This window comes from Somniosus microcephalus, chromosome 33, assembly GCF_052327205.1.
Source record: "Somniosus microcephalus isolate GS21.2 chromosome 33, FLI_Smic_1.0, whole genome shotgun sequence".
NCBI lineage: Eukaryota > Metazoa > Chordata > Chondrichthyes > Squaliformes > Somniosidae > Somniosus > Somniosus microcephalus.
The window spans coordinates 24,254,981-24,327,069 of NC_141019.1; positions in this window are offsets into that span (position 1 = coordinate 24,254,981).

A 72,089-nucleotide genomic window follows, 5' to 3' on the forward strand; every position below is an offset into this window, starting at 1 on the left:
TGGTAAGCCTCCTCGGAGTGAGCTGTGGGGGTGGAGCGGGAGAGGAGGGATATAGTGGCATTAGTGTCTACTCATCTTTGAAAGTAGGCTTTTAAAAATCAGGACACAGGCACCAAAACGCCAAACAAGCAGTAAGCAGGCTGTGAAAAGGGGACAGCGGAGAGAGAGGCCATCTCATTACGTAAAGTAAAGACCCCACCAAAAGGGTCTAGTGTATACGTGATGTTCTTTTAACTGGACGTGAACAGAAGTTATACTGTTTGTACCGAGCACCTCTCATCATTGCTGGTGTTCTGTATGTTTTGCCTGCTGTGGAATAAAGCAGCTCACACATTGAACCAAACTCGGCCTACCTTTGAAAGAAAGCAGAAAGACTTGCATTTCTACAGCGCCTTTCACCACCTCAGGACGTCCTAAAGCGCTTTACAGCCAATGAAGTTCTTTTTGAAGTGTAGTCACTGTTGTAATGTGGGAAACGTGGCAGTCGATCTGAGCACAGCAAGCTCCCACAAACAGCAATGTGACGATGACCAGATCATCTGTTTTAGTGGTGATGTGAGGGCTAAATATTGGCCAGGACACCGGGGGAGATTAACGGAGGACATGTGCTTAAGACATGGAGATCCGGTGCAGATTGCAAGGGAGTTTCATCCCTACACGCCCAGGTCCCACTACTGCGCTAGTAGAAACAGGGCAGTGGAAGCTAACCTCTGTAAAAAAAAAACAGGCAACCATCCACTTATAAAGGAGAGACTGACACTACTGAACTCGAATAGATATCTGCAATAAACCCAAACTCGTAACAAGCCATTCATTTAGCAAAGTCCGTAGGAACTGCTAAAGGCAGTTCCTACGGACTTTGCTAAATGAATGGCTTGTTACGAGTTTGGGTTTACTGCTTCCCCCAGAACTGGCTTGCCTGATCTCTCGAATGGCCTGCCTGGCACGATAGGAAAATACGGTCTGCGTGCGCTCGACAACGTTTCAAGTTGCACAGCAGGACTGAGGCAAAATGAGAGAGAAAGGGGAGGGGAAAAAATGAAATAAAATGTAGAAATTAGTCAAAGAGAAGGGGTGAAGAAGTAAAGTTCTGTTCGATGATGAGGGCAAAAAGGCAAGGTGAGAGAAAAAAAAGGCGAGTGGCGATCTGAGAGGGAAGGGCCAAGGGGCTGCTGCAGGTTTGGAGAAGAGGGGAGACTCAGTCCACGTACCACTTGTAAAATACTTCCGACCTGCCTAATCCATTTACTTATTTAACTAATTGTTAAGTCAACTCAATCCTTGTCGCAACCTCAATTCATACCAGTCAAGACCTGTTCCTAGCAACTGTCGGATCGAAACAGGAATATCCAGAGGGTCTAATGGGGCTCCGCACTGTTTCATGTTAAATGTGTCATTTTGTTTTGAATCTAGTTCCTTGCAATGTTCAATATGCTTCATGCTCCACACTCCTAATGTACTGAATCATCTCGGTCCATTTTCTACTTCACATGTGATTGAGCCTTTGCGCTCAATATCATCAGGTCCTCTTCTGGAATGAGAGGTTAGAATTATGCCTTAAGCATCAGGCTGATGGATAGAGACTCCTGTAGTAATTAAAATAAATGCCAGAACCACTGATTCAGATATATTGCTACCCACAGTCTGCTGTAATCGTCTTTTACAATTTATGAATGTCCAATGCTGAATTTCCATAAAGTACAGCTGCTTTTTTAATAATTATTTTTACAAACGGCTTTGCTGAATGATTAATACCTGTTACAGGCTCATTACATGAATAAAAACATTCATCAAGCCAATGAATGCATTGCCCTGTCATTTGCCCCAAGGTTTAGTTTTTTTCCCCCATGGGGGTGGGGGAAGAAAATGTCACAATCAATCCAAAAGTACATCATGATAAAGTAACAAAGAAACTGGGGAGTGCCTCCTCATTCATTACTGATTATGTTTTTGATGCATTTTGACCAGTGCACTACTGAGGGATGCCGTCGCTTGTGAGATGTCCTGAGGTCATGAAAGGCACTACATAACTGCAAGTACTTTCTTCTTTCAGGTTTGTTTGTTACGTGTCCCGTACTTGTTACCAAAACACAAATGAAGCATCCAAGCCCTGGAGGTGGTACAGAGAAAAGCCCCAAGGTTGACCCCCCTGGTGTCAGAGGACTGAAATATGAGGAAGGTGAATCTTGGGCTGTTCAGCCTTATCTGAGGAAGGATGTTCTTGCCATGGAGGGAGTGCAGCGAAGATTCACCAGACTGATACCTGGGATGGCAGGAATGACATATGAGGAGAGATTGGGTCGATTACTCGCTGGAGTTTAGAAGAATGAGAGGGGATCTCATTGAAACTTATAAAATTCTAACAGGACTAGACAGACTAGATGCAGGAAGGATGTTCCCGATGGCGGAGGAGTCCAGAACCAGAGGTCACAGTCTAAGGATAAGGGGTAAGCCATTTAGGACAGAGATGAGGAGGAATTTCTTCACCCAGAGAGTGGTGAACCTGTGGAATTCTCTACCACAGAAGGCAGTTGAGGCCAATTCATTAAATATATTCAAGAAGGAGTTGGATATATTTCTTAAGGCTAAAGGGATCAAGGGATATAGGGAGAAAGCAGGGACAGGGTACTGAGTTTGGATGATCAGCCATGATCGCATTAAATGGCGGAGCAGGCTCGAGGGGCCGAATGGCCTACTCCTGCTCCTATCTTCTATGTTTCTAAAAGGAGGTAACAGGGGACCTCTTGGAAGTATATAATATTGAACAACAACTTGCATTTATCGAGCACCTTTAACATAAAATCTAGGCTGACACTCCAGTGCAGCGCTGAGGGAGTGCTGAACTGTCGGAGGTGCCATCTTTCATATGAGACGTTAAACCGAGGCCCCGTCTGCTCTCTCAGGTATTCCTAAAAGATCCCATGGCACTATTTCGAAGAAGAGCAGGGGAGTTATCCCCGGTGTCCTGGCCAATATTTATCCCTCAATCAACATCACTAAAACAGATTAACTGGTCATTATCACATTGCTGTTTGTGGGAGCTTGCTGTGCGCAAATTGGCTGCTGTGATTCCTACATTACATAAGAACATAAGAAATAGGAGCAGGAGTAGGCCATGACTGATCTTCTACCTCATCTCCACTTTCCAGCACTATCCCCATATCCCTTGATTCCCTTAATATTCAAAAATCTATCGATCTCTGTCTTGAATATACTCAATGACTGAGCCTCCACAGCCCTCTGGGGTAGAGAATTCCAAAGATTCACCACCCTCTGAGTGAAGAAATTTCTCCTCATCTCAGTCCTAAATGGCCGACCCCTTATTCTGAGACTGTGACCCCTGGTTCTAGACTCCCCAGCCAGGGGAAACATCCTCCCTGCATCTACCCTGTCAAGCCCTGTAAGAATTTTGTATGTTTCAATGAGATCACTTCTCATTCTTCTAAACTCTAGAGAATATAGGCCTAGTCTACTCAATCTCTCCTCATAGGACAATCCCCCCATCCCAGGAACCAGTCTGGTGAACCTTCGTTGCACTCCCTCTATGGCAAGTATATCCTTCCTTAGGTAAGGAGACCAAAACTGTACACAACACACCAGGTGTGGTCTCACCAGGGCCCTATATAATTGGAGTAAGACTTCTTTACTCTTATACTCAAATCCTCTTGTAATAAAGGCCAACAGTGACTACACTTCAAAAATTTGGCCAGAGAGAAAGGAAAACTGGGTGGAGTGGCAACTGGCGGTGGTGGGGGCGGGTGGTGGGGGCGGGGGGTGGGGGCAGGGGTTTGGGCAACTGCGCGTTTGCGTTGCTGCAATTTCCCAAGATCCTTTCCCTGCAAGTCACTGTACATTTTCATTATAGCGCTTGCAAGAGAACACTTTGGTACATTGGGGGCGCATTGGCATGTTGGGGATGCTGCACATTATTGAGTCCGTGCAATTGATTTCTGGTCGGCCCATCGAGTTCAGTTCAGTTTGGAGGGGCACAGAGAGGCCTGCCTATATTGATTCAGCAAACACTAGGCTTGGGGGAACACAGCCTGTTTCGCCAGCAAGTAGCAGAGCCGTTCAGAACAGGGCGGTCCCAACTTCATTCCTTGGTCGGCACTGAACTCGCCAATCCCAGCTGGGACAGTGGTACGGGTGCTATGACTTGCCTCTGTGCCTAAGCTGGGGGGAGGGCAGATTAAATTGGCCAAGGCTCCTGAACACTGTCTAAAAAAAGTTAGACTTGCATTTCTATGGCGCCTTTCACGACCTCAGGACGTCCCAAACTGCTTTACAGTCAATGAAGTACTTTTGAAGTGTGGTCACTGTTGTAATGTGGGAAACGCGGCAGCCAATTTGCGCACAGCAAGACCCCACAAACAGCAATGTGATAATGACCTGATCATCTGTTTTTGTTATGTTGGTTGAGGGATAAATATTGGCCAGGACACCGGGGAGAACTCCCCTGCTCTTCTTCGAAATAGTACCACGGGATCGTTTACGTCCAAGTGAGAGAGCAGACGGGGCCTCGGTTTAACGTCTCGTCTGAAAGATGGCACCGCTGACAGTGCAGTGCTCCCTCAACACTGCACTGGAGTACCAGCCTAGATTTTTGTGCTCAAGTCTGTGGAGTGGGACTTGGACCCACAACCTTCTGACTCAGAGGTGAGGTGCTACCCACTGAGCCACTGGCTAATCCTTGCCGCAACTGTGCGTGGGCAATGACATGATTGGGCTTGGCTGTGATGCCACATGTAGTCAAATAGCCTGCTGACACGCGTATACAATTACTACTGATTTGGGCAAGATAGCTGGCTCTTGCAGAGCTACACTCCAGCAGAGAATTTACAGGGGAGGAGGGGAGAAAACAGGTCTGGAAACCTTTCAAACAAAAGAAAAGAAGGCAATTGAACTCTGAAGTAGGAATTGAAAGCGGCTGCTTTTCCAGGGTAGTCAGTGTTATCTCCTAAATATTTCTCACTGCCAGGGTTAGCATCGAAGGCGGTTCATTTGTTCTGATCTCATTGTACAAATAATTCTTTTTTTGACAAAGGTAGAGCTGTAAATCAAAGCTACTGCGCTGTTGAATTGAAGCTGAGGATGTCACTCTCGTTTCAGTGAGATCCTTTTCACTGAGAGCGAGGAATTCACATCAGCACCTAATGTGGCCAATCTAGTGGACGCCAGCCATCGCCGCCCATTAGCAATCATTGATGCGGATAGATCGCTTGATGGGACGCGTTTGATGTTTTGATTTGCTGCATATTGAAAGAATTTCTAATTACCTAAGGCGTAGGCTATCAGTTTAGGAGTACAACACACTGCATTGCCCCAATATCAAAGAGAGAATTCAAGCTTCAAAGGTGTATGCTTTCTACTGTTAGTAAAATTAATGAGAAGTCCTTTTTACTAAACTCTCATCGTTGTCTTGATATTACGCTGTGCGATATCCATTATGTATTCATGTGAAATTCAATTTAATAAAGGCTTTTTAAAATTAATTCTCTGGGTATGGGCATCGCTGGCGAGGCTGGCATTTATTGGCCATTCCTAGTTACCCTTAGAGTCATAGAGTCATAGAGTTTTACAGCACAGAAAGAGGCCCTTCGGCCCATCGTGTCTGCGCCGCCCATCCATCCCTGTCCAGTCTAATCCCATTTTCCAGCATTTGGTCCATAGCCTTGTATGCAATGGCATTTCAAGTGCTCATCCAAATGCTTCTTGAATGTTGTGAGGGTTCCTGCCTCCACCACCCTTTCAGGCATTGAGTTCCACATTCCAACCACCCTCTGGGTGAAAAAGTTCCTCCTCAAATCCCCTCTAAATCTCCTGCCCCTTACCCTGAATCTATGCCCCCTTGTTATTGACCCCCCTACTAAGGGGAAAAGTTCCTCTTTGTCTACCCTACCTATGCCCCTCATCATTTTGTACGCCTCAATCAGGTCCCCCCTCAGCCTTCTTTGCTCCAAGGAAAACAACCCCAGCCTGTTTAGTCTTTCTTCATAGCTGAGGCGCTCCATCCCAGGTAACATCCTGGTGAATCTTCTCTGCACCCTCTCCAAAGCAATCACATCCTTCCTATAGTGAGGTGACCAGAACTGCACACAGTACTCCAGCTGTGGCCTCACCAGCGTTTTGTACAGCTCCATCATAACCGCCCTGCTCTTATATTCTATGCCTCGGCTAATGAAGGCAAGTATCCCATATGCCTTTTTAGCCACCTTATCTACCTGTTCCGCTGCCTTCAGGGATCTATGTACATGTACACCAAGGTCCCTCTGACCCTCTGTACTTCCTAGGGTCCTACCACTCATTGTGTATTCCCTTGCCTTATTTGTCCGTCCAAAATGCATCACCTCGCACTTTTCAGGGTTAAATTCCATTTGCCACTTTTCCGCCCATCTGACCAACCCGTTTATATCGTCCTGTAGCCTGAGGCTTTCCTCCTCGCAATTTACCACCCCACCAATTTTCGTGTCATCTGCGAACTTACTGATCATACCTTTTACATTCTCATCCAAATCATCTATGTAGATCACAAACAACAAGGGACCCAGCACCGATCCCTGAGGTACCCCACTGGACACAGGCTTCCAGTCACAAAAGCAACCTTCGACCATCACCTTCTGCCTCCTGCCACTCAGCCAGTTTAGGATCCAACGCGCCAAGGCACCCTGGATCCCATGGGCTCTTACCTTCTTGACCAGTCTCCTATGCGGGACTTTGTCAAAAGCTTTACTGAAGTCCATGTAAACCACATCCACAGCATTTCCCTCATCCACCCCCCTAGTCACCCCCTCGAAAAATTCAATCAGATTTGTCAGACATGATTTACCCTTGACAAAGCCATGCTGACTATCCCCAATTAATCCTTGCCTCTCCAAGTGGAGACTAATTTTGTCCCTCAGAATTTTTTCCAATAATTTCCCTACCACAGATGTTAGGCTCACTGGCCTGTAATTCCCTGGTTTATCCCTGCTACCCTTCTTGTATAATGGTACTACATTAGCTGTTCTCCAGTCCTCTGGTACATCCCCTGTGGCCAGAGAGGTTCTGAAAATTTGTGTCAGAGCCCCTGCAATCTCCTCCTTTGCCTCCCACAGCAGCCTGGGATACATCTCGTCTGGGCCTGGGGATTTATCCACTTTTTGGCCTGCTAAAACCGCTAGCACCTCCTCCCTCTCGATGCTAATATGTTCAAGTATGTCACAGTCCCCTTGCCCGATTTCTATGTCTGCATCATCTTTCTCCATAGTGAACACAGATGCAAAAAATTCATTTAAAACCCCGCCTACATCATCTGGCTCTACACACAGATTGCCACTTTGGTCCCCAATGGGCCCTACCCTTTACCTGGTTATCCTCTTGCCCTTAATATACTTATAAAACATCTTAGGATTTTCCTTTATTTTGCTCGCCAGTGTTATTTCATGGCCCCTCCTCGCCCTCCTAATTTCTTTTTTAAGTATGCCCCTGCACTTTTTATACTCCTCTAGGGCTTCTTCTGTCTTTAGTCTTTTGTAACTGCCAAAAGCCCCCCTCTTATTTCTAATGCATTTTTGTATATCCCTTGTCATCCAAGGTTCCCTTTGCTTGTTGGTCCCACCCTTGACCTTTACAGGAACATGTTGGCGTTGTACTCTCTCTATTTCCCTTCTGAAAGTCTCCCACTGTTTTGATGTGGATTTTCCTATAAGCAGCTGCTCCCAGTCCACTTTGGCCAGATCCTGCCTTATCATATTAAAATCGGCCTTCCCCCAATTTAGAACCCTTATTTCCGGGCCGTCTTTGTCTTTTTCCATGACCACCTTAAATCTCACCGAATTATGGTCACTGTCGCCAAAATGCTCTCCTACTGATACTTCCACCACTTGCCCGGCTACATTCCCCAGAATTAGGTCCAGTACCGCCCCTTCTCTTGTAGGACTTTCTACATGTTGGCTCAAAAAGCTCTCCTGGATGCACTTTAAGAATTCTGCACCCTCTAAGCCTTTCACACTCTGACTGTCCCAATTTATATTGGGGAAGTTGAAATCCCCCACTATTATTACCCTATTATTTTCGCACTTCTCGGAGATTTGCCTACATATCTGTTCCTCTATCTCCCCCTGACTGTTTGGGGGCCTATAGTACACTCCCAGCAAAGTGCTTGCCCCCTTTTTGTTTTTAAGTTCTACCCATATGGCCTCATTAGAGGAACCCGCTAATATATCATCCCTCCTTACAGCAGTAATTGACTCCTTAATTAATATTGCAACACCCCCTCCCCTTTTACACCCCCCTCTGTCTCGCCTGAAGATTCTATACCCCGGAATATTGAGCTGCCAGTCCTGACCCTCCCTCAACCATGTCTCCGTGATAGCAACAATATCGTACTCCCATGTGTTCAACAACAACTTCAGTTCATCCACCTTATTTGCAAGACTCCTTGCATTAAAATAAATGCCTTCCAGCCCTGCCATATTCCCTTTTGCCTTCACATATTTGCTCTGCCTTCCCAGCTGACTTGTTTTTCCCTCTGTATTTGGCCGTAAATCACCCCCTACTATAGCTCCACTCTGTACCCCAACCCCCTGCCAAGTTAGTTTAAACCCTCCCCAGCAGTGCTAGCAAACCTCCCCGCAAGGATATTGGTTCCCCCCTGGTTCAGGTGTAAACCGTCCGACTTGTACAAGTCCCACCTTTCCCAGAAGCAGACCCAGTGATCCAGGAAACTAAAGCCCTCCCCCCTGCACCATCCCTTTAGCCACGCATTCATCTTGATACAACCCGGCCACTTCAGAGGGCAATTAAGACTCAACTGGAGTTTTGTATAGGCCAGACTGGGTAAGGACGGCAGATTTCCTTCCCTAAAGGACATTAGTGAACCAGTTGGGTTTGTACGACAATCCGACAGCTTCATGGTCACTTTGACTGATAGCAGATTTATTCAACTGAATTCAAATTCACAAACTGCCATGGTGGGATTTCAACTCAGGTTCTCTGGATTATTAGTCCAGGCCTCAGGATTACTCGTCTCGTGATTTAACCACTGCACGACTGTACCTAGATAAAAGTACAGCTGGTTCACTAATGTCGTTCAGGGACAATTTGAGCACAGCATGCTCCCACAAACAGCAATGTGATAATGACCAGATCATCTGTTAAAAAGTGATGTTAGTTGAGAGATAGAAATTGTCCAGGACACCAGGGGAGAACTCCGCTGCTCTTCTTCAAATAGTGCAATGGGATCTTTTACGTCCACCCGAGAGAGAAGATGGGTCCTCGGTTTAATGTCTCATCCAAAAGACAGCACCTCTGACAGTGCAGCACTCCCTCAGCACTGCACTGGAGTGTCAGCTTAAGTTACGTGCTATAAATTTCTGGAGTGGGACTTGAACCCACAACTTTCTGACTTGTAGGTAAGAGTGCTATCCACTAAGCCACGGCTGACACTGCTTGCATTGCCAGAAATACGTGAAGTCGGGGTTCTATGCAGAATTGTCCCATCCCGAGACTGTGGCCAGGATTTTACTGGTCAGGAAATCACCGGATCAGGGTCCAAAAGTTGCCGATACCCATTCCCAGCATGTGCCAGGAGAGCTGAAGGGGAAAATTGCAGCCTGTGTTTCTAAAATCTCGCTGCGAGGTACAACGAGAATTTGGGACTCTGTTGTTTTAAGGAGCCAACTCAGTTTTATAGCGTATAAGTTTAGATGTTGAACTGTATTTGTACATTGTTGCGTCTCTCTGCAGCTGTGTACTTTTGTTTAATCTGCAAAGAAATCTGACCAAGTAGTAGACATTTTTCCGGTGATATGTTATTGGCTGCGTTTAGTATTGACCTCCCACTACGGTGCAACTACAAATCTAGCTAATTACACCGGGTGGTGTCACTAAACGCAGCCAATCACCACACAAACATGAAATAATAGTAGAAAGTGCTGCAAACACTCAGCAGGACAGGCAGCATCGAGGAGAGGAGAAACAGAGTCAACGGGGGCGATTTTGCCAATGGGGGCGTGTTGGAGGCGGGATTGCTGCTTGTCGGGTTTTAGTCCCGCCTCCATCGACTTGTGGCCAACCCACGCTATTTTCCCTTGATTGACCTTGTTAGCAGGCCAATTAAGGGAAAGCCGGTTACGGAGAACGTCAGCGTATGACGTTTCATCTGTCAAAAATTTTTGACAGATGAATTGTCATCGTTTGACAGCTGTGTGAAGCTGTCAAACACTGACATTCTCTGTTGTTTGGTGAGTTCTTGTACTCAAGACTCATCAAACCTCTTTCCTGAGCAGAAATTAGATGGTTGCTGCATTGGAGAATGCAGCAGCCATTCTGTCATCTCTGCCGTGGAGATGCGAGACTCTCCGCATCCCCAACTGTTGAAGCCTGCAGGAAGAAACAAAGGTAAGGAAACTTTTTCTATCACTTTTCACTCACCTCACACACTCACCTCTCCACACTTGCACCAATCACTCACCTCCACAGTGCACTTTTGCACCCCTCTTGCCCCCGCAGACCCACTGCTCGCCTCGGTGACCCTGGTGAGGTTTCCCGACGTCGGGAAGCCCGCGCCGCTGTTGGAAAAATGGGGATAATCCTCTTACCTGCCTGTTATCTACCTGTTAACAGGCAGTTAAGTGGCTGTAATCCCCTTCCCGCCTCGAGGAGACGGGACCCGGCGTGGGACGGCTACCCGCCTCCCGGGAAGATGGCACGGAGGCTGGTTGGGGGCAGGATGGGCGCCCGCCCCCAGATTCTGCCATTTTCCCGGCAGTCCCGTCTCCAAACCCGCCCCAACGTTTCGGGTCGAACCCTTCGTCAGAACTGGAAAAGGTTCGGGAGGAGAGATTTTTAAGCAGGGGCAGGGAGGAGGAGAGGAAAGAGCAAAGGGAAGGTCTGTGATAGGATGGAAGGCAGGAGAGATTGAATGACAAAAGGGACGATGGTGCGAGGCAAAATGAGATGGTAATGGGACAAGTTAAGAAACAAAAGATGTACTCCTCTCCTCCTGAGTGTTTCCAGCACTTTCTGTTGTTATTTCAGATTTCCAGCATCTGCAGTATTTTGCTATTATACCACACAAACGTGTTCTACTTGGTCAGATTTCTTTGCAGATTAAAAAAAAGATACACAGCAGCAGAGGGCTGCGTTTAGTTACACAGCCGGTGCAATTAATGAATAAGTGTAATGTGTCATTTCACGCAGTTAGGCTGTAAAGTCCTCTGCTGAAGTCCTCCACAGTAGAGCGACTGAGCGACATCACATTTCAAGGCTTCTTCGGCAGCACCTCCCAAACCCGTGACCTCTTCCACCTAGAGGACAAGGGTCCTCTTCACACTTCATCTAGAGCCATTGTCTGTTTCTTTACCTGTCCTATTACCATCTCGTCTCGCCTTGAATATCTCTTAATGTCTCTTCTTTCATCCCCTCCCCCATTTCCCAGCCCCCAAACTGCCTTTTGTTTCATTTCCTGCCTTTTCTCTCAGTTCTGGCGAAGGGTTTCGACCCGAAACGTTGGCTCTGTTTCCCTCTCCACGGATGTTGCCTGGCCTGCTGAGTTTTTCCAGCATTTTCTGTTGTTATTTTGGATTTCCAGCATCCGCAGTATTTTGCTATCGTAGAGGACAAAGGCAGCAGGCGTATGGGAACACCACCACCTCCAAGTTCCCCTCCAAGTCACACACCATCCTGACTTAGAAGTATATCGCTGATCCTTCATCGTCGCTGGGTCAAAATCCTGGAACTCCCTCCCTAACAGCACTGTGGGAGCACCTTCACCACACGGACTGCAGCGGTTCAAGAAGGTGGGGGTCACCACCACCTTCTCAAGGGCAACTAGGGATGGGCAATAAATGCTGGCCTTGCCAGTGACGCCCACATCCCATATACAAATTTAAAAAACATGCTTGCATGTCACCGGACTGGCGGCGGTGCCAATATTCGCTCTGTATGTTATTTTCTGCCTTCCCAGGTAATGGGGAGTGTGGTGGGCATCTTATGTAGCGAGCAATACAGCACGAGTTGGGCTTCATTGTTAAAGCAGGGTATGCTAACCCATAATTGGCAGTGAAGAAAGACGCAGGCTTCAGTTCATCGGCTTTCTGTCTAGCCATGAACAAAGAGCAAACGCTGGGGGGGGAAAGCCCAATCTGTAATTCAACTATCAAGGAGAAGTACTCTCAGATCAGGTATAACACACAGCACGGTAAGGGGTCCAGCTCTCAGGTGGATGTAAAAGATCCCACGGCACTATTTCGAAGAAGAGCAGGGGAGTTCTCCCCGGTGTCCTGGTCAATATTTATCCCTCAACCAACATCACTAAAACAGATTATCTGGTCACTATCATATTGCTGTTTTTGGGAGCTTGCTGTGCGCAAATTGGCTGCCGTGTTTCCTACATTATCTGAGGAAGGATGTTCTTGTCATGGAGGGAGTTCAGCGAAGATTCACCAGAGTGATACCTGGGATGGCAGGAATGACGTATGAGGAGAGATTGGGTCGATTGGGCTTATACTCGCTGGAGTTTAGAAGAATGAGAGGGGATCTCATTGAAACTTATAAAATTCTAACAGGACTGGACAGACTAAATGCAGGAAGGATGTTCCCGATGGCGGGGGAGTCCAGAACCAGGGGTCACAGTCTAAGGATAAGGGGTAAGCCATTTAGGACTGAGATGAGGAGGAATTTCTTCACCCAGAGAGTGGTGAACCTGTGGAATTCTCTACCACAGAAGGCAGTTGAGGCCAATACATTAAATATATTCAAGAAGGAGTTGGATATATTTCTTAAGGCTAAAGGGATCAAGGGATATGGGGAGAAAGCAGGGACAGGGTACTGAGTTTGGATGATCAGCCATGATCTCATTGAATGGCGGAGCAGGCTCAAGGGGCCGAATGGCCTACTCCTGCTCCTATCTTCTATGTTTCTATGTTTCTATTACAACAGTGACTACACTTCAAAAGTACTTCATTGGCTGTAAAATGCTTTGGGACGTCCTGAGGTCGTGAGAGGTGCTATAGCAATGCAAGTCATTCTTTCTTTAACTTCCTCTACTTCACGCGAACATGCTTACCAGCGTGAATTTTTTTGCATTTCCTGCACCAGTCATAATTTTGGCCTCAGAGTGAAAGTGCCTGATTGGTGTAAATGTTGCTGAATTCTGGGCAGTTTGTGTTTTGGGTAATGCCCACTAAAACTTTGTTGAGACTGGTCAAACCTCGTTCAAATACAACCATTACAGCCAGCAGACTAACACACCCCATCAGGCTGTGCTAGATCTGAACCAAGGTCAGAGGTGAAAGGGCAAAGTGCTAGCCCAATGCACCTCAATAACATCATGTACTGTGGCAAATGGAAATCTTCCACGTCATCTTCAAATCCATACGCTCTGTCAAGTCAAGAAAAGGCTCCTGGATTTTAGTCATTAAATTCAGGAAGTCTCTGTTTTTTTTTGTAGGACAACATAGAAAATCTGGAAATAAGAAATACTCTCCTGAAGGGATAGACGTGGATAGACTAGAGAAGCTGGGGTTGTTCTCCTCGGAGCAGAGAGGGTTGAGAGGAGATTTGATAGAGGTGTTCAAAATCATGAGGAGTCTGGACAGAGTAGATAGAGAGAAACTGTTCCCGTTGGCGAAAGGGTCGAGAACCAGAGGACACAGATTTAAGGTGATTGGCAGAAGAACCAAAGGCGACATGAGGAAAAACTTTTTTACTCAGCAAGTGGTTAGGATCTGGAATGCACTGCCTGAGAGGGCGGTGGAGGCAGATTCAATCGTGGCTTTCAAAAGGGAATTGGATAAGTACCTGAAGGAAAAACATTTGCAGGGCTACGGGGAAAGGGCGGGGGAGTAGGGCTAACTGAAGTGCTCTTGCAGAGAGCCGGCGCGGGCTCGACGGGCCGAATGGCCTCCTTCTGTGCTGTAACCAGTCTATGATTCGATGATTCTCAGATAACCTTACCTCAGCTGTATTAACAATGACTGTGTATCATTGGTGTTCAGTTCATTGAAGATTTCCTCAACATATTAAATAATGATGACAATAAGTAAAACTGCTTAAGGTTACTGCTCATACATTCAGTCTTGACAGGATGATAGATGAGACTCAAGTGCTTTATGGAGATGATACCTCATCTCATTATACCCTGGAGTTCGTTAAAATCTAGCCACATGACTCATTTCATCAGTCTTGACTCGACCTCGTTCATTTGCATTTGCATCCTTCTGGATGATTCCTGTCATTGGTTATGTGGGGCAAAGAGGACGGTGAGAATCAGAAGCCATAGAATAGCTCACCCTTTTATCTCTGTGCTGGCTTTGAGATACTAGCAGCAGGGGTACTACCGATGGAGAGAAATCTTTGAAGTTTGACCTTGCTTGTTATTTAATTGAAATGCGAAGATTGTTGACACTTTAGTGCCGATCTACCATCAGAAATAAAGTTCCTGTCACTCTGCGACCAGTCACTAAGACTATCCCAGCATGAATCACCCCCTTATTATCTTTAATCCATGTGGACACATGCCTAACCTCCATTCGTTACTACTCTCTGACATCTTACATCTCCATATTAGAAATTTGGGAGACAAAATCCAAAGTGTTATGGCTAAGGGTAACAGACATAAAAAAATGACCTCTTGGCATCAGGCTGCACTAGACTTGAACTCGGGTCACAGGTGAAAGGGCAATGTGCTAACCCATTTTTTGGAATGTATTTCCCCGAAATACCTTTAATCTTCTGTCTTTAAAGTCTCCCATTTTCATGTAACCTTAAGCCAGGCAGGGTGATAGACGCCTGATGCCACTGCCAATGTGTGATCAGTTGACAGGACACACTTGCACTGGAGAAGGACAGGCTACAATGATGACTTAACAACAGAAGACGCTGGAAAAACTCAGCAGGCCAGGCAACATCCGTTTCGGGTCGAAACCCTTCTTCAGAACTGAGAAAAAAAGGCAGGAAATGAAACAGATTAAAAGGCAGTTTGGGGGCTGGGAAATGGGGGAGGGGATGAAAGAAGAGACATTAATAGATATTCAAGGCGAGACGAGATGGTAATAGGACCGGTAAAGAAACAAACAATGGCTCGAGATGAAGTGTGAAATGCGCTGGCAGAGTGAGAGACAGCTGCCATGTGGGAGAGAGAAAAAGGAAAAGGCACAAACCAAAACGATGACTTACTTTTACACAAGGAGTGGTATATATGTGTAAGTCTCAGAACACTCTACCGGGGCTGGAACTGCGCACAAACTGATGGAATTTAGCGAGGAGTATGAAGGCTGATGTTGGATGGGCATTCAGATAGTAGATTAACACCTGTGGAGTCAATGCCAATGCTGGAGAGATAGAGCTGGATGTCATCAGCGCATGAATGGAAACGATACACTCCATGCTTGTGGATAATGTTGTCAAGGCTTAGCATGCAGATGAAGAGCGAGAGGACTGAGGATAAAGCAATGGGGTACACCAGGGCATAGGACGAGAAACTAGTTGAGAAGATATAGGGGCAGATCTTCCTCTTTTGCGCTTGGGTGTCAAATAACCACCTTGGTGGAGCCCATAGAGGAAAATCAGCTGGGGAGGACTGCAGGCCCTCAATGGAACCTGCCTGATTTTCCATCCAATTAGATTAATCAAAGGAAATTTGGCCAGACTCCATTACAGGTATGAGATCCGCCCCACCTGACTTTCCTCTACGCGTTATGCCCAGGTGATTATTTAACTTTCAATCGCCATCGGGGAAAATCTGCCTCATAGTGACTGTCTCGGGTGTGGAACCATGTGAGAGCAGTGTCATGGATGCGGGCAATGAAGGAGTGGCTGTGGAGTAGACTGGAACAGTCAACAATGTGGAAGGCGCTTCAGAGGTCAAAGGGCGGCGGCAAGTCACGGTAACAGTCACAAAGGATGCATTTGGTGACTTTGACTTGGTAACGTCAAGCAGATACTGTGGGGTAGTCGGAAACTGGATTGGAGGGACTGGACATAGTTGGGTAGTAATGTTGCATTCAAGGTCTTTGCAGAGAATGGGCAGGTTAAGAGTTAGTGGATTATGAGGAAAGAGCATTTGAGGGTGGCTTTAAGAAAGAGGCTCTTGACATTGATTTTAAAAGGGGTTGGAATGCCTGAGAAAGGGACGGGGTTAATGACGCTGATCAGGAGCTGGGTAGGAAAGGGGTTGAGGGAAAGTGTGGTAGCATTCATGGAAGAAATGAGAGTGTGAAGTCAAGCAGAGCGTTAGCAGAACAGGGGGCTGGGTTGGAAGGGAATTTGGAGGAGATGGGGAAGGGAGGAGGTTGTGGTGGCAGGGAGAGAGGTCTTGGGCTGTTCTTGCCCTTGTGCGGACAGGGAGCGGCAGTACAGCGTGAGATGGGCAACACCAAATCTGCCAGTGGCATATGCCCAACTGCGCTCTAGTGCCTGGTCCAAGGACTTGAAACCATGATGTACTGGGGAAAACAGTAGACAACCACCTGGGATCTGGTAGGGACAAGGATATTAAAGATGGAGGTAAGACAGTTACACCACCTCTCTTTAAAACCAATGCATCTTTGTTGCATTGTTAAAAGCTCATTATAAAGGTCATTGGCAGTGTTGTGCTATCCAGAGCAGTAAACGCACATACACCCACTGCAGGGGAAATAAAGTCAAAGACTTTACAGTGACACCAGCCAGTCATGCCTTGAAAAGGTAATGAAGGGAGAAATACATCTTGTATGTGAACATGCAAGATAGTTAAGATTGTTATCCTCTGGTTGATATGCTGTGTGTGTGGAGACGAGTCCAACGGGTACTTGGTCTACCACTGGTCTGTTGTAACACTTCACATATTGTACATTGTTTCCTATGATCCAAGACGTCCACGCAAAGAAGTGAATTGTACAGCAGATTTGTACCGATAAATTGGGCACGTCTGACATAGTCTTCAGATACACAGTTAAAAGCTATTTCATAGTGTTGTGACAAATCTTTCAAAAGAAAAAAAAATGACCGACTGAAAAGTTCTAATATTCGCACTGTTTTATCTAAATGAGGATTTTGGTTAAGACTGGTTTACTGCACTTGCCCAATATCCACCCCAGCGCCTTCCTGAATTCACCAAGACCATCGTCGCCACTGCCTTCCCAGGCGACCTATTCCATACATTCAGCAGCCTCTGCTTAAAGTAATCAATCCAAACTGTGGGTTCATGTTCCCCTTCTGCGCTTTGGCTCATGCCCCTGCGACTATATCAAGCATATTGGCCCAGAAATTCGGGTCCCCACGGGTGAGTACGCGCGGGGTACTCACGCGTAGGCCCAACGAAAGTGCCGGTTTCGTGCATGCACTGCACGTGCGCGGGAAACCGGAACTTCCGTTCCCTTAAAGGAAGGGGTTCACAGGTCGAACGCGTGCGCCGGAGAGGCAGCGCGTACGCCTGGAACTTCTGGGGTTTTTTGCAGGTTTCTCCGGGAGGGTAAGTATCCAGCAGCTACGCTTTTAAAAAGCAGTCGCAAGGCCTGCTTTTAACAAGGTAAGTGGTGAATTAAGTAAGATTAAAACATTTTTTCCACAGGTTTATTATTTTTAAATGCTTTGGGGCACGGTGGCATAGTGGTTAGCACTGTTGCCTCACAGCGCCAGGGACCCGGGTTCAAATCTGGCCTCGGGCAACTGTCTGTGTGGAGTTTGCACATTCTCCCTGTGTCTGCGTGGGTTTCCTCCGGGTGCTCCGGTTTCCTCCCACAGTCCAAAGATGTGCGGGTTAGGTTGATTTGGCTATGATAAATTGACCCTTAGTGTTAGGGGATTAAATACGTGGGGTTACGGGGATAGGGTGGGATATGTGTCGGTGCAGGCTCGATGGGCCGAAATGGCCTCTATCTGCACTGTGGGGATTCTGTGATTCTGTGAAAGGTAAGTTTATTTTTAGCTCCACTAAAAACTGTAATTAATTTTTTCAAAAATTTAAATTATTATTTAAAATAGTTATTTTATCTAATTTATAGTTATTTTAAAAATGTGATTAAAAAAAAAAAATTATTTGAAGTTTTAGTGATGTTTTGGGGCTGAACTCTAATCATAGATTTGACAGCTCTTCCTGTCAAATCTATGAATACAGATTCCCTGCTACGATTGGCTCTCCATGGCCCACGTGATCCCAGGGGACGCTTCGAACTAACTGCGCCCCTGGGATACGCAAGCACTGTGCGGCGGCAGTTGGAGGAGGCCCAGGATCAGAATCCCACGCGGGCCCACAGCTCAATGGCTGGCGCGCTAGGTAAGTGCAGGTCGGAGGCTTGCACCCGCAGGAAGCCCCCGACCTGAATTTCTGGGCCATTAATATTAGGGCAAAGGCAAAATACTGCGGATGCTGGAAATCTGAAGTAAAAACAAAATGCTGGAAAAACTCCGCAACAATGTTCCCTTTAAGCTGCACGGCTGTCTGGAGGTCCCGCGCAGCCGGCTCACCGGCTTTTGGACAGGAAAATCGTGCATGTGCGTCAAAGGGGCCGCGCAGCCCAAAACAAATGAAAGGGAACATTGCTCTCAGCATGTCAGGCAGCATCTGTTAACGTTTCAGGTCGATAATCAGGTCAGCTCTATTGAAAGGTCATCATAGAATCATAGAATGGTTACAGTACAGAAGGAGGCCATTCGGCCCGTTGAGCCCGTGCCGGCTCTCTGCCAGAGCACTTCAGCTAGTCCCGCTCCCCCGCCCTTTCCCCGTAGCCCTGCAATTTTTTTCCTTCAGGTACTTATCCAACTCCATTTTGAAAGCCACGATTGAATCTGCCTCCACCGCCCTCTCAGGCAGTGCATTCCGGATCCTAACCACTCATAAGAACATAAGACATAGGAGCAGGAGTCGGTCATTTGGCCCCTCGAGCCTGTTCCGCCATTCAATGAGATCATGGCTGATCTGATCTTGGCCTCAACTCCACTTTCCTGCCCACTCCCCATAACCCTTCACTCCCTTATCATTCAAAAATCTGTCTATCTCCACCTTAAATATACTCAATGACTCCGCCTCCACAGCTCTCTGGGGAGGAGAATTCCAAAGATTCACGACCCTCTGAGAGAAGAAATTCCTCCTCATCTCCGTCTTAAATGGGCGACCCCTTATTCTGAAACTATGCCCCCGAGTTCTAGATACCCCCACGAGGGAAAACATCCTCTCAGCATCTACCCTGTCACTCGCTGCATAAAAAAGTTTTCCCTCATGTCGCCTTTGGTTCTTCTGCCAATCACCTTAAATCTGTGTCCTCTGGTTCTCGACCCTTTCGTCAATGGGAACAGCTTCTCAATTCAATTCAATTCAAATCGCTTTATTGGCATGACAAGTTACATCTTATGTTGCCAAAGCATCGGAAAACATTCATGTTTGTTCACAAAAATACAGATCTATCCATACAGTGTATAAACAGATATATCCCTGAGTGTATAAATATACTTTCATATAATTTATATATACTCTTATCTTATCTTTAGTGGTTGTCCCTCTGTTTATGGCAAGCTGTAACATAGTGTGCCGCTAGTGTTACGCAATTTCTCTCTTCCCCTAGTAGGTATGGGAGTTTTTGGTCGTCGTTCAAATTTCTGAATTCCAGGCATATTTTTGTAAATTTTGTCTCTATCTACTCTGTCTAGACCCTCATGATTTTGAACACCTCGATCAAATCTCCTCTCAATCTCCTCTGCTCCAAGGAGAACAACCCCAGCTTCTCTCGTCTATCTACGTAACTGAAGTCCCTTATCCCTGGAACCATTCTTGTAAATCTTTTCTGCACCCTCTCTAAGGCCTTCACATCCTTCCTAAAGTGCTGTGCCCAGAATTGGACACAATACTCCAGTTGCGGCCGAACCAGTGTTTTATACAGGTTCATCATAATTTCCACGCTTTTGTACTCTATGTCTCTATTCATGAAGCCCAGGATCCCGTATGCTTTTTTAACCGCTTTCTCAACCTGCCCTGCCATTTTCAACGATTTGTGCACATATACCCCCAGGTCTCTCTGTTCATGCACACACTTTAGGATTGTACCCTTTAGTTTATATTGCCTCTCCTTGTTCTTCCTACCAAAATGTATCACTTCGCACTTTTCTGCGTTAAATTTCATCTGCCATGTGTCCGCCCATTCCACCAGCTTCTCTTCAAGAAGTCTATCACTTTCCTCCTCACTGTTCACTATGCTTCCAAGTTTTGTGTCAACTGCATATTTTGAAATTGTGCCCTGTACACCCAAGTCTAAGTCACTAATATTTTTTTAATTTTTTTATTCATTGATGGGATGTGGGCGTCGCTGGCTAGGCCTGCATTTAGTGCCCATCCCTAATTGCCCTTGAGAAGATGGTGGTGAGCCGCCTTCTTGAACCGCTGCAGTCCATATGGTGTAGGTACACCCACAATGCTGTTAGGAAGGGAGTTCCAGGATTTTGGCCCAGCGACAGTGAAGGAACGATGATACAGGTCCAAGTCAGGATGGTGTGTGGCTTGGAGGGGAACTTGTAGGTGGTGATGTTCCCGTGCGTCTGCTGCCCTTGTCCTTCTAAGTGGTAGAGGTCGCGGGTTTGGAAGGTGCTGTTGAAGAAGCTTTGGCGAGTTGCTGCAGTGCATCTTGTAGATGGTACACACTGCAGCCACAGTGCGCCGGTGGTGGAGGGAGTGAATGTTGAAGGTGGTGGATGGAGTGCCAATCAAGCGGGCTGCTTTATCCTGAATGGTGTCGAGCTTCTTGAGTGTTGTTGGAGCTGCACTCATCCAGGCAAGTGGAGAGTATTCCATCGCACTCCTGACTAATGTATATCAAGAAAAGCAGTGGTCCTAGTACCGACCCCTGGGGAACACTACTGTGTACCTTCCTCCAGTCCGAGAAACAACCGTTCACCACTACTCTCTGTTTCCTGTCACTTAGCCAATTTTGTATCAATGCTGCCACTGTCTCTTTTATTCCATGGGCTTCAACTTTGCTGGCAAGCCTATTATGTGGCACTTTATCAAGCGCCTTTTGGAAGTCTATGTACACTACATCAACTGTCTCTGCTACCTCATCAAAAAATTCAATCAAGTTACAGGAAACTTTGTGCTATCCGGCACCGACGGGACCGAGCTGTTGCTGTCCCATCAAAACTGCCGGACAAACCAGCGCTAATGTTAAAACATACGGAGCTTTTGAGCACCGTATCTAGCAACAAACCCTGTTGCTTAGCAACAGCTTCTAAACAGTCGGCCGTAGCTTGCAAGCGTCTCTGTAGCTAAGCAACAGCTTTAGCTAGACCTTGCAGAGCTGACTGGTGAAAAAAAAGCAACAAAAAGAAAAAAAACGTACTAAACCGGCTCCTGAATTTTGCCGGTAGATCGAGCATTCCGGACAGTTAACCTCCGGATAAACCAAAGTTTCCTGTAGTTAAACACGATTTGCCTTTAACAAATCCGTGCTGTCTTTCCTTAATTAATCCACATTTGTCCAAGTGACTGTTAATTCTGTTTCAACCTTAAACGTTAACTCTGTTTCTCTCTCCACAGATGCTGCCTGACCTGTTGAGTATTTCCAGCATTTTCTGTTCTTATTTCAAACATATTAGGGAATATTTTCACTGCCTTGCTATTTATAGTGAAATTGGAACTGCGCTTTTTATACACACGTTTACAATTTTGCTATCAATAGTGGAAATCCATAACATCTTCCCAAGCCTCGTCAAGCGGAAATGTTCTCAAATTCCATAGCCTTTCCCTGTCGCTCAAATGCACAATTAATCACAGAGATCATTAAAACAAGGAAGATGCTTCATTCTCAATAAAGTGATGTCAGTTCACTGTTGAAAGCAGATAACAGAATTGCATTCACTCACATGCATTATTTCGGATCAGAGGGGAAGAATTCCTCTGTTAGTTATTTATCACAACCTCACAAAACACAAGCCTTCACAATCAACAAGTAGTATTTACGACTTCGCGACAAACAGCAAACAGATGAAACCTTCTCCCCACAGGATTGAGATTGTGCCCTGTAACATTGACAACACACACGGTGACACGTACAATGTTTCCCTACCTGCTTTAACCTGCTTAAATGTGACTAGGGTTAGTTAACATCTTCACTGATATAGCAGGGAGACAATCTTGTACAGATGCTTTCAGTTCCAATATGGCACCGGCCAATTTCAGTGTGGGGATTTTTCCCTCTCCTTATCCTGCATTTTTGGTGCCAGGGCTACACCAACATTTTTTTTATCCTGATAGCACCTAGGGTCAATAGAGAGAAACTATTTCCTCTGGTGGGGGGAGTCCAAAACAAGGGGGCATAACCTTAAAATTAGAGCCAGGCCGTTCAGCGGGTGATGTCAAGAAGCACTTCTTCACACAAAGGGTAGTGGAAATCTGGAACGCTCTCCCCCAAAAAGTTGTTGAGGCTGGGGGTCAATTAAAAATTCAAAACTGAGATTGATAGATTTTTCTTAGGCAAGGGTATTAAGGGTTAACTTGCTCCGCCATTCAGTGAGATCATGGCTAATCTGTACCTCAACTCCCTTCACCCGCCTTAGCTCCATATCCCTTGATACCAAGGTCTTTGCTGCCACTACTGTTTCCTGGAAGTCTATTCGACATTTTGATCAATCTTTGTGTGCAGGAGAACTCCCTAATATCAATCCTCAATTTACCTTTAACTAGTTTGAATCTGTGTCCCCTTGTTCTACTCACGCAATGCAACTTAAAGTAACAATCCAGGGCCTATTTTTTCCATTCCCTGAACGGCCTATAGGCGTGACGAAAGAGAAGGGTTTTTAAGGAGGATTCTGATGGTAGGCCTGAAAGTAGTGAGGCAACGTGGTTTCGGGACAGAATTGCAGAGCCCAGGGGCGTAGTGACGGAAGGACTAGCTTCCGAGAGCAAAGTGGAGGGAGCAGGGAATGAGTAGTAATCTGGAGTCAGAGGAGGGGAGGGCGTGGGCAAGGCCACATAACAGGGATGTACGAGGTTTACAGTGTTATTTATAAGAACACAAGAAATGGGGCAGGAGTCGGCCATTCAGCCCCTCGAGCCTGCTCTGCCATTCAATAAGATCATGGCTGATCTTCTACCTCAGCTTCACTTTCCCGCCCTATCCCCATTTCCTTTGATTCCCTTAGTGCCCAAGAATCTATCGATCTCAGCCTTGAATATACTCAACGATTCAGCATCCACAACCCTTTGGGGCAGAGAATTCCAAAGATTCACCACCCTCTGAGTGATGAAATTCCTCCTCATCTCAGTCTTAAATGGCCGACCCCTTATCCTGAGACTGTGACCCCTGGTTCTAGACTCTCCAGCTGGGGGAAACCTGTTCTTATATTTACATAGAAACATAGAAGATAGGAGCAGGAGTAGGCCATTCGGCCCCTCGAGCCTGCTCCGCCATTTAATGAGATCATGGCTGATCATCCAAACTCAGTACTCTGTCCCTGCTTTCTCCCCATATCCCTTGATCCCTTTAGCCTTAAGAAATATATCCAACTCCTTCTTGAATATATTTAATGAATTTACTTTCTGTGCAGTCTATTCTGAGCAACATTTTCAGTGTCAGTGGAAGATGATTCATCACGTCGATTCCAGAACTTTCCTGCAAGAGATTAAATTTATGTGATGGGATCGATGATTGGATGGTCTGTGGTCTGTGGAAGGACCGGGCTTGATGGGCTGAATGCTTCTTCTCATTCCATGCATTCTAATGCTGTTTGCAAATACTGTTTCCTAAAAGGCTCCTGTAGCACTTGGTGTGTTAGGGTAATGGAGGGCTGGTCTACCACCAGAGCTCAGGTAGCATTAGAGGGTCAATGTTCAGAAGTCCTGAATCACTACTCGGTTTGTCCTGTTTTTTGGCATTTCCCTGCTGTCAGACGAGGCGACTGTTTAAATCTGAGCCCAGCTCCTCATAGCAGCTCTTCAACTCCTCATGTCATCTGATAGAACTTCTTAAAAGAAATGAAGAAAGTTTGTCCTGAACTTTCTCCTGAAGGTGTTGACTCTGGGATTAGGTTCCACCCGCTCCGGGTGCCCTTACCCGAGTGGCCATTCTTCAAATGGGAGCCTTGACAGTGAACATGGAAAGCATCATCGATGAGCCCAATCTTGTCTCCTTCCAGAGACGTGCACTTCAAGCAGCCATTAGTGGATGCCTGATTCAAGCGGGAACGCAGAGTCAATTTTTCCCTCCCTAGCCCAGGGACACAGAGACCACTTGTAGTACCCCAAATCCCGACATCAGCTAACTGTGGACCAGGGATTCAACGAGGACCTCTCCCTGGTCCAAAGGGCTTATTATAACACTCGCACGTGCACTTGCCAACTAGAGCAGTAGGCGAGGTCCAACAGAACTACTTACTAAGAAGAGAATTATACAAACACAGTTTGGCAATAGAATTTAAGAGGCAGATGCAGCATCTTGAACTTTGGAAAGCTGGACTTCAATAAGGGTCGTGTTACCAACCAGAATTCAAAAAGTATCTCATTAGGTTAGGAAATTACTGCAGGTTGTTGGACCAGGAGTCAGTGAGAGTGCGTCTTCAGGGCTAGCAGATTCCAGCCATCCTGAATCTTAGGCCCGGAACAAAAAAGGTGCATGAAATTGATTTTCTGGCAGAGTGGTTGACCAATAACCCAATACCTGTGAGCTGTGAATGACAGAATCCCAGGTATAGCATTTCTACACAAGATCAGTGATCAGTCCCATCCATTGTTTGATCCTGTACGTGTACTATGAGGGCATCACTTTTGCTAATTGTTGCTCTTGAAAGATAAAAACAACAAGGCCAGGGCAAGCTAAAATGGACCAAACATTCCCGTTCAACCTTCCTTCTGTGCACTGATCAAAAAAATATTAAAGTACACAAAAGTCCTGGGGCTTGAGGGCTGTGTGTGTGGAAGGTTGTGTGTGTGTGGAAGGGTGTGTGTGGGTGTGTGGAAGGGTGAGTGCGTGAGTGTGGGGTGGGAGTGTGGGTGTGTGTAGAAGGGTGTGTGTGGGTGTGTGTGGAAGGGTGTGTGTGTGAGTGTGTGTGAGTGTGTGTGTGTGAGTGTGTGTGTGAGTGTGTGTGTGTGTGTGAGTGTGTGTGTGAGTGTGTGTGTGTGAGTGTGTGTGAGTGTGTGTGTGAGTGTGTGTGGAAGGGTGTGTGTGTGGGGGGGGAGTGTGGGTGAGTGTGTGTGAGTGTGGGTGAGTGTGTGTGAGTGTGGGTGAGTGTGTGTGAGTGTGGGAGGGGAGTGTGAGTGTGTGTGTGAGTGTGTGTGAAAGGGTGTGTGTGTGTGTGTGTGGAAGGGTGTGTGTGAGTGTGTGTGTGGAAGGGTGTGTGTGAGTGTGTGTGTGGAAGGGTGTGTGTGAGTGTGTGTGTGGAAGGGTGTGTGTGAGTGTGTGTGTGGAAGGGTGTGTGTGAGTGTGTGTGTGTGGGGGGGGGGAGTGTGTGTGAGTGTGTGTGAGTGTGGGTGAGTGTGGGAGGGGAGTGTGTGTGTGTGTGTGAGTGTGTGTGTGTGTGTGGGGGGGGGGAGTGTGGGTGAGTGTGTGTGTGTGTGTGAGTGAAAGGGTGTGTGTGTGAGTGTGTGTGAGTGTGTGTGTGTGTGTGAGTGTGTGTGTGTGTGTGGGGGGGGAGTGTGGGTGAGTGTGTGTGTGTGTGTGAGTGAAAGGGTGTGTGTGTGAGTGTGTGTGAGTGTGTGTGTGTGTGTGTGAGTGTGTGTGTGTGTGTGGGGGGGGAGTGTGGGTGAGTGTGTGTGTGTGTGTGAGTGAAAGGGTGTGTGTGTGAGTGTGTGTGAGTGTGTGTGTGTGTGTGAGTGTGTGTGTGTGTGTGGGGGGGGAGTGTGTGTGTGTGTGAGTGAAAGGGTGTGTGTGTGAGTGTGTGTGAGTGTGTGTGTGTGTGTGTGAGTGTGTGTGTGTGTGTGGGGGGGGAGTGTGGGTGAGTGTGTGTGTGTGTGTGAGTGAAAGGGTGTGTGTGTGAGTGTGTGTGAGTGTGTGTGTGAGTGTGTGTGTGTGTGTGGGGGGGGAGTGTGGGTGAGTGTGTGTGTGTGTGTGAGTGAAAGGGTGTGTGTGTGAGTGTGTGTGAGTGTGTGTGTGTGTGTGAGTGTGTGTGTGTGTGTGGGGGGGGAGTGTGGGTGAGTGTGTGTGTGTGTGTGAGTGAAAGGGTGTGTGTGTGAGTGTGTGTGAGTGTGTGTGTGTGTGTGTGAGTGTGTGTGTGTGTGTGGGGGGGGAGTGTGGGTGAGTGTGTGTGTGTGTGTGAGTGAAAGGGTGTGTGTGTGAGTGTGTGTGAGTGTGTGTGTGTGTGTGTGTGAGTGTGTGTGTGTGTGTGTGAGTGTGTGTGGGGGGGGAGTGTGGGTGAGTGTGTGTGAGTGTGGGTGAGTGTGGGAGGGGAGTGTGAGTGTGTGTGGAAGGGTGTGTGTGTGAGTGTGTGTGAGTGTGGGTGAGTGTGTGGGGGGGGAGTGTGGGTGAGTGTGGGTGAGTGTGTGGGGGGGGAGTGTGGGTGAGTGTGTGGAAGGGTGTGTGTGTGTGTGGGGGGGGGGAGTGTGGGTGAGTGTGTGTGAGTGTGGGTGAGTGTGGGAGGGGAGTGTGAGTGTGTGTGTGGAAGGGTGTGTGTGTGAGTGTGTGTGTGGAAGGGTGTGTGTGTGTGTGGGGGGGGAGTGTGTGAGTGTGTGTGTGTGTGAGTGAGTGTGTGGAAGGGTGTGGGTGAGTGTGGGGGGGGGAGAGGGAGGATATAATGCATCATTGTGGGAACAGAATGAACAGTTTGTGTTGCAAATGGGATTTATTATTGTGTCGCAATCTGGAGGTTTCTTGACTAACAAGAAGGTTCTGTGGAAGTCAATAAGTTCACCCATTAGTGCACAGTCAGCAGCCAGGACTGATCTATGCAGAGTAAGATTTAAGTCAAAGATACCTCTGTGCTATGGTGTTGTTTTTTTTTCTTATTGGATCTTGGAAAAATCTCATGAGAGCTTATTTATTTTCAAGTGAACACAAGAATGAGGTTGTTCAGCAGAATATATGTTGTTAGTGTACGGAATCCAATACACTGGGAGAAGGGAAGAATATTAGCTCCCCTTAGGACTGCGTGTGTGTGGCAAGAAGGGGTCTCAGGTTTTTCAAGAGACTGTGTGTATCTGCTCGTACCTCGTGGCCTGGAGTTTCCGCTCGGTTGCGCTGGGTTTTTTTTTGACGCAATTCGCCCGAAACCCGGCGGAACCAGCGCAAAAGATCGCTGAATTTTACGCGCAAATTACGTTCGGCGCAGCTCGAGTTTCCGCGATCTCTTGCGCTGGTTTAAAAAAACATTGCGTTCGACGCCTGCCCTGCCCACAAAACTGGCCACCCCGCCAGATCGAATGAATCACCATGGCGAGTTTCCGCTAACTGCGCCCATTTTAAAAGCTTTTGAGTGCAATTATGTTTTAATGTACTAAAGAACTGACTACTGTACGCCATTATAATTGGCAAATGGGCTCTGTATAGCTTTTTAACGTCATTTTCAGTCATTTAACATCGGGCTACTCAGAGGTGGTGGACTTGCCACTCCGATTAAAATGCTTATTTTCTGTGATAAACCCATTTTCAGGTGTGTTAATCAAACTGCACCAAGTTCCCACTGTTAAATCTAGCATGGAATATTTTTTGAAGCAAAAATATATATTTTAAAAAGATTACGTTTGAAAAAGCTGCCAGATTGCGCTGGTTCGGGGCAGATTTTGCTGTCGGTGGTATGCAAATGAGATTGCGCGGAAACGCGAGGGGGGAAAAAACCACGTCTCAAGGCGGGCACAATTAAGGCGGGAACTCTACCCCGCGCATTGTCTGTCGGATGACGAGGAAGTGGCCACTCTGAGAGAAATATGTAAAATGATCAAAGCTGCTCAGGTGACGGAAAGTTTCGCATTCCAGTGCTCCCTTCCAGTTCGAATCAGTCTGGCACCAGACCGCAAACGTCGAACTATTATCTACGTGGAGAAATGGGGATTCAGTGTCAGCACGGGCAGCGGGCTTCACAGTTCAAAGGAAACGTCAAGCTCCAACGCAACTTCTGTTTAAGACACCGAACACACCTCTGATGTCTCGCTCTCAGCACAGATTCATTTTTAGCACTTCGCCCGCACGCCCAGCTCAGAATGAGCACCTTTCATTTGCCGAGTGCGGTTGGAAGTATCAGAGGATGTCACCCTGCTCACTGAAAGGACACAGACATCTAGGAAGCAAGTGCAGGACAGCCAGTGACGCAGAGAAACATCTGCTTCTGCTTAATCATTACCTGGAACCTATTATTCTGATACATCTCCTAATTAAAAAGATTTTTTTTTTTTAGTTTTCCTCATGTGGGATGTAGCTCTTGCAAAGGAGGGTGACATTGAAGTAGAAATTCCTCTTGGGCGTTTCTTGTGAGCAGCCACTTTCTGCTTCTGACAAACCTTTTGCAGCCTCCCATTTCTTCAGAATGTCACCCTGCTTGCTGGAGCTGCATCACCCGAGGGAAACTTTAAAAAAAATCTCCACATAGGACTTTTTAATTAGGAGATGTTATATAAACATATAATTCCCCTTTGGACTGGAACGAGCTTTTGAGCCAAGTGCAAAAACTGGGCCTTATCTCATGACACCAATTTTCTAAATCTAAATTGGTTCGAAATTGTTTAGAATCGGTGCTAATCCAGCCTGAAAGGTCAATTGCAATTAGCACTCAATTCTGGTCTGAACTCATTTGAATAATTATTTACAACTCCAGGTCACACAGGTCCAATGAAGACATTTGGGGGTCACTTTAACTTCCACCCATCTTGTAGAACGGGTGATATTGGATCGATGTCTCTAATATGCCTCTCCCAATTTCCCTCGCTGCTGTGGAACAGAACATCAGGAGAGGTGTCCAATGGGTGGTCAGTGCTGAGGAACTCTCTTCGAAGAGACAGGCTACTGATGAGCAATGGAACACTTCCACATTTTATGCCCAGTGGGCCAGATCTTGCCTCTGAGCAATAGTGTAAAGCGGGAGATAGCGAGTCGGCAGCACGTTTCGCATCTCGCCCCACTTTTAATTCTACGGAAATAGAACTCGGGAGAGACGTAAAACGTGCTGCCGTCTCACTCTCACCCATTTTACATTATCGCACAAAGGCAAGGTCAACCCCATTGGCTTTGTGTAACCTGTGTTATACCCATGAGTTGAGATTGGTTTGATGTTGAGTGAAGTGCAATCCACTTAGCCATATCAGCCGTGGCTCAGTGGGCAGCACCCTCGCCTCTGGGTCAGAAGGTTGTTGGTTCAAAGTCCCAACTCCAGAGAATTGAGCACAAAATCTAGTCTGACACTCCAGTGCAGTACTGCGGGAGTGCTGCACTGTCAGAAGTGCCGTCTTTCGGATAAGACATTAAACCGAGGCCCCGTATGTTCTCTCAGGTGGATGTAAAAGATCCTGTAATGTATACAACATTGAAGGGACTACTTTGTTTTGCGGATGTACATCCTTAGTTGCGAGCGTATATAACAGGGACGTCCTGAGGTCATGAAAGGCGCTATATAAATGCAAGTCTTTCTTAATCTCAACCTTGCACAGTGATGCCTGACATGAATCAGTCATTCATAAAAGGAAGACTTATGAAATAATACTGAGCGGCCTATGGGTGGCACTGTCCAGGGAGAGTATAAATACTCGGGCACAGGCCCAGCTTGCACAGGGCATTCTTAACAGGAACTAGTGAAGGACACAACTAGACCTCCGTGTTGTAAAGCAGTTGATTAAAGCTTTGTTTAACGCTTAGACCAAGTGCCTAGTAGTTTTCTTAGTCAATGCCTTTGCAGTCAAACAACCCGCTGGCACTCACTAACTCTGAGCTCGCACATGAATACCGTCCTGTTGGGCTGCTGGCTCCGCTGGGAGTGCAAGAGTCAGCGCCTTCAGGAGAGGAGGGGAGAAACAAGCTTCAAGGAGGTAACCTTGAATTTAGAATTATACGCTACTTTTCTATTACGAAAGCACAGAACTCCAAGGTACCAAAGGACAAAATTCCACTGCAAGCATAATATGTACAATCATCCAGTATTTAATGTTCAGCACCAAGATACAGTCATGCACTGCTGAATTTTACCTAAAGGCAGCATCACCTCTTGGAAATCTAATGACTCAGGCCTTATGTTGTACAATATTAGCTTATGAATGCTCATGTACCAAATACTTGTGTTCACTATTTAACAGAGGCAATAGTCTTGTTTATTTTAGTCCTAATGTTGCACAGCGTCATTTTAAAGCCTGGGGATGTTTTCTTTTCATAATAAATTTACGTAGCAGTGCATCAGTGGGCAGTGTTATAAATCTCATCATCAAGAAACTACTTATGAAATAACGCTGGACGGCCAGCTGGTGGAGCCATCCAAGGAGTATAAATACTCGGGCGTGGGCCCAGCTTGTCAGGGACATTTTGTAAGACAAGGAACTAGTGAAATACAACTAGACCTCCATGTTCTGAAACAAGTTGATTAAAGCCTTGCTTTATACTCAAACCAAGTGCGTAGTGAGTTTTATTATGTCAGGAAGCACTTTCAACTCTGAGTCAGAAGGTAGTGGCTTCGAGCCCCATTCCAGAGATTTGAGCACAAAACCTAGGCCTGCACTCCAGTGCAGTCCTGAGGGAGCTTTTGGATGAGGCGTTAAACCGAGGCCCCGTCTACCAGTTCAGATGCGCCCAGTTTGCCTCTTGACACGGCAAGAGAGAGCAGATCGTGCTCCCGATGACTGACAGGAAAGAAACACAGATTGACCAAGCGTGGGATCGCGCTGTGCACAAAATGGCTGCCCGGTTTCCCAGCTGCAGCGTTTCAAGCTACGGCAGGATGATTATGCTAATTGCTTATTTCTACGCGGCGGATGAATTTCCCAATCCCGACTTTAATCCTGATTCACAATGGCATGTTTCTTGGCAGTCAGACATGAATGAGGATCAGCCGGGCCTTCCCGAGTGCTCACCAGCCCGAGCTGCAGCATAACTTCACAACGCCAACTCTTGTACCAACAAAGGTTTCTGGCTTGCAATCCAGTTCCACTTGCGGAGATCGGAGGCTCATACTTGGCGTGAGCAAAGTAACAGCCATCAAGCTTGCACACTAGGACTCATTGTGTCTTCAGTGGATTGGATTTAATTTGCTCGATATCAAAGACAGCCAGAATGTCATCTCATTGGCCCAGAAATTCGGCTCTCCCCAGGTGAGTACGTGCTGAGTACTCACCCATAGGCCGAATGGAATTGCCGGTTTCCTGCATGCACTGCACATGCGCAGGAAACCGGCACTTCCGATCCTCTGAACGAAGGGGTTCAGAGGTCGAACGCGCGCGCAGGGGAGGCTGCGCGTGCGCTTTGAACTTAGGTTTTTTTTACAGGTTTTCCCGGGAGGGTAAGCCTGCAGGATTTACACATTTAAAAAGCAGGCGGAAGGCCTGCTTTTTGCAAGGTAAGTGGTCAATTAATTAAAATTAAAACATTTTTTCCACAGGTTTATTATTTTTAAATACTTTAAAGCAAGGTAAGTTTATTTTTAGCCCCGTTATAATATAAAATTATTCTTTTCAAAAATTTAAATTATTGTTTAAAATAGTTATTTAATGTAATTTATAGTTTATTTAAAAAGTGTGATTTAAAAAAAAATGTATTTGAAGGTTTACTGCTATTTTGGGCCCGTAGTATTTATAAGTTTTGACAGGTCTTCCTGTCAATCTTATGAATGGGCTTTTCCCTCCTCCGATTGGCTGCCCATGGCTCACGTGATCCCAGGGGACGCATCGCACTAACTGCGCCCCGGGACATGCAAGCACAGCGCACCGGCAGCTGGGCCAGGCCCCAGAGCGGAATTCCACGGGGCCCTACGGCTCAACTGCCGGCGCGCAAGCTAAGTGCAGGTCGGGGGCTTGCACCCGCGGGAAGCCCCCGACCTGAATTTCTGGGCCATTATTTTTTTTCTTTGCACACTGTAAGTGGAGGAGCAGTCACCGTGTCATTCTAGCCTGCACGTCACAGAATTCCACAAAGATCGGAGACCCGCAAAAAAAAGGGGATGTTTGTAAAGGTTGGGCATGCAGTGTGTTGGCCATTTAGGGGTCGGCCCTTTTGGACTGAGATGAGAAGAAATTTTTTCACTCAGAGGGTGGTGAATCTTTGGAATTCTCTACCCCAGAGGGCTGTGGAGGCCCAGTCATTGAGTATATTGAGTATATTCAAGGCTGAGATAAATTTTTGGACTCTAGGGGAATCAAGGGATATGGAGATCGGGCGGGAAAGTGGAGTTGAGGTCGAAGATCAGCCGTGATCTTACTGAATGGCCGAGCAGGCTCGAGGGGCCGTATGGCCCACTCCTGCTCCCAATTCTTATGTTCTTATGTCGTCAGGCAATGTCCTTCATGTCCTCGGGCACAGAGGGTAGAATTCACAAGATGGATCCGGACGAGGAAGGCCATTCATCCCATCCTAACCCATCCATCTAGAAAAAACTTTCACAAGAGGCCCTGCCACGGCAAACAAACTCAAGATTCCCTGGCTTTGCAAAATCAGATCAATAGATGATTCAGAGACTCCAAATGTTTTTTGACAAAACAAAACACCTGAAATCGTAACCAATAAACTAGGTGTAAATGGAAGTTGGAAGAACAAATGATTCACCTCATTCAACTCGGTTGACCTACCTACCACTGACACCTCCATGTACGTCGGGCTGTTGATAGTAAGTTTTTGCCGATGACTAAACCCGTCACTGACTATTTTTGCACGCAATTTGATACTGATGCAAGGAGACTGGCCCTCAGGTTGGTGAAGGCAGAGGTCGGCTTGCAATGCTTGCTGGCAGAACGCAGCCACTGTTTGGGAATGCCAACTGCTGGTGCATCTGTTGCAGAACTGCTCAGGAAAGGGTACTGCGATGCTGACAACATCTGCTGATGCTGTAGAAACAACCCTATTTATAATGCAATAAAAACAGAAAATGCTGGAGAAACTCAGCAGGTCAGGCAGCATCTGTGAAGAGAGAAACAGAGTTAACGTTTCAGGTCGATGACCTTTCGTCAGTTCTGACGAAAGGTCATCGACCTGAAACGTTAACTCTGTTTCTCTCTCTTCACAGATGCTGCCTGACCTGCTGAGTTTCTCCAGCATTTTCTGTTTTTATTTCAGATTTCCAGCATCTGCGGTATTTTCTTTTTGTATTACTATTTATAATGCAAGTGGTTTCTGCAGCGACGGATCCCCGTTTCAGCACCTGCACATGTGCGATACGCGAATGTACATTGCTTTAGATCGCCCTTTGGTAAAAAGTTTCCCCGAGGGCCTCAATCTTGTCAATGGCTGGGAAAGGCTCAGGTAGGCCACTGGGAGCAAAGCCAATCTGCTGGCTTGTACTGTGCAGGCATCAGTGGAAAGAGCACAGTAGCGTAGAGGTTATGGGACTGAACTAGCACCCCAGATAGGTCATGAATTCAAATCCCACCATGACAAGCTATGAAATTGACTTCAATAAATTTGGCGATTGATGGATTCGCTGCCAGATTGCCGTAAAAGCCCAACTGGTTTACTAAGGGAAGGGACTGTGCCACCCCTACTCGGTCTGACCTCCACCCAACTCCCGTCCCACACGACAAGGTTGACTCGTAACACCCAGTTCTAAAAACAACCTTTACAGAAGATCCACCACCATCTCAGGGTATCTAGGGGGTGGGCACGAAATGCAGAATCGCCAGTGTTGCCCACATCCCAGGAACATGTGATCTCCCGGACTGGTTTTCTGCACCTGAGGAGGTCGGAGAGGAATTTCGCCAGAGTGTTTTTTCCCTCATTGGCCCTGGTATTTTCCCTCTGTTTTTTTTTTTTGCCTCTCCCAGGAGATTACACGGAGAGTGAGTGGGTGGTGGGGAGGGAGGAACGGAGAGAGGAAGGGAAGTGATTAGACGTGAGGCTCCGGCCATCATGGTGTGGGGCAGGTTTGATGGACCAGCTGGTCATTTCACCTTCGTATGTTCGTAACAAATGAAGCAAAAACTGCTCAGTCTGCTGCGGCCAAAATTGGGGCCAGTCCCAACCATTGCCCAATGGCCAGTTATGCTGCCAGGGACAACACGGCTGGTGGGAGTCACTCTTGGTGACACACCCTGCCTTCCACGCCACCAGTGTGCTACATCTCTATTGCAGATGACACTGGAGCTGCTGTCAGCAGTGAATAAGAATTGATTCCGGAGATGAAAGGGTTGTCTTATGAAGAAAGGTTGAGCAGGTTGGGCCTATACTCATTGGAGTTTAGAAGAATGAGACGCGATTGTTATAAATCTCATCATAAAGAAAGTACTCATGAAATAACGCTGGACGGCCAGCTGGTGGCGGCGTCCAAGGAGTATAAATACTCGGGCGTGGGCCCAGCTTCCCAGGGACATTTTGTAAGACAAGGAACTAGTGAAGTACAACTAGACCTCCATGTTCTGAAACAAGTTGATTAAAGCCTTGCTTTAAACATAGAAACATAGAAGATAGGAGCAGGAGTAGGCCATTCGGCCCTTCGAGCCTGCTCCGCCATTCAATGAGATCATGGCTGATAATCCAAATTCAGTACCCTGTCCCTGCCTTCTCCCCATATCCCTTGATCCCTTTAGCCTCAAGAAATATATCCAACTCTTTCTTGAATATATTTAATGAACTAGCCTCCACCGCCCTCTGTGGCAGAGAATTCCACAGGTTCACCACTCTCTGGGTGAAGAAATTCCTCCTCATTTCAGTCCTAAATGGCTTACCCCTTATCCTTAGACTATACTCAAACCAAGTGCGCAGTGAGTTTTATTACATCAGGGATCTTACTGAAACATATAAGATTCTGAAGGGGCTTGACAGGGTAGATGCAGAGAGGGTGTTCCCCCTCGTGGGGGAATCTAGAACTAGGGGGCATAGTTTCAGAATAAGGGGCCACCCTTTTAAATCGGAACTGAGGAGGAATTTCTTCTCTCAGAGGGTCGTGAATCTTTGGAATTCTCTGCCCCAGAAAGCTGTGGAGGCTGGGTCATTGAATATATTTAAGGTGGAGATAGACAGATTTTTGAATGGTAAGGGAGTGAAGGGTTATGGGGAGCGGGCAGGGAAGTGGCGTTGAGGTAGAAGATCAGCCATGATCTTATTCAATGGCGGAGCAGGCTCGAGGGGCCAAATTACCTCCTTCTGCTCCTATTTCTTATGTTCTTATGTAGAAAGGAAGGGGGAAAAAAAATCCCACTCGCATTCAACTTGAGCTTCCCGGCATTTGCCAAACGTGCCGCATGCCTCACTGCGTCTAACTGGATTTGCCGCTCGCGTACTCCAAAACTTGAACGTAACGTCACAGAGGCTGTGGAAATGCCACTCTTTGAGCGATCAACCATCATTTGCCTTACTTATGAGCATTTTGTGCAACTTGGAGCTAGGATACATTTTATTTAAAAGAACAAAGTGCATTTTAGTGCTGTGAAATCAGCAAATCACCAAGAATCACACATGATTACATAGGATATACAGCACAGAAACAAGCCATTCAGCCCAACCAGTCCATGCCGGCGATTATGCTCCACTCGAGCCTCCTCCCGTCTTTCCTCATCTAAATCTATCAGCATAACCCTCTATTCCCTTCTTCCTCATATGCTTGTCTGGCCTCCCCTTAAATGCATCTATACTATTGGCTTCAACCACTCCCTGTGGTAGTGAGTTCCACGTTCTCACCACTCTCTGGGTAGTTTCTTCTGAATTCTCTATTAGTGACTATTTTATATTGATGGCCTCTAGTTTTGCTCTTCCCCACAAGTGGAAACACTTTCTCTCTGTCTACTCTGTCAAAAGCTTTCATATACTATAAAAGGTTATAAAAATGTTTCAAGAGAACACGCGTGGTGCCACCATTGATCTGCAGTCATGCCAGGGAAGAAATGCACCGCCATTTGAAGGGGGCATACCTCCTTACCAGCCCCCCCCCGCCCCCCCCACCCACCCACCCCACACAATCATCAGAGTTGCATTTTTAAAATTGAAGTAAGTAAAAAGGCTCTGTGTTATTTCGATTTCCCTTCGTAATGTATCAGGCTCCATGCCACATCTGAGGCGAGATCCTCATCGCTGCCAAGCTAGGCCCCATGTGGCACTAAACAAGGAGGTGTTGCTGATGCCACTTGCAATGCCACGTGGTCTGTGCCTGCCCCCTCCCCTCGCAGGTTGGCGCACCGATCGGAACACAGCCGCCGATTTTGGTGCGACGAAAGCCTATTGGCATCGCCCACTGTCGAGCAGCAACACAAAAGGATTGAAACGCTGCCATTGCTCCTTTAAATACACTGCCGCCTCCTCACAAGTCTGATCCAGAGCTCCGCAGTGCCGGGCTATTATGGAGTGCTAACAATTTCAGAAAAGGCAAAACTGGACTGGGAGTCTGGCAAAATAGTCTGCCCTCGTCATCGAACAACCGCCAATGAGCTTCCGCCCCCACACCGTTGAAAGTACGCCCCCCACCTCCCCACCCCACACCCAATTTAAAGGAGGACATCTGGACCCAGACAGCTTGTAGCAATTAAAGCTGTAAATATCAGGTCAGGCGAAGGCGGAGAGGAAATTATAAAACGAACGTGGCAGCTCAGGCAAATGGCAGCCGGCTGCAGAAACAGTTTACATAACGGCTGTTAAATTGCGAACTGTGTGCAGCTGCTGTTGCTCGACTCTGGCTTCGCAGGAACAGAAGATCTGACAAGCTATGGTGAGAAAATAGAGTATCTGCAAATGATAGCATTCTCGCCTCTGAGTCAGAAGGTTGTGGGCCCACTCCAGGGACTTGAGCACAAAATTCAGGCTGACACTCCAGTGCAGTGCTGAGGGAATGCTGCACTGTCGGAGGTGCCGTCTTTCGGAGGAGACGTTAAATCGAGGCCCCCCGTCTGCTCTCTCAGGTGGATGTAAAAGATCCCATGGCACTATTTCGAAGAAGAGCAGGGGGGCGTTCTCCCCGGTGGTCCAGGGGCCAATATTTATCCCTCAGCCATCACTAAAAAACAGATCATCTGGTCATTATCACATTGCTGTTTGAGGGATCTTGCTGCGCGCAAATTGGCTGCTGCGTTTCCTACATTCCACCAGCGACGACTCTTCAAAAAGTACTTCAACAGCTGTACAGCGCTTCGGGGCATCCTGAGGTCGTGAAAGGCGCTGTATAAAAATGGCAGTCCTTTTTTTTTAAAGCTTGAGCCAAGTGGGATCGAGCTGTAAACACATCATGGCTTTCTTTCTACAGCCGTTGTACTGCACTCTGTCCCGGATATTGAGCGACTGCTGTTTACTCAGCCCCTTGTAAACTTGTGTACAGACGGGCGAAAAAACAAGAGCCAACAATTTGCATGGCTCCACGAAGGCTCTTCTGGCTCTGGCCCAAGCAGACACACAGGTCGCTGAGCACAGACAGCAACTTAATGGGATTCTCTAGGGGGGGCTTTTTTCATGAATACATTGCCTCAATTCTCCCATTCAACCTCCCCCTCAAGCTTCGGACCGCTGCACAGCAATTTGATTGGTGGAAATGACATGAAATCCATCAAGTGCCCGCGGAGCAGATTGTTCTTTACTGAAATTAAAACGAAAACTGCTGAGGATACGACGAGACCAGGCTGCTGAATCATCTGTGAGGAGCGGACGCCCAAAGGCCGAGAGAAGCCTTCTGGGCCGGACACTGCAACTCCGCCTGGTGCCCCGCTCCTGCTCACCGCCTGTCCTCTTGGTCCACGCTCAAGACAAAACAAATTTTCTCCTTCCCCACCCCAGATTTCTCCCCTCCTCTCCTGAAGCCGCTGACCCTTGCTGAGGTATGGTTGGTTCAACAGGCCTCAGCCCCCCACGAGCAACTATTCCTCAGGTGCGAGCCAAGGCGGTGCGAAGGCTGCTTGACCAGGTTGGGGTGGGGGGCATCACCAGCTGGGGCAATGAATGGGTGAGACCCCTAAAAAGAAAAGAAAGACTTGCATTTCTATCGCCCCTTTCACGACCTCAGGACGTCCCAAAGCGCTTTACAACCAATGAAGTACTTTTTGAAGTGTGGTCACTGTTGTAATGTAGGAAACGCGGCAGCCAATTTGCACACAGCAAGTTCCCACAAACAGCAATGTGATAATGACCAGCTAATCTGTTTTTAGTGATGTTGATTGAGGGATAAATAATGGCCAGGACACTGGGGAGAAAACCCCTACTCTTCTTCGAAATAGTGCCATGGGATCTTTTACGTCCACCTGAGAGAGCAGACAGGGCCTCGGTTTAACGTCTCGTCTGAAAGACAGCACCTCTGACAGTGCAGCACTCCCTCAGTACTGCACTGGAGCGTCAGCCTAGATTTTGTGCTCAAGTCCCTGGAGTGGGACTTGAACCCACAACCTTCTGACTCAGAGGCAAGGGTGCTACCAAGTTTTTTTTTTAATGGATTTAATCAACATTAAAAACATTTACAGCATCGTGATCATTCCACTGTATCGTACAAATCCATTCCGCCACTTGGCGTGCGCTACCTCCTAAACCACGACTGACATCTGCCTGCTTTTACCCGCCCTAACCCTGAAGCACTGAAGCGAATTGTAGCACAACTAATACCAGACTGATAGGAGATCAACTACACCAGCACAGACCAGAAATCAAACCTGGGACCTTCCGATTGATACAGCCTAGTGCGACCCAGGAGCACTGCTTTACCCAGTACCACCGCTAGGCCGCAGGGACAGCTTTGAAATTATTATTTTTTTTAATGTAATTTTTCATTCCTACGGTAAACGTAGAGATGTGCTGGCTTCTATTTTGCCGCGAGAGCTTGTTATGTTCCTCCACATACCCTTATCTCCTCTATGTACTGCAAGGCTTGAGATGATCAAATGCTCAGCAGACTGAGACCAGGAAGAGTGGCAGTGTGACTGATGCAATGCACCAGTGAATTCATTCCACTACAGATACAATCTTTCGTAGGCAAGAAGCTTTTTGTACAGGCCTTTCACATTACCTTCCACAGATATCTGCTCACCAGAAATGAGTTGCTACTGCCACGTGTCTGATTTGACACCAGACAGTCCAGTTTTTGAGTGAGTTGTCAAGAAATTTCAAAAACGAGGTTTTAAAAAAAAATGTAAGTCCCTCTTTCTCCACTTTCCCCCCCCCCCCCCCCGTGAAAACCTTACTTATTAATATTGCTCAGGTTTTCGATGAATATACAGATCAGCCATGATCTCACTGAATGGAGGAACAGGCTCGAGGGGCTGAATGGCCTCCTCCTGTTCCTATGTTCATCAGCAGCAGAGCAAATACCAGAATTCGAGCCGTGAACCGCTGTCCTGCCTTGCCCATGCCCACCTTCCAACTTGGGCAAAGGTGGCACCCTGGACCCTTCTTCCCACCACCACCATTTCCTTCCAGTTGACCACCAGGAGACAAACAAGGTCAGGTGCACTGGCAGCAATTTCTGACAGAGCACAATTATCATATAAAGGCTGATGAGTCAGACGGGGCGGAGGCAAAGCATGCCGGTGCTCCAGCGCAGAGCGGTCATTCCCTTGAGCAGGAGTTCTCAGTCTCAACCAGGCTGCTGAGGTGAGCTTTGAGCTGAAGTTGGCAATTTCTCCACAGAGAGGGGAAGGGAAAATGGGAAGAGCAGTCAAGGTGTCAATCTGTGATGCTCTTGCACACCACCTCGAGGGCAGATCATGGACCAGGCCAAGGAGAAGGTCAACTATTGGGTCCTCGGCCATGTGGCAAGCACGAGTGGCTTCAGGAGGAGTGAGAAAGGCTAAATAATGAGATATGCAAGGATAAATGCCAAACTTCAAACCCTTTTATTTTCTTTTTCTCGTTTCAGGCGTAATTAGTGTGAGAAACATATCTGACAATGCTCCCCAAGCTTTCAGACTGCACTAATGAATTCCTCCACTCAGCAACACATAATCTTCATTGTGTCGTTAAACTGTTCATATTTCAAGGCATATTTATTTTCTTACCTTGAGGCTGTATTGCAATAAACTGTCCGCTTAATTACAGAGGAACATCACTCCTTTCCGCGATTGTATTGCATGGATAGGATTCCCCGCGCAACTAAATGCAGTAGGGTGACCGTGAATGTTCCCTTTAAGCTGTGCCGCCCGCGTGGCCGCGCAGCGCTCTGAAGTCCCGCGCAGCCGGCTTTTAAATAGAAGAAACGCGTATGCCCGGTATTTTGAATGGCCCGTTAAAGGGGCCGCACGGCCCCAACAAAAATTACAGGGAACATTGGTGACCATATTTTCGAAACCGAATCCGCGACAGACAGAGCGGGAGCGCAGCAAAGTGTCCAGCACGGAAAATGTAAGCTGTGCAAAGTGGTGAGGCAATTTTTTTTTTAGCAACCTATATTTTAACGGTTGCACATATACACTACAGATGCAGAACAAATGTGCATATAATTACCGCAGATGTGACATAAGAACATAAGAAATAGGAGCAGGAGTCGGCCATTCGGCCCTTCGAGCCTGCTCCGCCATTCAATGAGATCATGGCTGATCTTCTGCCTCAACTCCATTCACTGGCCCTATCGCCATATCCCTTGAAGCCCTTACTAGTCAGAAATCTATCAACTTCAGTTTTGAATATACCCAATGACGGAGCCTCCACAGCCCTCTGGGGTAGAGAATTCCAAAGATTCACCACCTTCTGTGTGAAGAAATTTCTTCTCATCTCAGTCCTGAATGGCCTACCCTTTATCTTGAGGCTGTGGCTCCTGGTTCTAGACTCCCCAGCCAAGGGAAACATTCTCCCAGCATCCACCCTATCAAGCCCTGTAATAATTTTGTATGCTTCAATGAGATCCCCTCTCATTCTTCTGAATTCAAGAGAGTACAGGCCTAGTTTACTCAATCTCTTCTCATACGACAGTCCCGCCATCCCAGGAATCAATCTCGTGAACCTTCGTTGCACTCCCTCTATGGCAAGTATATCCTTCCTTAGGTAAGGAGACAAAATTGTACACAGTACTCCAGGTGTGGTCTCACCAAGGCCCTATATAATTGGAGAAAGGCTTCTTTACTCCTGTACTCAAATCCTCTTGTAATGAAGGCCAGCATACCATTTGCCTTCCTAATGGCTTGCTGTACCTGCACATTCACTTTCAGTGACTCGTGTACAAGGACACCCAGGTCCCTTTGAGCATCTGCATTCCCCAATCTTTCACCATTTAGGAAATACTCTGCCTTTCTGTTTTTTCTACCAAAGTGGATAACTTCACATTTATCCACATTATATTCCATCTGCCATGTTCTCGCCCACTCACTGAGCCTGTCGAGATCCCCTTGAAGCCTCTTCACATCCTCTTCACAACTGACACTGCCACCTAGCTTTGTATCATCAGCAAATTTGGAAATGTTACATTTAGTCCCCTCATCCAAATCATTGATATAGATTGTGAATACAAAAAAAAAATATTGCAGATGCTGGAAATCTGAAATAAAAACAGAAAATGCTGGAGATACTCAGCAGGTCAGACAGCATCTGTGAAGAGAGAAACAGAGTTAATGTTTCAGGTCGATGACCTTTCTTCAGATTGTGAATAGCTGGGGCCCAAGCACCGATCCTTGCGGTACCCCACTAGTCACAGCCTGCCATCCTGAAAAAGACCCGTTTATCCCTACTCTTTGTTTTCTGTCTGTTAACCAATTCTCAATCCATGCTAGTATATTACCCCCAATTCCATGTACCCTAATTTTGTTCACCAACCTCTTATGTGGGACCTTATCGAAGGCCTTCTGAAAATCCAAATACACCACAGCTACTGGTTCCCCTTTGTCTACTCCACTAGTTACATCCTCAAAGAACTCCAATAGATTTGTCCAACAGGACTTCCCTTTCATAAATCCATGTTGACTCTACCCAATATTACTATTAGTTTCTAAGTGCCCAGTTATTGCATCCTTTATAATAGATTCCAGCATTTTCCCAACTACTGATGTGAGGCTAACAGGTCTCTAGTTCCCCATTTTCTCTCTCCCTCCTTTCTTAAATAGTGGGATTACATTTGCTATCCTCCAATCTGCAGGAACCGTTCCAGAATCTATAGAATTTTGGAAGATGACAACCAATGTGTCCACTAACCCAATGGCCACCTCCTTCAAAACCCTAGGATGTAGGTCATCCGGTACTTGGGATTTATCGACTTTTAGTCCCATTAATTTTGCTAGTACTGTTTTTTTACTAATAATAATTTCTTTAAGTTCCTCATTCTCGCCACACCCTTGGTTTTCTCGTATTTCTGGGAGGTTTTTTGTGTCTTCCTCCATGAAGACAGAAACAAAGTATTTAATAAATTTCTCAGCCAGTTCCTCATTCCCCATTATAAATTTTCCTGTCTCTCACTGTAAAGGACCTACATTTACCTTCGCCAGTCTTTTCCTTTTTACATACCCATAGAAGCTTTTACAATCCGTTTTTATATTTTTCGCTAGTTTGTGCTAATATTCCATTTTCCCTTTCTTTATCAATTTCTTGGTCCCCCTTTGCTGATTTCTAAAAAGATCCCAATCCTCAGGCTGACTGCTTTTTCTGGCAACTTTATAAGCTTCCTCCTTTGACTTAATACTAGCTTTAATTTCTTTTGTTAAACATGATTGAATCATTTTTCCTTTTGGGTTTTTATGCCCTAGAGGAATATATGTTTGCTGCAAATTATGCATTTTTTCCTTGAATGTTAGCCATTGTATGTCCACCTTCATACCTTTTAGTGCAGTCTCCCAATCTACCATACCATGGCCAACTTGTCCCTCATACCCTTGTAGTTTCCTCTGTTTAGATTGAAGACCTTAGTTTCAGATTGTCGCACTATTGAAGCGCACTCAGACACCGTTTATAAATAATTCAATAACACTGTTCAGGAACGTCACTTTTTCGTACCCACTGTCTACATGGCCTATTTAGTAAAAACTATTTCTTCACATCAGTGCCCAAGTCATTTGTTTCTCGCAGATTTATTAATGATTGCTGTCCTATCTCCACATTTAAAGAAAACCGGCATGATGACTTTGTTGCTTCTGCTAGCGGAATACGCGTAGAGATTAACCTCCATTGACCATTACTAGTCTCTGACGGTTTGTCCATGTTACTATCTTTAGTTTGCACACCGATGACCACAGAGTGCAACCAAGCAGCATCCGCCCGTTAGTTCCAAGCTTTCTGTACACCCACCTCTACCTCTCCACCGCCTCTCTCAACACTTCCACTGCCCTTGTGTTGTCAGATTGCTCGTCTGACATCCAATCCTGGATGAGCCAAAAATTCCTCCAGTTAAACATCCGGAACACCCAAGCCATTGTTTTCAGCCCCACCACAAACTCCGTTCCTTAGCCACCGGTTCCTTGTCTGTTCCCTGGCCACTATCTCAGGCTGAACCAAATGGTTTGCCCCCGCAGCGTCCCTGAACTGAGCTGCCAATTATATAGTCCTCTCCATCACACAGACCGCCCACTTCCACCTCCGTAACATCGCCCATCTCTGCTCCTGCTTCAGCCCACCTTCGCTCCTGTAGCTGAGGGGGGAAAAAAACAGCTTTCAGAATATTCTCCAGGGTACGTAATATGGAAATTCCAATGTTCTTGCCAACAACACATGGGAGGAGATCACAGACTTGTTTGTCACAAAGATTAAGACCATCTGTTCATCTGCCTCTGCCAAACTCCCCAATCCCCTTGTCCATCAAGCCAAACCACTCCCAAGGTTCCTCTGTACCCTAGCCCTGAACCCATGTCTTTCGAGTTTCTCCCTTAGCTCTTGCTGTTTCCTGGCTCCCTTGGCCCCATTCCCACTAAACTCTTGGCCACAAATCATTAGTGACTAATGTACTGCTGGTGTTTATTTCAGTATCACTGCACCCAAGCTAAAAACAAAGACAAAAGGGCATAAAAAGTGAATCTGTGGGCGGTAAAGATTGATTAAATAAGATTAATAAACTACATATGCTAGAAATTTGAAAAAAAATTAGCATCTATAAATATAAATAATTTTGGGGGATCAGAGAGTTCTTTAGAACTCGGAGCAGAATAAAGCACCTCAATTAGTAAGAACACAACATATCCAATTGCTTAAAAGATACTGGTTAAATAAACTTACTTTCCTAAATTTGTTATGATCTGGAACGCGCTGCCTGGAAGGGTGGCAGAAGCAGATTCAATAGTAACTTTCAAAAGGGAATTTTTTTTAAATTCGCTTATGGGATGTGGGCATCGCTGGCAAGGCCACCATTTATTGCCCGTCCCTAGTTGCCCTTGAGAAGGTGGTGGTGAGCCGCCTTCTTGAACTGCTGCAGTCAGTGTGGTGAAAATACTCCCACAGTGCTGTTAGGGAGGGAGTGCCAGGATTTTGACCCAGCGACGATGCAGGAACGGCCGATATACTTCTAAGTTAGGATGGTGTGTGACTTGGAGGGGAACGTGGAGGTGGTGGTGTTCCCATGCGCCTGCTACCCTTGTCCTTCAAGGTGGTATCGGTCGTGGGTTTGGGAGGTGCTGCCAAAGAAGCCTTGGTGAGTTGCTGCAGTGCATCTTGTAGATGGTACACACTGCAGCCACGGTATGCTGGTGGTGGAGGGAGTGAATGTTTAAGGTGGTGGATGGGGTGCCAATCAAGCGGGCTGCTTTGTCCTGGATGGTGTCGAGCTTCTTGAGTGTTGTTGGAGCTGCACTCATCCAGGCAAGTGGAGAGTATTCCATCACACTCCTTACTTGTGCCTTGTAGATGGTGGAAAGGCTTTGGGGAGTCAGGAGGTGAGACACTCACTGCAGAATACCTAGCCTCTGACCTGCTCTTGTTGCCACAGTATTTATGTGGCTGGTCCAGTTAAGTTTCTGGTCAACGGTGATCCCCCAGGATGTTGATGGTGGGTGATTAGACTCTCGCTTGTTGGAGATAGTGATTGCCTGGCACTTCTGTGGAGCGAATGTTTCCTGCCACTTATCAGCCCAAGCCTGAACGTCGTCCAGGTCATGTTGCATGCGGGCATGGACTGCTTCATTATCTGAGGAGTTGTGAATGGCGCTGAACACTGTGCAGTCATCAGCGAACTTCCCCATTTCTGACCTTATGTTGGAGGGAAGGTCATTGATGAAGCAGCTGAAGATGGTTGGGCTTAGGACACTGCCCTGAGGAACTCCTGCAGCGATGTCCTGGGGCTGTGATGATTGACCTTCAATCACCACAACCATCTTCCTTTGTGCTAGGTATGACTCCAGCCAGTGGAGCGTTTTCCCCCTGATTCCCATTGACTTCAGTTTTACTAGGGCTCCTTGATTCCACACTCGGTCAAATGCTGCCTTGATGTCGAGGGCACTCCCTCTCACCTCACCCCTGGAATTCAGCTCCTTTGTCCACGTTTGGACCAAGGCGGTAATGAGGTTGGGAGCCGAGTGGTCTTGGCGGTACCCAAACTGGGCATCAGTGAGCAGGTTATTGGTGAGTAAGTGCCGCTTGATAGCACTGTCGATGACACCTTCCATCACTTTGCTGATGATTGAGAGTAGACTGACGGGGCGGTAATTGGCCGGATTGGATTTGTCCTGCTTTTTGTGGATAGGACATACCTGGGCAGTTTTCCACATTGTCGGATAGATGTCAGTGTTGTAGCTGTACTGGAACAGCTTGGCTAGAGGCGCGGCTAGTTCTGGAGCACAAGTCTTCAGCGCGATAGCCGGGATGCTGTCGGGGCCCATAGCCTTTGCTGTATCCAGTGCGCTCAGCCGTTTCTTGATATCACCTGGAGTGAATCAAATTGGCTGAAGACTGGCTTCTGTGGTGGTGGGGACCTCAGGAGTAGGCCTGATATGGATCATCCACTCGGCACTTCTGGCTGAAGATGGTTGCAAATGCTTCAGCCTTGTCTTTTGCACTCACGTGGATAAATACTTGAAAAGGAAAAAAAATGCAGGGCTATGGGGAAAGAGCAGGGGGAGTGGGACTAATTGGATCGCTCTTTCAAAGAGCCGGTACAGGCACGATGGGCCGAATGGCCTCCTTCGGTGCTCTATCATTCTATGATCATTTTCTGTCCAATTGTTTCCAATATGCGTTGTTGATGGACAAGGTACTTTATCCGCTGTGTGAATGCTGTACTCCAAGGTAGACCAAGAAATGGAAGATAGTCAGGAGTAAATTTACCGCAGCTATCAGGAGATAGATCTTTTCTCAACAGCAACAACGTGCATTTATCTAGCGCCTTTAACGTAGTAAAACGTCCCAAGGCGCTTCACAGGAGCGTTATCAGACATAATTTGACACCGAGCCACATGAGATATTAGGACAGGTGACCAAATGCTTGGTCTTAGAGGTAGGTTTTAAGGAGCATCTTAAAGGAGGAGAGAGAGAGAGGTGGAGAGGTTTAGGGAGAGAATTCCAGAGCTTAGGGCCTCGGCAGCTGAAGGCACGGCCGCCAATGGTATCAAAGAGGTTTGGATTAACCCATGAGGCAGGATCAATGGGGGAAGATTCTGCTCCATATTCATGAGCACTGTTTGCGATTGTGCCTCTGTAAGAAAACGTGTGTTATAAATCTCACCATCATGAAGAAACGACTCATGAAGTAACACTGGACGGCCAGCTGGTGGCGCCGTCCAAGGAGTATAAATACTCGGGCATGGGCCCAGCACTCCAGGGATATTTTGTAAGACAAGGAACTAGTGAAGTACAACTAGACCTCCATGTTCTGAAACAAGTTGATTAAAGCCTTGCTTTATACTCAAACCAAGTGTGTAGTGAGTTTTATTACGTCAACGTGCTTACAGTTTTGCATGAGGGAATCTCTCAGAGACAGAGAGGGTAATTGAAAATACAGTTAGATATCATGATGGGAGAGTTAGTATACCAGGGATGGGATGAACGGCTTTTTGTCATCCCTGATTTTTCTCACTGGGCTTACAATAAACAGAGATCAATGCAGCAGGAGGCTGACAAAGGAGCACAATGGGAGGCTCGCAGATTTGGGAAAACAACGCTTCATGCTGATTTGTGGCGCGGGGAGGAACTTTGAAAGTTTCAGGTGACAGGAAGGATGGCAGAGATAATAGCACAGGCAGAGCTGGTGGCAGTGAGCATAGCAATGATCACTTTAGAAGGTCTGTGGAAGCCAAGTCAGTAAGGAAACAAAAGGCAGAATCAGATTCTATCTCACCATTATTCCTTTTATGTTAGACAGTGGAAAATCAGCAGCAAACATAAAAGAAGCCCAATCCTAGGGAAGTGACCAGTGCCTTACAGCTATCGGAGCGGCATCACTCCGTTTCCTTTCAGTATTTGAATCTTAATGTTCTGGTCAAAGACAGGTTCGTTCAGGAATGTTGCAGGTTTGATCCCGGGGGCTGTGCTGAGCTAGCTAACAACAACAACTTGCATTTGTATAGCGCCTTTAACATAGTAAAATGTCCCAAGGCGCTTCGGTTTAAGGTCTCATCCAGAAGACAACAACACCCACTTGCATTTATACGGCGCCTTTAATGGCCCAAGTCGCTTCACAGGAGTGATTATCAAACAAAATTTGACACTGAGCCATAAAAGGAGACATTAGGACAGATGGCCAAAAGCCTGGTCAAAGAGATAGGTTTTAAGGAGCATCTTAAAGGAGGAAAGAGAGGCGGAGAGGTTTAGGGAGGGAATTCCAGAGCTTAGGACCTAGGCAGCTGAAGGCACGGCCGCCAATGGTGGGGCGATTAAAATTGGGAATGTGCAAGAGGCCAGAATAGGAGGAGCGCAGAGATCTTGGAGGGTTGTAGGGCTCGAAGAGGTTACAGAGATAGAATGGGGTGAGGATTCATAATACTTAATTCGCTGTGAAGTGTTTTGGGACACCCTGAGGTTGTGAAAGGCAGTAAATAAACGTGAATATTTTTGTTTGCTGAATTGGACATGCAGCAAGGACTCGGGTACGTTTCAACCAGCCCACCGAGGTCCACTTTCAAGGCTCGCGGACGGACGAATGGACAGGCAGGAAAGGGTTCTGGAGGGCAACTGTGGAACTGTACTGCGGCATGGAGTCAAATCCTGCAGGAGGGGGAGGGCAGGGGGCAAATATTGGCGGAGAAAATTGGCGAGACAGAAAAGGACATGCAAAAGACAAAAGGAAACAGTTCCGTTAATGTCAAGCCAGTGCATTGGAAACAAATCTAACATCCTTTTATAGCCTGTAGTACAGCAAGCTGGGGGTTTATCTACACGGAACAGATACACACGGTTTAATTAGAAAGAAGTTGTTTAATATTGCATTAAGGTTCATGCTGAATACCGATTTCTCTCAGCTTTGTTCTAATGAATAAGTGTGACATTTGTTTGGCATTGACAGAACAATGTTACTGATCGAGAGATGCCACTGTGCTTTAAGCTCAGGGAGTGTGAATAACTCGGACTAATAAGCCATCAAAAGTACTTTTTAAATGGAAAATTATTATTTCCACGCAGGGGAAAGGTTTCATTTTTTTCAAACTGTGGCCCTAATTTCACTCCAGATCATTAATACCTGACTCATGAGCATGGGCTGCTCTTGAATGTAGTCATCATTTACAGCTCAGCCCGCCCCCTCACGATCTGCTCTACACTCAGCATTCCCTCCATCCTCTTATCAGCAAACAACTCGCAAGGGGAATTCGAGCTTGCGCAAGCGAAAAGGTTGTTTTCCCCGTGATGTGATAAATATGGGCAGAATTCACCTTGCAATATTTTCATGCTCGAAATGTTCTCTGAACGAATCAGTCAGGAGGAGTCTGATGCTTATTGCTTGGGTGCAATTTCATTGGTCTCAAAGCAAACTTGGGTCCAAGCCCAAATCCCGATAAAGAGTTTGGAAAGACAAAGGGAAGTTTAAAGGAGACATTTCATTCCCACTCTTGGAACAGAACCACAGGTTTGTTGGAACACCGCAGAAAAACCCAATGTGAACACATATCTGATATGTTGTCTCAGCTGTGGCTCAGAGAACAAAGGAAACTTTTTTTTATCCGGCACCGACGGGACCGACGTGGTGCCAGTTCATCAAAAATTCCGGATAACCGAAAGCTATAGTAAAAGATACGGAGCTGAGAGCTCCATATAAAGCAACAAACCCTGTTGCTTAGCAACAGGTTCAGAACAATGGCCACAAGTTCCAAGCGTCTCTGTAGCTTAGCAACAGCTGCAGCCACACCCTTGCACAGCAACAGATGGAGGAAGGCAAGTAATAAAACTTACCTGAACCTACTCCTGAATTTTGCCGGTTGACCGAGATTTCCGGTTATTTAGGTGCCGGTAAATCGAAAGTTTCCTGTAGTACTCTTGCCTTGGAGTCAGAAGGTTGTGTAGTTCAAGTCTCCATCCCAGAGACATGAGCACAAAAATTCTAGGCTGACACTCAAATGAAGCACTGCGGGAGTGCTGCACCGTCGGAAGTGCCGTCTTTCAGATGAGATGCTAAACTGAGGCCCCGTCTGTCCTCTCAGTTGGACGTAAAAGATCCCATGGTGCTATTTTGAACAAGAGTAGTGGAGTTCTCCCCGGTGTCCTGGCCAATATTTATCCCTCAAATCAACATCACTAAAACAGATTATCTGGTCATTATCACAGTGCTGTTTGTGGGAGCTTGCTGTGCGCAAATTGGCTGCTGCAGTTCCAACATTTCAAAAGTACGTCAAAAGTAAAGCGCTTTGGGACATCGTGAGGTTGTGAAAGGTGCGATATAAATGTAAGTCTTTTTTTTCTTCTTTCACAGCTTGTTGAATTCGCTGCTAAATAATTTATACAATAGCAAAATACTGCGGATGCTGCAAATCTGAAATAACAACAGAAAATGCTGGAAACACTCAGCAGGCCAGGCAGTATCCGTGGAGAGAGAAACAGAGTTAACGTTTCAGACCTGTTGTTATTGCTAAATAATTTATGTTTTACACTCGGGATGCAGTTATACAACAACTATAGTATGGGTGCTAAGCAGTTTTACTTCACAGCGTTACAGTTATAGTAATATAAATTCAAAGCTGGGGCCCAACCTAACTCCCGAGCAAAGCAGAGTGAGACTCTCTGAAGTTACTATGCTTCATTCTGGAGTCAGTTCAGGCTTCAACTTTGGATTTACACTATGTAAGAATGCTTCACAGGAGTATTAAAAGACAACAAATTTGACACCGAGCCACATAAGGATGAATTAGGGCAGGTGACCAAAAGCTTGGTCAAAGGGGTAGGTTTTAAGGAGCGCCTTAAAGGAGGAGAGAGAGGTAGCGAGGCGGAGAGGTTTAGGCAGGGAATTCCAGAGCTTAGGGCCTAGGCAACAGAAGGCACGGCCACCAATGGTTGAGCGATTATAATCAGGGATGCTCAAGAGGGCAGAATTAGAGGAGCGCAGATATCTCGGGGGGTTGTGGGGCTGAAGGAGATTACAGAGATAGGGACTATAAACTGGTCGTGGAAATGCACCCCGAAATGTTTTCCAACAACTTGTGTTGAAATATCGCTTCAACTTGGCACCCAAGTGGCAGAATGGTTGTTGTGTACTTTGAGGGGTGGGGAGGGGGATGAAAGTCGAGTGCCCAGTCCCCATAAATTAAACAAGATGACATAGATGGTAGTTCAGGCGCCAGATTAGTACTGCACACGATCCTGTCCCCAAAGGTACAGTTAATGGGAAATGAAACATGGCATATAGTTGGAATGGCACAAAGTGGGCTGTAGTCCAAACCCAACTTCATGCTCCCCTGTGGAGCAGTACTCCTCAACCGTGGACAGCATTTCATCTGAATCCTGTCTGTCTACCACTTCTTGCTCTTTCCTCGTTTGGATAGCAGGAAGCTATTCTTTTACCTTTTCAGACAAATCCCATTCTTGGTCCTACCCAGACCGTAACATAAGCTGTGTGAATTAGCATTGCAGAAAATGGCCATGTCCTCAGAACAAGGCCGTTAAATATATGGATACTTGGTGTTCTCCCAGCAGCTCAAATGGCTGTATTCATGGCTTGGTTTGGGGTCGTCTCCTCACCACTTCTCAAGCAGCAGAAGACCACTCTAAAAAAGAGCGTCATCCGACAGACGATCCTTCTCTCAGCTCGAGCCTCCGGCCCCTCTCCATTGCAATCTATCTTCTTTCTCTCCATTGATCAACCATTTATGGCCACTGCTGCTCGGAACTTTTTCTTCCTCAGCTCCAAACACGCACTCTTCCTCCTCCCTGTACCTCACCGTGTTGAAGTCAAGATCCATCACACCGCCTCCTACTCAAATTCATTTTGTCCCAGGGCAATGTAGACCTTGGCTCTTCACCTAGCGTTCCCAACTTAAAAAATCAATTACAAGGAAACTCTTTTTTATCCGGCACCGACGGGACTGGCGTGCTGCCGGTTGATCAAAAAGTCCGGATTACAGAGAGGTATACTTAGTAAGGTACGAGAGTCCCGTACACGGCTACAGATCCAGGCGTCCCTGTTGCATGGCAACAGGTGCAGGAACCCCGGTTACACGGCCACAGATCCAGGCGTCCCTGTTGCATGGTAACAGGTGCAGGAACCCCGGTTACACGGCCACAGATCCAGGAACCCCGGTTACATGGCAACAGGTGCAGGAACCCCGGTTACACGGCCACAGATCCAGGAACCCCGGTTACATGGCAACAGGTGCAGGAACCCCGGTTACACGGCCACAGATCCAGGAACCCCGGTTACACGGCAACAGGTGCAGGAACCCCGGTTACACGGCCACAGATCCAGGAACCCCGGTTACACGGCAACAGGTGCAGGAACCCCGGTTACACGGCCACAGATCCAGGCGTCCCTGTTGCATGGCAACAGGTGCAGGAACCCCGGTTACACGGCCACAGATCCAGGTGTCCCTGTTGCATGGCAACAGGTGCAGGAACCCCGGTTACACGGCCACAGATCCAGGAACCCCGGTTACATGGCAACAGGTGCAGGAACCCCAGTTACACGACCACAGATCCAGGAACCCCGGTTACACGGCCACTAATATGAAGTAAAACTTACCTGAACCTACTCCTGAATTTTGCCGGTTAAGAGAGATTTCCGGTTATTTAGGTGCCGGTAAAAAGAGAGGCCAAAGAAAAACAGGGACTGATATTACAAGCCATTGAGAGAATTGTTTATATTCCCTGGGGATAAAGGGTTTTGATCGAGTAAATAAGGAGAAACCGTTCCCACTGGCAGGAGGGTCGGTAACCAGAGGACACAGATTGAAGGGAATTGGCAACAGAACCAGGGGAGAGGTGAGAATTTTCTTCATGCATTCAGTTATTTTCTTCTGGGAAAGGGGGAAGGGCGGTGCAAGCAGATTCAATAGTAACTTTCACAAGGGAATTGGATAGATACATAAAAAGGAAAAGTTTGCAGGGCTATGAGGAAAGAGCAGGGGGAAGTGGGACTAATTGGATCGCTCTTTCAAAGAGCCGGCACAGGCACAACGAGATTCTACGAAATAGTAAATAAATAAACTGGGGAATTTCTTGATATAAATTAATCTTTTTTTTTTGTCTGACAAGATTACACCATGGTGAAACACAAAGCAACAATCTGCTGCCCCTCTGGGTTGTCTGTGGACTAGGACTGGGATCTTCGAGGAATTAGCATCACATGTTGCCGTCCCGCTGAATGCAGTCTTGGCGGTTTGATATCATCATTTTAATTTCTCCAACTCCTCAGCTTCATTGCTGGCAGTGTTGTCCTGGGAACTAACAGCGTGTGAATGAATTCACAGCCGATCATGCCTCTCTGAACCGCACTCCAATTCTACCTTTGTGTCGGAGTGCAATGAGATATTTGCGTTTGACAATTATTCAGTTTAAATGCAAGCACTAGAGTAACATAGTGATGAAATTGATCAACCAAACTCCAGTTGCTATAAGGACATAAGAATATAAGAAATAGGAGCAGGAGTAGGCCATTCGGCCCCTCGAGCCTGCTCCGCCATTCAATAAGATCATGGCTGATCTTCTACCTCATCTCCACTTTCCTGCTCGATCCCCATATCCCTTGATTCCCTTAATATCCAAAAATCTGTCGATCTCTGTCTTTAATATACTCAACGACTGAGCCTCCACAGCCCTCTGGGGTCGAGAGTTCCAAAGATTCACCACCCTCTGAGTGAAGAAATTTCTCCTCATCTCAGTCCTAAATGGCCGGCCCCTTATTCTGAGACTGTGACCCCTGGTTCTAGACTCCCCAGCCAGGGGGAAACATCCTCCCTGCATCTACCCTGTCAAGCCCTGTAAGAATTTTGTATGTTTCAATGAGATCACCTCTCATTCTTCTAAACTCTAGAGAATATAGGCCTAGTCTACTAAATCTCTCCTCATAGGACAATCCCCCCATCCCAGGAACCAGTCTGGTGAACCTTCGTTGCACTATACTATGACAAGTATATCCTTCCTTAGGTAAGGAGACCAAAACTGTACACAGTGCTCCAGGTGTGGTCTCACCAGGGCCCTATATAAATGCAGTAAGACATCTTTAGTCTTATACTCAAATCCTCTTGTAATAAAGGCCAACATACCATTTGCTTTCCTAATTGCTTGCTGTACCTGCATGTTAACTTTCAGTGATTCGTGTACAAGGACACCCAGGTCCCTCTGAACACCAACATTTCCCAATCTCTCACCATTTAAAAAATACTCTGCTTTTCTATTTTACCTACCAAAGTGGATAACTTCACATTTCTCCACATTATATTCCATTTGCCATGTTCTTGCCCACTCACTTAGCCTGTCTATATCACCTTGAAGCCTTTTTGCATCCTCCTCACAACTTACATTCCCACCCAGCTTTGTATCATCAGCAAACTTGGATATATTACATTTGGTCCCCTCATCTAAATCATTGATGTAGATTGTGAATAGCTGAGGCTCAAGCACTGATCCTTACGGTACCCCACTAGTTACAGCCTGCCAACCCGAAAATGACCCATTTATTCCTACTGTCTGTTTTCTGTCCATTGACCAATACTCAATCCCATGAGCCCTAATTTTGTTTAATAACCTCTTGTGTGGCACCTTATCGAATGCCTTTTGAAAATCCAAATACACCACATCCACTGGTTCCCCCTTATCTATTCTGTTAGTTACAACCTCAAAAAACTCTAACAGATTCGTCAAGCATGATTTCCCTTTCATAAATCCGTGTTGACTCTGCCCAATCGTATTATTATTTTTTAAGTGCCCTGTTACCACGTCCTTAATAATAGATTCTAACATTTTCCCTACTACTGATGTCAGGCTAACTGATCTGTAGTTCCCCGTTTTCTCTGTCCCTCCTTTCTTAAATAGTGGGGCTGCATTTGCTGCCTTTGAAAATAAAATTATTGGGTTAAATTTTGAGTTTATTAATTCTTCCATTGCATAGGAGAGTGTACTCACTAGTGGAAATTGAGAAATGAAAGTCGCTTGCACAGCAAGAGTTCAATTAACAGGCAATGGAATATTTGGCCACTTTTGTTGCAGGCAGTAAGGGATTGAAGCACTGCGATCCCAGCTTTCACAGGGGCCAGATGCTCTCAACAATGAGCCTGAACCCGCCCCGCACCCTCCCCCCCTTCACTGCACAAAAGGACCCTCTATAGGATAAATTCTACCGTTTTCAAAGTGAGTCATCTTTCAGGCTGAAAGGATACTGGTAGTTTAGTATAAACAAAAAAGCAAATAACTCTGAAAGCTGGAAATCTAAAACAAAAATTGCTGGAAATACTCAGCAGGGGTATGTGCGCACGTGTGTTTGTCCCTCGCCCCTTCCCTTTGTTCTGTTCCTTTTCAGGCATTGCTGATCTGTAATTTATTTCCAGTTCTGATGAAGGGGCCACACCTGAAACGTTGCCTTGTCAGTTCGCGCCACAGCTGCTGACTGACCTACGTAGTGTTTCCAGCACTTTTTATGTTTATTCCTGGTAGGTGTCAGCCGTGGTTCAGCAGGTAGCACTCTCATTTCTAGATTCAGAAGGTCGCGGGTTCATATCCCACTCCGAAGACTTCATAGTATATAATCTAGGCTGATGCTCCCAGTGTAGTACTGAGGGAGTGCTGCACTGTCAGAGGTGCTGTTGTTCATTGTTGAGACGTTAAACTGAGGCTCCTAGCTGCCCCTGCAGGTGGATACAAAATATCCCATGGCACTATTTGGGTAGATGATCAGGCGTGTTCTTCCTGGCCAATATTTATCACTAAAACAGACTATCTGGTCCTTATCACATTGTTGTTTGTGGGAGCTTGCTGTGTGCAAATTAGCTGCTGTGTTTCCTACATTACAACAGTGGTTGTGAAGTACTTTGGGACATCCTGAGGTTGTGAAATGCAAGTCCTTTCTTTATTTTCCCTCTTCTAGTTTAGTGCTGAGTTATGGGCAGCTTTTTGTGCAGGTTCACACTCACTTGAAATTGGGCTCAAAACTGACCAAACCCATTTCACTTAAAGGATCCTTACAACCATGAAAGAGAAGGTAGCCAAATCTAGTGGGAGGATAGAGGATTGGGAAAACTTTAAAAGACAGCAAAAAATAACAAAAAGATTGATTAAGAAAGGGAAGATACATTATGAAAGTAAATTAGCAAAAAATATAAAGACAGATAGTAAGAGTTTTTATAGTTATATAAAAAGAAAAAGGGTGGCTAAAGTAAATGTTGGTCCCTTAGAGGATGAGACCGGGAAATTAATGGTGGGAAATATGGAGATGGCAAAAACACTGAATGAATATTTTACATCAGTCTTTACAGTAGAGGACACCAAGAATATCCCAACACTTGACAAGCAGGGGGCTATAGGGGGGGAGGAGCTAAATACGATTAAAATCACTAAGGAAGTAGTACTTGGTAAAATAATGGGACTCAAGGCGGATAAATCACCTGGACCTGATGGCTTACATCCCAGGGTTTTGAGGGAAGTGGCGGTAGGGATTGTGGATGCATTGGTAATAATCTTCCAAAACTCCCTGGACTCAGCAAAGGTCCCGGCAGACTGGAAAACTGCTAATGTAACACCCTTATTTAAAAAGGGCAGTAGACAGAAGGCTGGAAACTATAGACCGGTTAGCCTAACATCTGTGGTAGGTAAAATTTTGGAGTCCATTATTAAGGAGACAGTAACAGGACATTTGGATAATCATAATTTAATAAGACAAAGTCAGCATGGTTTTATGAAGGGGAAGTCATGTTTGACAAATTTGCTGGAGTTCTTTGAGGAAGTAACATATAGGGTGGATAAAGGGGAACCAGTGGACGTAGTGTATTTAGACTTCCAAAAGGCATTTGACAAGGTGCCACACAAAAGATTATTGCTTAAGATAAAAAATCACGGGATTGGGGGTAATATTCTGGCATGGATAGAGGATTGGCTATCTAACAGAAGGCAGAGAGTTGGGATAAATGGTTCATATTCAGACTGGCAATCAGTAACCAGTGGTGTTCCGCAGGGGTCAGTGCTGGGTCCCCAACTCTTTACAATCTATATTAACGATTTGGAGGAGGGGACCGAGTGTAACACGTCAAAGTTTGCAGATGATACTAAGATGGGAGGGAAAGTAGTGAGTGAGGAGGACATAAAAAACCTGCAAGGGGACATAGATAGGCTAAGTAAGTGGGCAGAGATTTGGCAGATGGAATACAATACTGGAAAGTGTGAGGTTATGCACTTTGGCAGGAAAAATCGTAGAGCAAGTTATTATCTTAATGGCAAGAAATTTGAAAGTACTGAAGTACAAAGGGATCTGGGGGTCCTGGTGCACGAAACTCAAAAGGTTAGTATGCAGGTGCAGCAAGTGATTAAGAAGGCCAATGGAATGTTGGCTTTCATTGCTAGGGGGATAGAATATAAAAATAGGGAGGTATTGCTTCAGTTGTACAAGGTATTGGTGAGACCGCACCTGGAATACTGCATACAGTTTTGGTGTCCATACTTAAGAAAGGACATACTTGCTCTCGAGTCAGTACAAAGAAGGTTCACTCGATTAATCCCGGGGATGAGGGGATGGAAATATGAGGAGAGGTTGAGTAGATTGGGACTCTACTCATTGGAGTTCAGAAGAATGAGAGGCGATCTTATTGAAACATATAAGATTATGAAGGGGTTGGATCGGGTGGATGCAGGGAGGATGTTCCAGATGATGGGTGAAACTAGAACTAGGGGGCATAGTCTTAGAATAAGGGGCTGCTCTTTCAAAACTGAGATGAGGAGGAACTACTTCACTCAGAGGGTGGTAGGTCCATGGAATATGCTGCCCCAAAAAGCTGTCGAAGCTACATCATTACATAAATTTAAAACAGAAATAGACAGTTTCCTAGTAGAAAAGGGAATTAAGGGTTACGGGGAGCGGGCAGGAATTTGGACATGAGTCTAGGTTCGGATCGGTCATGGCCCTGTGGGTAGCGGAGCGGGCCCAGGGGCCGTGTAGCCTGATCCTGCTCCTGTTTTCGTGTGTCTAATGCTGTTAGATTCAGGAGATAGTCCTGTCATAGTGGATTGGCGGTTAGGATCAGATCAGCCATGATCTTATTGAATGGTGGAGCAGGCTCGAGGGGCCAATTGGCCTACTCCTGCTCCTATTTCTTATGTTCTTATGTTCTTATGTTCTTATGACACTCTCCTCCCATCAGTAAGGGCCGTGTAGGCCCCAGAGGTCAATGGTCAGTGTTCTATTTATCTTACATTTGATCATTTTCTTGACCATTATGTTTCTGAACAGCAGAAGAAGGGGAACTATGATGTCTGGTGAAGACGTAGTGCTGAAATATTGACTAGAATTTATAAAAATTTCATATCTGTTCGCTGTATGTGTGTCAAGTATGATGAGCTGTTTCACAGCAGAACTGATCTTTGACATGTTGGTATTGATTTTAGAATTTCCTCCAATCCCGTCCCACCTGGGTTACTGGTCCTCATGAGCAGATACAGTGCCAGTCCCGATGGTGGTAGTTTATACACAGGCTCTTTCCTGTCAAGTGACTTCGGGGAATTACTTACCACAGGGGCAGACATAACAGACCATAAACGAATGGGATAATGGCTTTGCAGAACACCTTCTGCCAGCTGATTTTCGTCCCCGCTCCTCTCCTGATGGAAGGTGCGGACTCATGTCGAGGTTGGTCTTAGGAACATAGGAACAGGAGTAGGCCATTCAGCCCCTCGAGCCTGTTCCGCCATTCATATACCCACCTTTAGCCCAAATCCCTTAATACCTTTGGTTAACAAAATCTATCAATCTCCGATTTAAAATTAACAATTGACCCCCAGCATCAATTGCCGTTTGCGGAAGAGTGTTTCAAACTTCTACCACCCTTTGTGTGTAGAAGTGTTTCCTAACTTCACTCCTGAAAGGTCTGGCTCTAATTTTTAGACTATGCCCCCAGTCCTAGAATCCCCAACCAGCGGAAATAGTTTCTCTCTATCTACCCTATCTGTTCCCCTTAATATCCTGAAAACTTCGATCAGATCACCCTTTAACCTTCTAAATACCAGGGAGCACAACCCTAGTTTGTGTAATCTCTCCTTGTAACTTAACCCTTGAAGTCCGGGTATCATTCTGGTAAACCTACGCTGCACTCCCTCCAAGGCCAATATATCCTTCCTAAGGTGTGGTGCCCAGAACTGCTCCCAGTACTCCAGGTGTGGTCTAACCAGGGTTTTGTACAGCTGCAGCATAACTTCTACCCCTTTGTATTCTAGTCCTCTAGATATAAAGGCCAGCATTCTATTAGCATTTTTTGATTATTTTCTGTACCTGTTCATGACATTTTAATGATCTATGTACCTGGACCCCCAAGTCTCTTTGGAAATCCACTGCTTTTAGCCTTTCACCATTTAGAAAGTACCCTGTTCTATCCTGTTTAGGTCCAAAGTGGATGACCTCGCATTTGCTTACATTGAAATCCATTTGCCACAGTTTTGCCCATTCACTTAATCTATCGATCTCCCTTTGTAATGTTATGCTTTCATCTACACTGCCTTCAGTTCCACCTATCTTTGTGTCATTGGAAAATTTGAATGTACGACTTTCTATGCCATCATCTAAGTCGTTAATAAATATTGTGAATAGTCTTCACAGGCACCGGCTGCCCTCTGGAACCTCGCCCGAGTGGCTATGTACCATGTGCCAGCCCCGACAGCGAGTGTCAGCCAGGTACTCAACCAGTAGAGGCTGAGCCTGTTCTCAGCTGATGTCCACACACACACGCACGCATGCACTTTCCAGTGTTGGGTCAGTGGATAGTGGTCAGAAGTTCGGAACCCCAGCTGATTTCAACTACATGCCAACATGGCAATGCATTTCTGAAAATTTGGGGCTCATGTGCCACACTGTAGATTAATAAACAACCTGGCAGCAGCACTGGGTAATTCCTCGCTCGACAGAGGAAGGTGTGAATGAGTTGCATATGACAGTGGCACACAACACGAGAGCTAAAGTTGAGGTTGAGAAGAAATGAAAGACAGAAAGAGAGGGAGATAGACACACAAAAAGAGAGACAGTTCCTAATCTCTTACCATTATATATTTTTATAGATAAAACGTGGTCCATGTGATCTCCTGGACTGGTTTTGATTGCCTGGGAGAGCTGGAGAGGAATTTCCCAGAGTATTCAACAGTTTTACACTAATGCACAAAGTCTATTGTGTGCTGCAAGACATGGAGTGCAGTGAACATTCTGTAACATAACAGAAAATGCAACCTGAAAGTGTTTCAGAGGCTTTATAATTGAAATGAGAGGGAGGGTTATAACACTGAGAGTGGGATATACTCCAGATTTAACACCATACGGAGTGCGGAACAAGATAAAGCAATTGAGCCAATTCTTTCCACAAACCACTTTGAATGAGCCCCATCATGGGGCTTTTCTTTGAATTCATTCTCAGCATGTGGGCATCACAGGCAAGGTTGCCAATCCCTTGAGAAAGTGGTGGCCCTTCTTCTTGAACCAGTGCAGTCCATATCCTTTGCAGCAGTTTGATACCACTGGTTAATTTGTTAGGCCACTTCAGAGGGTCATTCAGGGTCAACCACAATGTTGTGAGACTGGAGTCACATATAGGGAGGGACAGCAGGTTTTCTTCCCTGAAGGATATTAGTGAATCAGTTGGGTTCTTATGCCAATCTGACAGCTGTCATGGTCACTTTTACCACTAACATTTTGTTTGATTTCCAGATTTTTTAAAAACCTGAATTCAAATTCTCAAACTGTCTTGGTGGGATTTGAAATCTCATACAAATAACTATTAGTCCATGTCTCTGGATTACTAGTCTAGTAACATAACCACTGTTATAAATCTCATCATTCATCAAGAAACTACTCGTGAAATAATGCTGGACGGCCAGCTGGTGGCGCCGTCCAAGGAGTATAAATACTCGGGCGTTGGCCCCAGCTTGCCAGGGACATTTTGTAAGACAAGGAACTAGTGAAGTACAACTAGACCTCCATGGTCTGAAACAAGTTGATTAAAGCCTTGCTTTATACTCAAACCAAGTGCGTAGTGAGTTTTATTACGTCAACCACTACACTATCGTACCCGACAGTCAGTCAACTTATTCATTCACTTTAGTCAGGAGGATGACTTCCAAGAGATGAGGCTCTCTGAAGTTTCTTCCTGAGTGTCCAGGACCTTACCAATAACCTCTCGTCCCCCAGGGCGCTAACCTGAACAAGACTTGATATCTCACTGCTCTAAATTCCAATTCTACCAGTTCAAACTAGTCCAATAGATCGTCTGGCCCTAATAGGAAGTCTATGCGGGATTCGCATTTTTTTCCTCCTTTTTAAATGATGGGAAATTGCCAGTGGTTTTCTTACAAACACAATCCTTTGCCAAGTGTCATGAAGTAGATGCCAGCACGTAATGCACCTTTTCACCCCTGTGCATTATGGGCAGCATGACTTCATATGGCTCGGGTTGCCAGCTGTCTGGTTTTTGGCAGAGACCAAAGGCTTCTAAAATGCAAACCAGGCATCTGAAGTCTTTTATTTTCTCCAATTGCCTTGGTGTCTGGTGACACAGAAGGATTTGTTACTAACACTTGTTAAAGGTTTTCAATTAATTTTCATTGGCAGTAAAGCAAACATCAGAACTCAAGCTGCGATCCCACCACCTGTACTAACCCTATTTTTCCCCTATCCAGTTTTGAACTTGGGAAAGGCAGCAGTCTTAGCACCTGCACTATTGACGTCCTCGATTTCAAAATTCTCATCCTTGTTTTCAAATCCCTCCATGGCCTCGCCCCCTCCCTATCTCTGTAATCTCCTCCAGCCCCACAGCCCCCCGAGATATCTGCGTTCCTCTAACTCTGGCCTCTTGAGCATCCCTGATTATAATCGCTCAACCATTGGTGGCCGTGCCTTCTGTTGCCTGGGCTCTAAGCTCTGGAATTCCCTCCCTAAACCCCTCCGCCTCTCTACCTCTCTTTCCTCCTTTAAGACGCTCCTTAAAACCTACCTCTTTGACCAAGTATTTGGTCACCTGCCCATATTTATTCTTATGTGGCTCGGTGTCAAATTTTTTGTTTTATAATACTCCTGTGCAGCGCCTTGGGACGTTTTACTACGTTAAAGGCGCTATAAAAATACACATTGCTGTTGTTGTTGTTATCATTCACCCTGTAGGTCCTGTCTCTGAGATTGTGCCCTCTCTTCTCTGCAAACACCGCTCAGGAGGCTCTGATTTAGCAGGTTGCCTTCTTTAGTTCCCACCTACACTCAGATTAACAGGAGGAAAACTGGGATCAAGAGGAGGCTACTTGACCTGTCGAGCTCGCTCTTTTAACACACCATGTGCAATCTCCTCAATCAGTTGATCCTACCCTATTTATCTCCTCTCCTGAGGGAAAGTTCTCCATAAATGCTTCCTGGTCTTCAGAAGTACTCCAGAGTGTTCAGCGATCCTCGCGTCCCTGCTATGCAGCCCTACTCTCCAGACTGAAGTAATCAAATCCTCCTGGGCTCAGTTATTCTCTCTAACGCGACGAACACAATTCCTTTCATGCAATCACCGCGTGACTTATGCCGTGGGAGCTAATAGACCATGGGATGAAATGCCTGCGTGGCGTTCCCTATCAAATGTACCATGATTCTGTGGGCTAATGTTTACTCCCATCCGTCGACGTTCCAAACACATCGACAAATTATACTAATAGCTGCTGTACAGTAAACAAAATCAATTCACAGCAATAATTATTGATTTGCAACGATGTGTGAAATTCAACCATCTGGAACCTTTGCTTCATTTTAATATGAACAGGCCATTGGGGTACAATTCTACAGTCCCTCTTCTCATTTGTGTGTATTTTAATAAACTAAATGCATGCAATTAATTGAATAGGTCTGAGTTCTTGGCCCACTGTTTCCATAGAAACCACACACACCAATGGCTATTGCTGGAACATAAAGGGTTGAGGCCTTTTCATTTATTAAGGCCACTGATAAAGTATGATAATTACCTGTGATAATTAACATAATAGATCATTGTGTTTCATTATGAATACTAACGTATTCCACTTAATTGTTTTCGTTAATTGTCATTTGAATTGGTGACTTAAATAACAAGCTGAATACCTTCACATTCGCAGTGTGGACACTGTGCGCAGTTCTGGTCTCCATATTGTAAAAAGTACATAGAGGTGCAAAAAAGATTTACAAGGATGATACCAGAACTGAGAGGTTATACCTATCAGGAAAGATTGAACAGGCTGGGGCTCTTTTCTCTGGAAAAGAGAAGGCTGAGGGGTGACCTGATAGAGGTCTTTAAGATTATGCAAGGGTTTGATAGGGTAGACGTAGAGAAGATGTTTCCACTTGTGGGGGAGACCAGAACTAGGGGCCATCAATATAAGATAGTCACTAATAAATCCAATGGGGAATTCAGGAGAAACTTCTTTACCCAGAGGGTGGTGAGAATGTGGAACTCGCTACCACAGGGAGTGGTTGAGGTGAATAGTATAGATGTATTTAAGGGGAAGCTCGATAAACACATGAGGGAGAAAGGAATAGAAGGATATGTTGATGGGGTGAGATGAAGAGGGGAGAATGGTCTGCTTCTGTGCTCTAAATTCTATGTAGTGACACAAACTGGTCGTTGCCTTGTGGCTGTCTTAATACTGCACTGCTGTGGCATAAATGGCAGTTGCATTGAGAGTGGTGCTCAGAGTGGGTGGTTGTGGGCAGTGGTTCAGGTGGTACCAGGGCTGGATTGCTGCTTTGGGGAAACAATGCTTGGAAGCATCTTTACTCCCATTTCAAGAATGGAACAGCAGGGATTTGAGTTAGGGATCACAGCCCAGTACAGGTTACCTCTGTGATAAAGTTGTGGACGGGAGGAACTTTATCCTCCATGGGTCCTGAATCTGTTAGTGATGTATAGTAGGTGCTGTTGAGGATGGGGATGGGAAACAGAGGGAGAAAGACTGAGAGAAACCTCTTCTAAGGTGGCAATGTCAACCGTGGCTCAGTGGTAGAACTCTTGCCTGAGTCGAAAGGTCATGGGTTCAAGCCCCACTCCAGAGACTTGAGCACATAATCCAGGCTGGCACTCCAGTGCAGTACTGAGGGAGTGCTGCACTTTCAGAGGCACCGTCTTTCAGATGAGATGTGAAACCGAAGCCCTGTCTGCCCTCCTCGGTGACGTAAAAGACCCCAGGGCACTATTCGAAGAAGATCAGGGGCGGTCTCCTGGCCAACTTTTTTCCCTCAAGTAATATCACTAACGCAGATTATGTGATCGTTTATCTCATTGCTGTTTGTGGGACCTTGCTGTGCGTAAATTGGCTGCCACATTTCCTGTCTTTACAACTGTTGCGTCCGTGTATAATAAGACACAGACTGCGGAGAACGGTACAACAGGTGTTTACTCAACGTGGCTCACACTGCAACTGATCTGTACAGATTACTACTCAGGGCTATATACAGGTGTGGTCACTGCCGGTACTGCAGTATACATGAGCTGTAAAACATAGTTCCCCCCTTAAAGGTATATACATTACAATTCCTCCCCTTTTAGATTAACAGTACCATAACACTCATTTAACAATTAAATATCAAACTAATTACAATTAACACTTTTAACATGCAACATTAGCTGAAAATAGTCTATTTATAAATTCAGTCTTTGGGGAGGCTTCCTGATCCTTTCTGGATAGCGCCTTTCCCGAGTGTCTTGCTCTTGGTGCGGAGGCGATTCTGGCCCCCTGTCGTCGGTTAGTTCATCAGCTTCCGATGCTACTGTTTCTGGGGTAGATGCGACCTGTACGTCGGGTTCATCACCAGGTACGTATGGGCGAGGCATGGGGTTGACTTGTTCCTGTGACTCTAGGATCTGGTCAGCATGGCGTCTCACAATGCTCTCCCCAACGTCCACTGTGTACATTAGTGGGCCCTGCCGTGTGCATATCGTTCCTGGCTGCCATTTTTCTGTTCGGTAGTCGCGGGCCAAGACTGGTTGCCCTACATTGAAGCTCCTTGTTGGCTTCTCATGGATGTGCTGGAATTGCTTACTCTCAACATCTCTTCGTACGTTTGATCTGAGCAAATCCAGGCGAGATCTTAACCTTCGGTTAAAGAACATCATGGCTGGGGCCTGGTTGGTGACTGCATGTGTCGCATTCCGGTAGGCGAACAGGAAATTGTCCACCTTGTGTTGCAGCGGAATGTTGTCATTGTACATAGCCTTTATTGCCTTCTTAAAGGTTTGTACGAACCTCTCAGCCAATCCATTTGTGGCTGGATGATACGGGGCGGATGTGTAATGCCTTACCCCATTCTTTTTCAAGAACCTCCGGAACTCTTCGGACACAAACTGTGGTCCGTTGTCGGAGCAAATCTGTTCTGGCAAGCCATTCCTGGCAAAAATGGTCCGTAGGACTGCAATAGTTTTCTCCGTGGTGGTGGAGGACATTTTGATGACCTCAGGCCATTTCGAGTGCGCATCCACGGCTATTAAAAACATTGAGTCCATGAATGGACCAGCAAAATCAATATGCACCCGTTGCCATGGAGATGAGGGCCACTCCCATGGGTGTAGAGGGGCCTGTGGTGGTGCATTTTGGACTTTCTGGCATCCTGAGCAGCTCTTGGTCAGGTCCTCAATTTGTTTATCGATTCCCGGCCACCACACATAAGCCCTGGCTAGGCTTTTCATTTTTACCCCTCCCAGATGACCCTCATGAAGCTCATTGAGCACTCTATCCCTTAACTTGGGTGGAATTACCACTCGGGATCCACACATCAAGGTCCCCCGGCACACTGACAGCTGTTCTCTCCTTGTCGAGAATGCTGGCAACAGTGAGTCGCCATGTGCTGGCCATCCCTTCACCGTCAAATCATATACCCGAGACAGTGTCGGGTCATTTCGGGTTTCCTTTTCGATACAAGCGTTAGTTACCGGTAGGTATTCAACTATAGTCGAATGGAATATTTCGACAGGATCCACTGCTGGTGCTTCCTCCGCAGTAGGCAGTGGCAGGCGTGATAGCCCATCAGCATTTCCATGCTGTTTCGTGCCCTTATATTCAATCTCATAGTGGTGCGCCCCTAGAAAAAGTGACCATCTTTGTAGTCGTTGCGCAGTCATCACCGGAACGCCCTTCTTCGGATTAAAAATGGAGACAAGAGGCTGGTGATCAGTCAGCAAGGTGAATTTCTGCCCGTGCAGATAGTGATTGAACTTTTTCACTCCCCACACTAGGCTGAGGGCCTCCCTGTCAATCTGGGCGTAGTTACGGTTGGCTGAGGTTAGTGATCGTGACGCAAAGGCTATTGGCCTCTCTGAGCCGTCCGAGAATTTGTGCGACAGCACCGCTCCAATGCCGTAGGGTGACGCATCACATGCCAACCGAATTGGTAATGCCGGGTTGTAATGGGCCAATACCTCTTTCAATGTGATTAGTGTTTTGCTCTTCTGGAAAGCTCGTCTACATTCGTCACTCCACTTCCATGGCACCCCAGTTTGCAGTAGGGTGTTCAGTGGGTGTTGTATTGTAGACAAATTTGGCAAGAACTTATGGTAGTAGTTTACCAGCCCGAGGAACGACCTCAGTTGTGACACATTTTCCGGTGCTGGAGCCTTGACTACTGCCTCAATCTTCTCTGGGGACTTATGTAACCCCTCTTTATCGATAACGTGGCCACAATACGAGATCTGTTTTCTAAAAAACTCGCATTTGGGGCGGTTAGCTCGGGGCCCATATTCCTGCAATCTAGTGAGCACCTGCTCCAGGTTGGCAAGGTGATCACTGTCATTTTCGCCCGTGACCAGGATGTCGTCCAAATAACACTGGGTCCCTGGGATCCCTTGCAGGACTTGTTCCATTGCCCTCTGCCAAATAGCCAGAGCTGATGCTACCCCGAATACCAGCCGGTTGTATTGGTAGAGACCTTTATGGGTGTTGATTGTGAGGTATTTTTTTGATGCTTCTTCTACCTCCATTTGCAGATACGCCTGGGCCAGATCAATCTTAGTGAAGCGTTTCCCTCCAGATAGCGAGGCGAAAATATCTTCAATCCGTGGAAGTGGATATTGTACGGTGTGAAGGACCGGGTTCACTGTTACCTTAAAGTCCCCACAGATGCGAACCTTCCTTGGTTCCCCAGGCGTGCTGCTCAACGACTTTTTCATCACAGGGACGATGGGTGTAGCCCACTCGCTCCAGTCTACCTTGGACAGTACACCTGAACGTTCCAGACTCTCCAGCTCTGCTTCGACAGCTGGGCAGATCGCATAAGGTACCGGACTGGCCTTAAAAAATTTTGGGCTTGCGTTTTCTTCAATTTTAGTCATCGCTGTCATGCCTTTTAGTGTTCCGAGTCCTTGCTGGAACACTTCTTTCGCGTCAGTTAGGATCTTTGACAGTCGCCCAGGTGTGACGTCGTCATCCTTTTTGTCAGCCACAGTCAGTGCCTGTATGGAATGCCAATCCAGTTGTATTTTCCGGATCCATTCACGTCCCAGTAATGGTGGTCCTCCATCTTGCAATACATACAGGTCTAGTTTTGGTGTTTCCTTACCGTTATATATAACGGTCACCCTTATTTTTCCTTTGGGGTAGACTTTTTGCCCCGTGTACGTCTTCAAAATAATTTTTGTGTCTCTCAAGGGTGTGTGTGAGAATAGCCGCTCGTAGTCCCGTCGGTTTATGACTGTTAGGGCTGATCCTGTGTCCAATTCCATCTTTACCTGGACTCCTGCTAACTTGAGAGTGACCCAAATGGTTCGGTGATCCTCCGTTGTGATCACATTATGTAGTTTCAGACAACTTAGTTCCCTGCTTTTGGAGTCGTTATCACTCTTTTGTTCGTCTGAACTATTCTCCGTCATCTTATGTACCTTCTTGTACTTTCCTTTGGTAGGTTTCTTATTGCTGGTTTTCTTTCCCGACCTGCAGACTCGTGCTATGTGTCCTACTTTTCCACACTGTCTGCACACTTTGTCTTTGAACCAGCAATCATTCTGGTCGTGTGTTGTTCTGCCGCAGCGATAGCACTTCTCTGTTCCATATGACATTTTGTTTGTGCCATATTCTTGCGGTCTCTGTTGTATCTCTGCAGCACCCTGTGCTGCTGCTTCATATGATACCGCAATGCTGAAAGCCTTTTCCAGCGTAAGGTCCTTTTCAGATAAAAGCCGTTTCTGGGTTCCTTCACTTTGAAGCCCACACACAAACTTGTCCCTTAAGGTATCTGCCAGTCCCGCTCCAAACTGGCAGTGTTTCGATAGTTTGCGCAGTTCTGTTAAATAATCAGCATTGCTTTCATCCTTATGCTGGTTCCGTTTGTGAAACTTGAATCTTTCTGCTATCAGCAGCGGTGTGGGGTTTAAATGTTCCTTTAGTATCGTTACTATGTCTTCAAAACTCTTTTCCATTGGCTTCGTTGGGGTTACTAGATTTCGTAATAAACCATACGTCTTTGCACCCATTAAATTTAACAATACCGACGCTTTCTTGTCATCTGACACCTCATTTGCCTTGCAGTACACCTCTATTCGTTCGACAGATGTAGTCCAATCTTCGACTTCATTGTCAAATGCGGTGATACTGCCACTCTTCGGCATTTTGGGTGTGGTTTAAAATGGCGTCTCCCAATGGCTTAAAATGGCGTCTCCCGCGCTTTCCTTCCTCCCCCGCTACTGCCAACGCCGCTCCCGGCGGTTCTCGTGGCAATGGCGGCGCCCTGTAGGTTTCGCGCGCTTCTCCTGCGCTGCTGCCAACGCCGCTCTCGGCGGTCCTCGTGGCAATGGCGGTGCCTCGCGGGTTTCTGCGCGTCTCTCTCTCCCTTTCTCCGATGCTGCTCGGCCCCTGAACACCGGCTGCGCCCTGTGCGCTCTGCCCTCTCTCTCTTTCCCCCATCGACGCTGCTCGGCCCTTTGCTGTGCCGCTCGGTCGGGCTCTAGCCCGCCGCTGTCCGGGAAGGGTCTGCGCACTACCTGTTGCCAGCCCGTTTCGCTGGACCACCTCGACTGGAAAGCCAAGCCTGGCTCTCGACAGCCTCCCCCGCAATTCTCGAGTCTCTGCGGTTGCCCATGGTCGACGCCCGAGTCTCTGGCCTTGACCTCCAATCCACTGATCTCCAGGAACGAATCCCCGGGAGGTGATGCAGAGTTGCAGGTAGGTTCGAACTTGCCTCGTCGCCAATGTTGCATCCGTGTATAATAAGACACAGACTGCAGAGAACGGTACAACAGGTGTTTACTCAACGTGGCTCACACTGCAACTGATCTGTACAGATTACTACTCAGTGCTATATACAGGTGTGGTCACTGCCGGTACTGCAGTATACATGAGCTGTAAAACATAGTTCCCCCCTTAAACATTACAACAACAGTGACTACACTTCAAAAGTACTTCATTGGCTGTGAAGCACTTTGGCATGTTGTGAGGTTGTAAAAGGCGCTGTATAAATGTGAGTTCTTTCTTTCCATCAATCCTGGTTACAAAGGACAACTAATTTTAACTGCAGTTGAACCAATGCTGCTTTTATATTACAGTGCTGCTGCTGGGGACTTGGACGCCCAGCTCTTGTAGCACTGAAGGCAAAGCCCCTTCTGACAACAAACATAAGAGTCTGCTGGCTGTTGCTGGCTGCCATTTTGTTCGTGTCTCGGGGCAGGCCCAGCTCTCAGCCTGCCTGTACAAGCCTGCAGTGCATTTATTTCCATCACTGCCCATACAGATCTCCTCCACCTTTGTGATCACAACCTGCTTACACTTACCCACGTCTTTGAACATGTTCAACATATCACTTGGCGCTGCTTGTTCTACCCCAGTTTTCCTTCCACCGAGAGAAAAAAAATTACATAAGTTCGAGGCACTCATTAATCTCATTGATATTAATTATACAGAAGTTCTTGGGGTGGTTGCAATTACAACTTGTGCTAATGAGGCCTGTTATGTCCCAAGACGATTCATCAAAGGATACTGCCTGCAAAGCTGTTGAGTACCCCACCTGACACGGCGAGTACGGAACATGACGCTTGTGAATTATACAGCTCATGGAACAAACACCCTGGGGGAAAAATTGGGTGAGTAGCGCCACCTGTTAGCGCCTAAAGAGGGCAGTCAGTGGCTGTAGCGCCACTGGCCACGCCTCCCGCGATATTCAGCGGGGGCGCTAATGGTGGCGTTAGCCTTTTGCGCTGCGCCGCCACCGATGACGTCATCGGTGTGCGCAGCGCCCCATTCGCGCCCCGATCACGATATTTGGTAGCGAATGCCGCTGTAGCGCCGTTCGCTACCCGCGCCCGGTTCACGGGGCCTTGCTGCGCCGGCAGAGGCGCAAGTTAAGGTGGAGGTGCGGGGCGGCCGCTTTTTCGGCGGCCGCCTGCCAGCACCTCTGTCCCCGGCCTCCTGGTCCCCCCCCCCCCGCGGCATTGCCGGCTGTTTCCCGAGAGCCCGGCACTTCTCCTTGGTGCCGGGCTCTTTTGCCGGCACTCGCGATCAGTGGGAGGAAGGCCTGCAGTACCGCAGCGTGCCGTGCCGCAGCGCTGTGAAATTCACTTTCAGCGCCCTAAGAGGGACGCGGAGCGCCTCGAGCCGCGCCCCGTCTCCCTCTAGGGGCACTTCAACTGAATTTGCGGCGATCGCTAATGCGGCGATCGCGGCGCAAATTCCAGCGCCCAGGCGAACTTTGCGCCGCTTGGGCGCCTCAGGCCAATTTCTAGGCCCCTATTCTGTACTGAGTTATAGCGCAAGAACGTAGAGCATGGACAAGAAGGGACTTTCTGGCCCATTTCTATTTCTTTCACAGACCATGCACAACCTGCTCGTCGGGAATTCTGCCCAATCCATTTCAGCCCCAGCGGAATGGTTCTGCAAAGCTTCTCCCTGCCCCCCAAAGTAAGTCAGGCAAAAACTCAAGGGAATCAATTACATCCTACATTGTATGTCCCCGACAGACTATCTTCTTTCTTTGGCATTTCCATGGTCTCAGCAGTCCAGGGTCAATCTCAATCCTAACCAGTTATCTACTCAGCTCTTCTTGAAAGACCGAGAATGAACTGCTTCATCTGGGAGTTTGTCTCCGCTTCTAAAATACAATCGCGAGATACTGCGGATGCTGGAAATCTGAAATAACAGCAGAAAATGCTGAAAACGCTCGGCGGGTCAGGCAGCATCCGTGGAGAGAGAAGCAGAGTTAACGTTTCAGGTCGATGACCTTTCGTCAAAACTGGAAAAAGTTGGAGATGGAACAGATTTTAAGCAAATGCAGGGGCCGGGAAAGGTAGGAAAGAACAAAAGGGAAGGTCTGTGATAGGGTGGAAGGCAGGAGAGATTAAATGACAAAAGGGATGATGGTGCAAGGCAAAAGGAGATGGTAATGGAACAAGTTAAGAAACAAAAGATGACTCTAGATGAAGTGTAAATGGCACTGGCAGAATGATCGATGGCTGCCATGTGAGAAAAAAAGGAAAAAAAAGAATAGGGGCAGAGGTTATGGTCTGAAATTGTTGCTCTCAATGTTGAGTCCAGAAGGCTGTAAAGTGCCTAATCGAAAGATGAGGTGCTGTTCCTCGAGCTTATGTTGAGTTTCGTTGGAACAGTGTAAGAGGCCGAGGACAGAGAGATCAGAGTGGGAGAGTAAATAGTGGTTTATCTCCGCTGCTTGGAGACTACACTGACTAGCTGGTGTGTGGCAGGTGATGGTACAGCTAGGCCCCAGTGCTCAAATTTGAGGGCAATGAGAACCCAAGGATTGGGGGCCAGTGGGAGGCCACCAAGAACTGGGGAGACTTCAGTTATGTGGAGCGATTAGAGAAGCTGGGATTTTTCTCTTTAGAGCAGAGAAGGTTAAGGGGAGATTTGATAGAGGTGTTCAAAATTCTGAGGAGTTTTGATAAGAGTGCAAAAGGAGAAACTGTTTCCACTGGCAGAAGGGTCAGTAACCAGAGGACACAGATTTAAGATAATTGGCAAAAGAACCAGAGAGGAGATGAGGAGAATTTTTTTACGCAGCGAGTTGTTGTGATCTGGAACGCGCTGCCTGAAAGGGCGGTGGAAGCAGATTCAATAGTAACTTTCAAAAAGGAATTGGATAAATACTTGAAAAGGATAATTTTGCAGGGCTTTGGGGAAAGAGCAGGAGTGTGGGACTAGTTGAATAGCTCTTTCAAAGAGCCGGCACAGGCACAATAGGCCGAATGGTGCTGTATCATTCTATAATTTAATGACCAGGGTTCTGACAGCAAGTGTGCATGAAATGAGGCTTGCCTGACTATTTCCACTGTACAGAGTGAGGTGAACCTGGATTAAGGACATTGCTATATGAGTATATCATGGGGTAGGCGAGGAACTGTTGTTGCAGCTGTATCTCTGAGAATATTTTAATGCATCGTGGCTACATAGTTTTTTTTGCGAGACTGCGACTGCGGGGTCGGGGGGTGGGGGGGAATTGAAAGGTTTTACACACTAAGATTGGGTGAATAGCAAAAGCAAAACATAACCAATTCAAAAGGAGAAAAACAGAAACTTAACCAATGAGGAAGATGATGGCAGTTAACCAACGAGGAAGATGAAGGCAGTTAACCAACGAGGAAGACGATGGCAGTTAACCAATGAGGAAGACGAAGGCAGTTAACCAATGAGGAAGACGAAGGCAGTTCACCAACGAGGAAGACGAAGGCAGTTAACCAATGAGGAAGACGAAGGCAGTTAACCAATGAGGAAGACGAA